At 45.9% G+C, this 52,634-nt stretch overlaps 1 protein-coding gene across 1 annotated transcript; it reads left to right on the top strand.

Annotated features, from left to right (window-relative positions):
• The first annotated feature begins 1,715 nt into the window (after nt 1-1,715).
• On the top strand, nt 1,716-32,661 carry LOC128748616 (polypeptide N-acetylgalactosaminyltransferase 10-like). The gene is made up of 12 exons (XM_053847549.1): nt 1,716-2,029; nt 18,836-18,938; nt 20,137-20,275; nt 22,379-22,545; nt 26,255-26,440; nt 26,512-26,695; nt 28,189-28,306; nt 29,629-29,736; nt 30,078-30,299; nt 30,367-30,483; nt 30,951-31,100; nt 31,170-32,661. The coding sequence occupies exons 1-12, from the start codon at nt 1,871-1,873 to the stop codon at nt 31,323-31,325; spliced, it is 1,809 nt and encodes a 602-aa protein (XP_053703524.1). The 5' UTR covers nt 1,716-1,870; the 3' UTR covers nt 31,326-32,661.
• Nucleotides 32,662-52,634: the final 19,973 nt, after the last annotated feature.

Here is a 52,634-nt window from a genome sequence, read left to right as displayed (position 1 = left end):
CAATTTCTATCCAGTGTTGCATGAATTTTTCACCAAGACCTTGCATTGATGATGGTAGAGTCTGACCGCTGTGCAAAGCCTTCTCCAGCACATCTCAAAGATTCTCAATGGGGTTCAGGTCTGGACTCTGTGGAGGCCAATCCATGTGTGAAAATGATGTCTCATGCTCCCTGAACCAGTCTTCCACAATTTGAGCCCGATGAATCCTGGCATTGTCATCTTGGAATATGACCGTGCCATCAGGGAAGAAAAAAAGCCATTGATGGAATAACCTGGTCATTCAGTATATTCAGGTAGTCAGCTGAACCTAGACCTGACCAACTGCAGCAACCCCAGATCCAGAATCCAGGTGGCGACTTTTTTTTTTTGGCCAGGCACTGTACATGTACGTTTATTTATTTTTATCTTCTTAAATTACTTTTGACAGCTGAAGAAATTAACTTTTTAAAGCTGCTCAGTTTTGTATTTCTTCTTTTTCTTTAATTTCTAAAATAATAATGAATATATGTTATCTGTTTAATAAAAAAAATACTATGCAGTCATGAATATTCATGATAATATTTTTTTAATTCAAATATAAAACGTGAACATTAAGCTAACTAGTATCATGGATGGTGTTTGTGGAGGGTGGTGTCGTTGCTCACATGACCACCCTCCAACACTCTTTAACAACACTCTTGAAACAGGTTGAAACGCATATTAAAACGCTCAGGTACCAGTGACGCTGGGAATAGGAACGTTTTGTACCTTTAAGAGTAAAACTCAAGATCAAACAACAAACAGATGTCTTTCTAAATACTGCATAGAGGCCTGGACTTCATCCAAAACCATACTTTGGTAATTCCGTCGTTTTTATCAAAATTTTAATCTCCAGGAATCATTTTGGAACCGACAAGATGAATCCGTCGTCTGGCGTTTCAGGTGGAAACAGAAACTTCATCCAACATAATTAGTTTCCAATCTGCTGCTGGTGACTCGGTGGAAGATGAAAACAGATGCTCCATGTTGTTCTGGACCCCGACCGGATCCATAAAGGACTCTCTCAATGATTACGAAAGATTTGGAAGAAGACGTTTGCTGACTGATGACAATGTTTCATCGCCAACCTTTTTACGCCTGAAGGAGGAGAGAACGAGGCGATGGATCAAAGTTCTTGAAGAGGATTATTATCTTTCACCGTGACCTCACACCACTGGGGTGAGAAAGGGATATTAAAGAATGATGAAATGTACTGAAGGGAGACTTAAAAAATATAAAATATGTAAAACCAATGTGGTTAGAGGGCGTACGGCTGATGAATCTTATGCAAAACTAAAATATTAATCTCTTAAAAGTGGTCGGTTAAATCTTATATCAGCTTATATATGGTCTTTAGAATTACAGCAGGTGGTAGTTTTGGAATCTCTGGTAAAGGTGTACCCTATTATCGAAATTGTTGGTTCATAAAATGATTTGAAAATTCAATGTTTGGGTCGACAGAGTAAAGAGCATTTGCTGAAGTCAGCTTCTTACTTGAGTGACTAAGCAGACAAACGTGTTCTACAGGTCGCTTGTGCAAAGGCAATCCGATTTCCGAGGCACCCTGAAGGCATCAAATCACTAACCTGTTTAAAATAAGACACGGTGATATTTAAACGACTTCAATGAATGTGACGACGCGGCCCTTCGCGACATGACGTCACGCTTTCCATCCGCACGCCTCGTGTCACCTCCGGCCGGAGGAGGTTGACGCCTTCTAGCGGCGCAGCTGACCGCCTCCCAGCGCCACTGCGCCGGCGCTCGCCTCCCCGCCAGAGTGAAAGTTGTGTCCGCCCGGGGAAGCTGCGGGTCTCGCTGTTTTCCTCGCGCCCTTCGCTCTATCGTGGAAATAATGAGGCGGAAAGAGAAACGGCTGCTGCAGTTCGTGGGTCTGTTGGTGGTGGCTCTGCTCTTCCTGCCGAACGTCGGGTTGTGGTCTCTGTACCGGGACCGGGTCTTCGACAACTCGCCGGACGCAGCGGACGGTCCTGGCGGCGTCCCCGTGGTGCAGGTAAGAAAGCCCGGCGGCTTGCGGTCATGTCTCCTGCCGCGTTTAGCTGCATGAGTTGTGGGTGAGTTTGGTCTCAGCAGGGGACGGACAGAGATTGACTGGTGCTCAGCTCTCTTTTTCTCCCCCGCGAACCACCACATTCCCTCGGTGTGGGGGTGTTGTTGTGACCGGACGTGGTTGTGTTCATCAGCTGGCTCGTTTCTGACACGAGGGCAGGTGGTTGTTGTTGGAGCCGTGACGAGGATGAGCGGAGGCCACGTAGCTAACAAACCCGGAGCTAGCAAAGTTCAACACCCGGACTTCAGGAAGTTCCCAGGCGGTGATGCGTTCACAGGTTGACAGGCAGCTGGTTGTCCTGCGGCGGCTCGACCGTGGTGCGTTTAGGTGCTCCGTCGTTTGATACGTCACCATAGTTGAATTTCAGCTTGGTTTCAGATTTACTATATTGAAACACGTTTTCTCAGTTGACTCAACTACGGTGGCCCTGAAGTGCACACCGGAACAAGCAGCTAGTGAACTGTTAAATAAATCTTAAACGGTTAGCTCACGCAAGTCAAGGGCTGATTTACTAGCAAGAAGATGGCATTGATGGTAAACTAACAGCAGTGATGGACAGTAGTGAAGAAAATGCTCTTAACTACTGTACAATAAAGAATTAAGTGCTTTAATTACTTTTTCAAAAAAAGTTCTCCGGTGCATCTAAAGTTTACTCAGTCACTTTCATTTCTATTTTCATAGAGTGGGCGCTGTAGAAAAGTCAATGAAAGAAAAGAAAATTGGACTGTTGAAACAAAAGTTCTTGATGTTTATTTTTGAAAAATAAATAGACCAAATTACTTATCTGATATTTATCTCAGAAAGCGAGTTAAAAGGAAAACAAAAAGTAAGTGATTGAGAAAAATAGTCGTACGAAAATAGACTGTTAAGTTGACGTCATGCCGCATTGCACCTTGGGTGTTGGCGCCACAAACCTATCTGTGATTGTGAAAATGAACGTGATTCCACACCGTGGTCAAGTTGGTTAAATATTTGATGGACATTTGCTCCAGCATTGGCGTTGTGTTTCTCACCGCCTTCCCCTTGTAGGACTCACTGATCGTGGCCAGACAGTCTGAGAGACCAGTAACGCTGACACAGACCAACAGTAGCTTTGTGGTGGGAGGAACAACATTCACATTCAGTCTATTGTTCTAACTCTACAAAGAAAACAGAACAGTGACGACCAAGTATTCTGAGAATATTTTAAGTTTACCTCTGTTAAGCTTGACTTCAAACACTTTTCATTCTCTGTCTCTCCTGTTTACAATCGCAGTAATGGCGGCAATACCCAAGCTGCAAAGCAACATGGCGACACCTTCACAGTCTTTGTTTTCAAAATGTTTTAATCACGTAATATTGTGACTTAAATCATGTAATAGTTTTAGTTCACGTTGTAGTAGTTTACGTTAAAAATTGTGGCCAAAAAAGGTCGGAGAATAGCTGGATACGCAGGGGGAAATGACCGCAATAAATAGTCTCTAAAAAAAGTTTTTCAAAGTTATCTTAAATTTAGTTGATTTTCATCATTTATAATGATATAAGACTCAAAACATACTAATAAAATTTATTAAAAAAGGACTGAAATAGTACATTCTTGAAAAAAAAACGTTCAGATGGTTGTGCAATCATCTGGAACTTGTGATGTGCCTTGTGTCTCTTATGATTGATCCTTGTAAGTCGTTTATCTAAGTGAGCGTTTGGAATTACGGCGCAGCGTCGCTGATTAATTAGATTTGCAAAGAGCATCTGTCGCAGCAGCGTTTGCTGACTCTCACACGTTCCCTCAGCTAACTGTGGCCCTCTCGATTTTACCCTGGATCCAGATTTAAGCTTCTGAGCTCTTGTGTTTAAGAGAGAATCCAATTATCTTAGAATCCTCAAATGTCTCCTGAACAATCGGACGTCTTCTCCGTTTATCTCTAAATCTCTTGGCTGAGTTGGTTTCTCAGACAACGTTCGTTTTTGTGTCAGATAACTTCACGTCTTAGTTTGCTCCCAGATTCTGAGAGGCTCCGCCCTCGCAGAGCCCACCAGACAATAGCTGCTCCGTCCAGCTGAAATGGGCCAAAATGTGCTGAATGGAATCCTTTCAGTGAGTTTTTTGGGGGGAAGTGGTATTTGCAGCAGAGGAACACAGACTTTCTTCTTGCTTCAGCTGGAGTTTGTCCAAAACAATAATTATTTTCATCTCTGAACTCACAATCTCCGTCTGCTGCGGCTGATTTACAGCGTTTCTTTACGTCTTCACTTCTTATCAGCGATGACTTATCAGTGCTCAGGTGACAGCCCGTCCGTTGGGTGCCATTAAAAGTATTTGCTGAGTCAGGAAAAGCCCACACATTAGCGGCGGCCAGATAACGGCCGTCAGCGCTTGGACAGGAACGATGATATGAAGAGGGCGAAATTGAAGCCATATCGCCTCCACATCTTCCCAAACCCCAAACTAAAGTTTAGTTTTGAACCGCTAGTCTTTTCGCTGAGACTTGAACTGAGTATTTTGACTGATTCTATTTTTCATATAGAGTGTTTTTTGTTGCATTTATAAAGTTTTCAGTGATCGGGTCGCGGGGGCAGCAGTTGAGGTAAAGAGGTCCATGTCTCCCTAGACTCTTGATGTGTCCTGGGTTTGCCCTAAGATCTCCTCCCAGTTGAACACCTCACTAGTCCAGGGACATCTTGAGATGAGCCACCTCATCTGTCATCTTCTCTTTGAGCTGCAGTTCTCACTTCTCACTCCTGGACAAATGAGCTTCTAGGGCTAAAGAGAGTGCATACACACAGCAGAGTAACTTCTCGTGTGTTGATCTTTTGGCCACTATAAAGCTGGTGATCATATATTAGAGTAGAAATCCACCAGTTGTTGTAGAGCTTTGTCTTTCGGCTCAGTTGTTTCTTGGCCACAAAGGCTTGCTCATCGTTCTTATGGATAAATTCAGGGTTCTTGCTAGAGCTGGGGCAGCATTATAGGGTGCCCTAGGCTTTCGATTCCTGACACTGGAACTCCTACACAAAGTAGAGGGTATTTTCTGTTGTGTTGTTATGAAGTGTGAGTCGTATGGACAGCACAAGCTAGTTGCTGGGCTTCCCTAGCATGTCAGTTCAGTCAGGTTGGCGTCCTGTTGTGAGTCCAGTTTCTCTTTCATTGCTAGAGATGAAATCTTCCACATGTGGTCGGGTATCTTCGGTACTTGTTCATGAAGAACGCTCAAAGTACGGCTCTTATTTTTGAGTCGCTGCACCACCCTTTAGCTAAACACATGTCTCTCTCAGTTGGTTTAGAGCCAACTATCTGTTCAAGCCAAAGAAAACAGTTTCCACGCATATACACTTACTCTCCTCTGATAAATCCTGCCGCTTCCCTCTGCGAGGCTCATAAATTGTCACAAGCGTTTATGGGAATCTGGTCCACTGTTGGGTGGAGCAGGATTGTCTTTCATTAACTGGATGTGATCAGCTCTCGTGGAAGATAAAGTGAACTCTTAAGAGAAAAGTTGGCAACGACCCGGCAGACGAATGAGAATCACGCAGGATCCGCTCGTGCCGCTGCATCGCCACACATTCATCACGCCGGGACCTTGAGCGCTCGCGCGCACCTGAGACGGACGTATATATTTAAACATATACTGCTCTTACATCCAGCAGAAGGTCAGCGGGCAACAGACTACTCTTATTAATGAGCAGCACTTCAAGTAAACAAGGACATCTACATGGAACATCTCTGGGCTCGGATCGGAACCTGCGGCAGACAGTCGCACACTTTTTGTGTCTAAGATTGTTTTGAGATCACTTTCCCGGCACAAACAGCCTCCAGAGCTACAGCTCATTCTGAATTCTGTCTGCGGAGGACGGGTTTCTTCCCCCCCGAGTCGCCACGCAAATCAGATATTTGTTTGACCCGCCTGTCCTCGGCGCCCCCCGGAGACTTTTGGAAACATCCAAGAATCCGATGTTAGTCTTTCGAGGAAAACCAGCAGCCTCATCGTTCTAATCGTCTTCTGTTTGCAGATATGTGGAGACGATTCAGCGGTGAGAGCCTTAATTGGAGGAAAAGACAGGCACGGGAAGAAAATGAACTCTGCAGGGGGAGTTTTAATTTAAACGAAGTGTCACATGACGAACCTTGTTACCTCTAAAATACTCCAAGGATGCTTGTTCAAAATAACACTGTCATTAAAGACAACATTGGTACAGCAATTAAAGGAGGCTATAAATTTTATTAAAGCAAAAAATAATGAATGAAAATAAAGTTTTACTGCCGTGCATCAGTTTGCGAGCATAGCAAAGTGGTTTTGGCCTAACTTTTAAAGACCGTTTTGAGCCTGCACATCGCAAGCTTACCCTCTAGACCCTTGTAGAGCAAGCAGCTCTATAAAGGGGGTGTGGAGGTCAGTCGCTGGGGATAAAGAGAGGAAGAGGAGGGAGAAGGAGAGGAAGGACCTGCGTGTCAGAGTGCGAGGCAGTGTCTGAACTGCCAAGATTATAACTATTACTTTAGAGTGATTTTATTATGATATTATTTTATTTCGTATGAATAAACCACCAAGGCCGAGGGAGTCTGTTTCACTCTAAAACATACATGTTTTTTTGTTTTACAGTGAATAATAAAAACAAATCAAATTGAAATTTAAGTAGCATAAAATGCCGTATATGATTATCAGTTTTGTAAAGTAATGACTGACGGGATCATGCTTTTGTACCATAGCAATGAAGACAGCGATTTCAAATATCAACTGCTGGAATGCTGCAGTGCGAAAACAAGCCAGAAATGTTCTACATTTCACCAGCTGCAAGAAGTGATGTCTGAGTGTTGAACCGTCTTGAAACATCACAGAACTGCAAACTGGTCTCACTTGACTCTTCAGGTGCATCATGATGGGAAAGGAGTCTGCTCCTCAAATGGTTCCCCTGTTGAAAATGAAAATGTGACCATGGCGCCAGCTCCTTCGAAGACTTTAGACAGTGACCGGCAAGGTCAGTGTGGAAAATGGTAGACGATAAATAGGCCGTCCTGAAGGTGTCCAGCCTTAATGTCCCATTTTCAGTACCCGGCTTCTCCAGGAGACCTGGACGTCCTCCTTGCTCAAAGCCTGCTAAGTGGACTACAAACATGGATAATATGTGTGCATGCTGGGTGCCACTTGAAGACCTCCATACTTTCGAAACGTGTTCAGACGCGTGGAAAATGCCGATCTACCACTTCAGATGAGAAATAAAGCTCCCAAACTCTTCAAAATCTTGTCAAAGATGTCTAAGCAAACAGTAGAAAAAAGGTCGGGAGCGCATCAGAAAAACGCTCCTGTTTAGGGGATTTCCAAAGGAATCTGAAGCTTCAGAGTCTCATATTTCTTAAAGTCAGCCTCAGTTTGGCAGGGAAGTGCTACGGAAATGACACCCACAGACCCGCTTGTTTTTTGCGCCAACGCTCGATGGCAGTTTGTTGCTGGGATGGAAACGTATGAAGGGAAACTGTGGTTCACTTTGATATTCTTCTGGCTCAGAGTTTGACCTCCACTGTCATATGTGTCAATCAAATCTGCAACTGTTCTTCTGTCACTCGCGCGTTGACTAAGATTCAATCCAACTTGCTAATGCAACAACTCTGATCCAATCTGCGAACGGGTGTTGATATCAGAGCCAGCAGAGCTGCCACTCAGCAGCAGCAGATTTTATCTTCAGCGTGTTAAGCCTCTGGAAACGAGGGGTGAAAGTCATTTGCAAAGACGAGAGTTCTGCAGAGGGAAGCATCAGCGGAGAGACGAAAGGATGAAAACACCTCGGGAGGAGAAGCCAGTCAAAGAGGTGTTTGTTCACTTGGCTCGTTTCCTTCCCCGGGTCCCTCGCACAAGGCAGACGTTGACTCGCTGCTGGCTGCGGCGCAGACTGAGCGCGTGCAGGAGCTGTTCTGTATGCCTGTCAGGGCTGTGTTGGCCCAGATCAGCGCGGCGAGGCAGGTGCAGCAGATGAAGCGAAGAGACGGGCTTTTAATTACAGCCAGGCGGGTGAAGGAGCAGCCTTATTTTAATGTCCCAATGATGATGATTCTAAATCCCGAGGGTGAGGAGGAACCCGGCCCATCGTCACTGTGCTGACGTGACCAGTTTGTTGGCTCAGCTTTGGGTCGCGCCGTCGTTGGGGGAAATCAACATGACGACACCCAGTTTAAATAAATCTGTCTTCTGTCCATACAGATGCCAGTAACATATCAGCCTTACATAATCCCTCAGTGAATCCAGATGGTTTCTAGAATTTAGGAAATGAAAGGTAATTTTGGATCCCGCTCCCACACGCCCCCGAACCAGATGACTTCCTGGAAAGTTCAGTGTTGTGTGGCAGTTCTCATAATAACTTGTTTATTTATGATCGGGAGTGTGATGAGTTGTGCAGCTCTGTGACTCCCCCTACACACCCAGATCGTCCCACAGTTGTCGTAACCTGCTTCCCCGTGATGTGATGTTGGATTCCCCAGATCAGAGATCTTTCATCTTCTTCTGATAGTGCATGAACTTGCAGCCTTAAATCTTTTTTTTTTTTTTTTTTTTTTTGTAAATGAGATCGTAGCTGAAAACTAAGTGAAACGCTGTCTGCTGTACCGAAGAACATGTAGCTGGATTCACCAAATGAGTTGTCGGATGGTGCGGAAACTCTCCTCCAAGTTTTCCTAGGCCACCAAGCACAGAATTAGAATTGGAATTTGTAATGTTCTGGTTAATGGTTCATGCTATCAGTGTCAGCTTCCGTTTCACTTCGAGGTCCTGTGGATGAATATGACCTCCCTGCATACGTCACAGTAAATTGTAGGCCGCATTGGTTTGTGCCTTTGATTTTTACATTCAGCTGAAATCACATTTTGGTGTGAACATACCATCTTAAATTCCATTTATGCTGAACTTTCCTACAGATCCAGATACGGACGGAGCCTTATGTCCGTGCTCAGCATTCATTTCCTCCGTATTTCTGCACATTTCCACAAAGCTTGCAGATACGGACCAAACAGAGCAGTACCACTAGAAACCATGTGGGGCAGTGTTGCTGATACTACTCGATATGTAGCTCGAATGACACACAAAGAAGACATAACAATGGCAATACAGTCAATATGTTTGTTTTTAAGTTTGTAGTTGTTGGTACACAGCAATACAAATGTAAAACATACATGGAAGCATGTGACCAATGACGGTAACGTCATTTGAAACTGACTATTACAATTTTGCACGTAAAGGGAGCATGAATGGATAGTTACTCGACTCATCCCTGGAACCTGCTTGAGGCAACCCGTCTCTCAATGCTAGTCTGCTAACAGTCTTCACTTGATCTAGGTCTGAGCGGCCTCGTTTTGTCTCGGATATGAGGCAGCTGTGACGGAGTGATGCGAGGCGGATTAGTGGCACTGAGATAACTGATGTGCTGATCACTCAGTAAGCCACATTTGTCCTCATCTCCTCTCTGACACTGGCCGGCACCATCCTGGGGCTGCTGAGATGAGTTCAGAAGGGCAAGAGAGGGTTCACCGTTCACTCGTCGCTGTCGGTCAAACTGCTCTCAGATGGAATTGATACAGATCCAACCCAAAAGTACTTTAAATTTGGAAGGAATTGACTGCTGGATCACTGTCGGTCCGGTTTAGTTAAGGAACCAACGTAAATGTTGTTAAACCCTTCAGTTCTGTGGCGTGAGGATCAGTCTCTGCTCAGAGCAGATGACTTCCTGTGACCGCTGACGCTGTGACAAAGTTCATGTGTCACATTGTGTTATATTGTCTTGTAAAGATCCTCCGGAAGTCCATAGCCAGCATGTCACAATCATCCTCGGGTCATACCTTCATGTTCTCATTCATCCATGAAACTCATTGCTTTTCTTCCTCTTCTTCATCTCCAACATTCTAGCACCAACACTGTCTCTCTTTTCCACGCATCCCAACCTTCAGGCCACTCTAACTTTGTCTCTGAACTTGTCAACATAAGCTGTCAAGTACAAAAAAAAAATAGAAATGTTGACCATTGATTGATTGACCATTGATAAATGGTAATAAAAATGTTAAAATGTAACTTTCAGACCACAGTATAGAAAAAAAACCTTTACCTTAAATACATTGACGCAGAACCTAACTGGTTTTGGAAAATTATTTGAATTAAAAAAGTTGTTTCTGTATTACAAAAATAAATAAATAAATACATTTTTAAAACAAGAGCATAATTGATTGTCCACCATCCCCACTGCTCCACAATTTCACAAAACATGAAGGGTCCAATTTTTAGTTTTAAAATAAGTATTATGAGTCATTAATAAACGAAGTTCATAGTCAAATAAATAAATAAACCATTGTATTAAAAAAAAAAGAAAATATCTGAAGACATGGAATGAAAATGTTAAATCTTGTTACAAAAAACAATTCAGAAAGAAATCCATATTAAAATAAAGCCTTATTTTTGTAAACATCATGAAGAATCTAAGGAGGAAATAAAAAATAGAAACAGAAGGCAGATCTTGACTGAAAACAAAAAACATCATCTGGTTCTAAAATCTGTCTGTAAATTCCGATATCTGACACTCTGTTCTCTCAGATATCTGAGCGAGCAACTTATTTGAGGTGGGTTTGAAGCAGAGTCTGCGTGGCTATGAATGATCCCTGCTGCTCCCTTTATTGATGGATTTCTTGCCTCGACACGAGAAGGTGATCACTGTCTTCTCCTGTGATGGTCTTGCAACGATTCACACTCAAAACAACATGTTTAAATCTTCTCTGACAAATTGGCAGCTGAGTGAGGCGGTGAAGACTTGTGGCTGTCGGGACAAGCATCCAGTCTTTTAAGTTACTGTTTACACAACACCTAAGAGTGTATTGTAGAACGCAGCAGAAGTCCAGCTCCGGAGAAATGAGCCATCTGTCTCTTTTCCGTGTTGAGGCTCCGTGTGAGTGGTGAAGATTCCTTGACCACAAGTGACACTGCCACTGACAGAAGCTACCACTGGTTGATGCTTGAAGGTTGTTTTTTTTCGTCAAATCAAATTCAGAAATCAACTGTTTTTTTGGGTTTTTTTTTTGTTTTTTTGAAGGAAAACAACTGTGCAGAACAGGTTTTAGGTCTTTTAGTTTGAGCATGTGGATCCCAGATGACAGATTGAGGGGGAAAAAAGATTATTTCGATTTTTAATTAGAATGAACATGAAGTCTGTCAAGCATTGTGGTCTGTGGATTGGATCCAAAACCATCCTTTGTCCAGCAGAGGTGCCGCCGCCTCCGTTCTCTCTCAGAGCAGAACCAATCGTCCCCCACCTCGGGTCACAACTTCACCTCCTGCCCGCCCGTGGTCGCTCGGAGTGAGACGACAAAGCTTTTACTCACCATCCTCTCAGATCACAAAGAAATCTTGCAGAACCTCAGAGACACAATTACCTGTCTCTCCTATTTCCATCTGACCCTTTCTTCTCCATCCAGCGCTCCCCTCCTCCCTCCCTGAGAATCCACTGGCGGATAAGTTCGTTTGCCCAGACTCGTCAAACAGCAATAAAAACCGTCTAAAAATAAGCCGGCAGTGATGGAAGTTCAGAGGGCAGCTATTGATTTGTTGAGCTCCTTCTAATATTGCTGTCAGAGAAGAGTGGTGCCATCAAACTGAACTGGCAGCTTGTCATTCAAAGGTACTTGCATACTGAACGCAAAGTGGCATCTCTTGGCACAACACCCTCTACCTCAGTGTTCTCTGAGTAAGTTGTGATCGCTTGCTTCATTCCAATGCCAACGACTCTTCCCACCATCTCAAATGTAGGTCACCGCGGAAACTACACATCGAGCTAGCAGGTTCGCTGTTAAAGGCAAGGATGGAATTAGCATATGAATGCGAACTCACTTGTCATGCCAACCATATTGTCCTGTTCAGGTAGACCCTTTCATCCTCTGTCCTTGTTGTAGGGACATTTAATGCGCCTGTCATTTAGAGATCGGAAGTCAATGAATTTATTTGCATCATTCCTGCCCCTATGTTGACTCAACACGTCACCTGTTTTGGACGCATCAGTCGCGTTCCATGTGAATGCATACCATATTGTAACGGCAATCCAGAGCTCATTGCGGAAAAGTGGAAATATCTGGATCATAATCTTACAGGTGGATTTCTGGGTCAGGAATGGATCGGGCAAGTTACGCCTTGCGTTACGAGCGTCCGTTCAGATGCAACTAGCATTGTCGATTTGCTGCTGTTTCCGTGTTGTTTTTTGTTTTCATTCAGTTAAAATTGGGCAGAGAAAGAGAAGTCAACACAAGATGTGGAACCCAGTGATTGATGAAGTCAACAATTGAGCGGTTATCCTCACCGCTAATACATGTTTTAATAAAGGCCAGTCTGAATCAGGTTTTGTCCCAGATTGGAGTCACATTTAATAAGAAGTCTGCGATGTTGCGATCCGGTTGTCAGCCGGCCACCTCGGGGTTTTCATTCAACCCAAATGGCTGAAAGTGTCGGCAGGCGAGAAAATGAATTTGGAAAGAATTCCCTCGCTCGGCTCTCCAGAGGTCTGGCTTCTCGCCGTCCTTTCAATTGGACGTGATTGTTCACGGGTGACGGCGGCGATATTACCTGCGAACGTTCCCTGCAGGAAAGTGCAGCATACTCAGGAAACTTTTCTGCTTGTGGCGGCACTGCGTCGTCAGCACGCCGCCGAGGGAGCCGCAGTTTTACACTCTCACTCGGTTGCAGTCGCTGGAGGTGCAGACGAGAGACGATTTATACGCTCAATCACTCCGGCACAGAGCAGCTTTACATTGTGACCACCTGTTTAATATAGAGTTGCTCTTTTGAAGTCAAACCTGCCGCTCTAGAGAAGCGCCTGCAGTGGTCAGGAGCTTTTCAGTTTTCTGTTCCACACAATCTTAAAAATACTTAATCAATCATGTCGAAGCGGTCCGGCTACTTTTGAGCTGCTGAAGGCAACAAATTAAAGGATCTCTGTGCGGTTCATTCTTCTGTGTTGAGTGTGTTTGACTGATTCAGAAAAAAACAAAATGTTCCATCTGAGCTCTCTGCAAACACAGATCCCCATCAGCAGCAGACGAGAGACACTGATTGTTGTTTGATAGCTGCATGTCTCTCCACAATATAGCAGAAAAATAAAAAATATCCTGCAGCAATCTGGTGTAGGTTGACGTCTGTCTTGTGGAAATACTTAGTGTTAAAACTCCAAAGTTTTAGAGTTGAATACAATTCTACACAAGGGGGTTTATAGAGTTTGTAGCTGTAAACTGTCTTTTTTTTTAAATAAATAAACGTACAGTAAATAACTGCAATATGAGTCCTTTTTCCTCGTATTCCTAGATAAATTACATATCTGGCGGGTTACAACGTTACCACGTCTGAAATGAGAGCTGCCACGTCCTCCAGAAACTGTGTTTTTCACAGAAGAATCCCAAAGGAAACCTCATAATATTTGAAGTATGTTGCTTGCTAAATTGAAGTTGCACATTCCGGCTGGACCTATGAGACCGCACGAGGACGGCTGCAGATTTGAGACAGATTTACTGCGGGGGGGTGTTTCTCTCTAATAACAGTTTAACTGAAGACGGATTTTCGGTCATGAACTTCATACTCCTGTCCTCTCCAGTGTCACCGCCCCCTGCAAGCAGTCGAAGAGTTCTCCTCCTTTTAAGGAAGACTATTTATTAGGACTCAAGGGTTCTCAACTCTTGCCATTCTCCACTTGCCTCCGTCACCGAGGCCCAACAACTCTAACTCTTGGAGATGTTCCCTCTGCATCCTCGGTAGAACCCCGATGTTTGTGTTGTTCCGACAAAATCTACTTGACTGAAGCAGAAGCCCACATTCCTCTAGATGCTTGTGCTGGTTTTTCAGCAACTGTAATGACAGCTACACGAGCACAAACAAAGCCCCTGCCACAGTCATTTGAAATGTGCATGTCAAGTCCGACAGCTTCGTAAATGAAGAGTTAATGAGGTCATGCTCACAAGCAGATATATTCTTTCTTTATCACCATCTCTGTAGACGAACGCTGACGTCTCTCTGGCAGCTGTGTCTTTTTGGAAATGATCCTTCTGTATCCTGTTGGATAGGAATCTATGTACCATTTCTTTGCCTTATTTCATGAGGAGGAAGAGCGATCCTGATTGAATTCAGAGACGGCAACAGAGTCTTCAGAAGCTCATCAGAATATAAAGCTCTCGCTCACTATTGCAACTCTTTAAGCGTTGGCATCAACAGATGCTACATTCACTCTCTCTGCGATTCAATTGAGCAACTATCTTGGCGTCTTCTTTTTCACCTGACGGTTCAGCGCTCACATTCTTCCCTGTATGGAAGCAAACGGATCTGATGGTGTCTCTGAGGAAACGCTGTTATTGTGTCAGTCCAACAGCTGGGAGCCTTAAACCCGCCAATCCCACCCAATCTGAGCGAATAGCAAACATAATCTGCTGTCAGCCAGATTAGCAGACCACAGCAGGGATACGGAAATGAGGTTAGGCAGCCGTCGTTTCAGAGGCTGGGCGTAATCTGTAAATCCCCCCGGGGAGGTCGTGAAGAAGCAGCCGGCGTGCTGATTGTGTTTTCCAGCAGGTGTAGCTCTGAAGGATAAATAAATAAATAAGTAGGAAGAGGAATCGATGATGGCCCGATCACGTTGAAGGCGCTGGTGTGGTCATGTGACCTGACAGGTTCGGGAGAGAGTTGTGTACTTTTTCCTAAGCTTCCAAAAGTCTTCAGGTCTCTAGAGTCTGAAACACAGTCTGAGATGTTCCGTCGAAATTTGACCCGAATTCGGAGCACACACTATTTTTATGAATGAGGTCGGATTTCAGCTTTGTTGTGTGACATTGTAGAGTACCCACGGGAGATTATCCTCCCGACCTGTAGAGGTTTCTGAATCTATTTTGAGGTGACATTTTTTTGTGTGGGGGGGGATGAAGACCCAAACCGTCTTTGAATCACCACCTATTCATGCCAGTGGGTTTGAGTGATCCCATTCTTAGTGATTCATGAAACCCCCATGTAGGTTCTGGCTGAGGATTCGGATGGGTAACCAGTGAGAATAAGAGAAACCATTGCCCCGACGTTAGCCGTTGTTATTCCACCATCATGGGGCTCACCACGTGAGGGACGTGGCAGATGACGGGGAAAGAGAAGCTCAGTCATCTGAGGGAGCCCTGGATTAGAACTGCTGCTCCCCCATATTGTGAGTGACTGGTCTGGGTTTGTCCTACAGAGGCAGCAGCTGCTCAATTTCCTGTGATGAGTCAATCTTGTCAGAGGCAGGATGTTGATATCAGCAGCTAAACCGTCTCTTGGCTCTGACTCTTGTTTGTTTACCCGAGGAGAAGCGCTCGCAGTCACGCTGAACTCTGCGCTCGCACCTCTGGCTCAGCTCTCCTGTTTTGTTTCATCCTTCATCGGCTCCGGCGGAAGCTCGTCCGAATCCTCCGCAGTCTCCCAGCAGTGGGCGGCGGTGTTGGCTCGGCAGACCGACCTTCAGAGTTCACACTTTGATGTGGGCAGCTCTTGAGGATGCATAATTGGATTCTTCTTCTTCTGCTGCCGACTCTGCGGTCTTGAGAGAATCGTCCAGACGTGGCATGTGGCCTTTTGTCTTCACTTAGATGAAGACTTGTGTCTAATGAGGGATTAAGCTGACAGGTGACGCGCCGCTGCCGTCCTCTGTCAGAGCTCTTTACCTTGTTCTCTGCTGATGAAAAGTGACATCGAGGTCGATTCTCCTCCTCGACACGTTGCATAAGAAAAGTTGTGCATCACGTTGCACGAACAGTGTTAGAGGAATGTTTCTATCTCTTCAATCAAATTGTCTTTTTCAGTGGTTTTCAAATGGACTGGTGCCAACAATTGAAGCTGAAATTGGGCAGAATATATTTCCATATCAATAGAATGCTAATATACTCCCAGTGTGCTCAAGTGTATACAGTAGTTAAATATTTAAAAGAATCAAAATGGGATTGGTTGTGTCTTGAATGTAGCCATTGGCCCTATGATGCTTCTCCTGTTGAGGAAAATGGACATTGTCTCTCTGTCTTTAGGCCATCAATCACCTCACAAGAGCCCCTTCAACAGATATCATTGAGGAGTATTGGTTCTCATCAGAGTCTCTCCCAGATGACTGAGCTTCTTCCTCAAGGAGAGAGCCCAGGCATCCTGCTGAGAGGTCAATGGAGAGCTTACTCTTGTCTTTTAAAAACCATTTATTTTAAGAAATATCGCAGCAGTGCATGAATCTTTAATGTCTCATATTTGACTTTGGGCCCTCCAGTATCAGGACACGTCACTAGTTTGCGTTTGTTATTAAAATGTCCCTGTCACAATCACTTGCGTCTGTTTATCGTGAGATGCACAAATCCCATGTTTTCTCTCTCACCGAGTCAAATAAGTGCTTCCTGTTCCTACGTGCTGCCTCTTCGCCTCCATCAGTCCTCCGACTCTCTGTCGGAGCGAGACTTCCGTCCACCAGGACCATCTGTGCGAGCGTAGCCGAGGAGGTAAAGTTGTGCCGCCCCATTTCCTCCCGATTAAAATTTCCGAGCACGTCAACGTGATATTCCTTCGGGCCTTTTTCCGTACAAGACCTTGAAAGCAAGACAAGGAGAGGAAGAAAAGTTTGGGGCTAATGCGAGCACCTGTTTCCTTCGGTGGACGCAGATCACTGGAGGAAACTCAGCGCAGAGAAGACGTTCTGGAGGAGCAGATGGAGGGATGCAAGCACGTCGCTTAAATTAGGGAAGACAAGTGATGGAGAGCCTCAAATTCACTCCATTAACCGTCACTCATCTTCATTTGGCCTGATTCAGTCTTCGCTTTCTATTTAGTTCGGCTCATTTGTGAACCAGAGATGAAAACGATATCGCGTTAGACGAGAACCAACCAGCCATGAGAACGATTATAAAGTCTGTCCACGACAAATTTAAATTCCTTCTCTCTGCTTTAGCAGTGGCTTCAGATTCCCTACAAATCTGATGGCACTTGAATGCTCCACCTCCCTAAAGATGAGTGAGGTTGTGAGCAAGTGCCGCTCAACTGAGAAACTGAGGAAGCGTTGTTTGACTTTCGTAGTGAGAAATCTGGAGCAAAAGTGTTTATACCAGTTTATGATGCCAACCATGAGTGAAAGTCCAAAGAGCCCAAGACCACTAGATATCGTCAACTCTGCACTCTTGTCCTTCCTGTCCTTTTTCTCTTGAAGCTAGTGACTGAAGTGTCTCTGTGAGGGCTGAATGCCCAGAACGGTGTCTGTGCCTGTGTGTGGTGTTGATATGCATGGTTGATATTCCCCGCACGAGGCTGTCGAGCATGAAATGGAAGAGTAAAGTTTGTGTGGATGAACAGTGAGAAGCTGCTGCCCGGGAGAGTTCTGTGATGCTGACAGAGAAATCACTCGAGTCTGTGTGCATTGTGTCAGAGATTTCAAGTTTCTTCTCTCACAGGTTGTAAATGAGACAGTTTTGGTTCGTGTCAATTTAAAATGTTTTTGACTCACTTCACTTGCTATTGGTTTTAGGCCTTTTTCTGGACAATAAAAGAAAGCCAGGAATGAAACATTGTTGGTGTAGAAACCATTATAGTCAACTGGAACTCTTGGTTTTGTTGGGTTGCACATGTCTGGGCATTTTGGGCATCAGTGTTGGAGGTCCACTTTAACATCAGATTCTTGGGTCAAATCCACAATGGGTTCAAACATAATGTTTTGCATGTGATCTTGTGTGGAACACACTAGCTATTGTAATCCACGTGTTCCTAGTCAGGTGAGTGTTTCCCACCATACGTGGGAGCTCCACATCCTGGTAGTTATTCTTTTTGCTCTGCCGTTTGTGCGTGTAATCTAGGATAGTGCGATAACTTTGGTCAACCCAAGTCATAGCATTGACTCGCATGTTTTTCCCAATACATTGACAAGACCATGACGGCTGGCCATGGTCTCCACTGCCGCTACTTCTGAAACCCAGCCCCGAAAAAAGGCGCAGTCAAGAGAGTCTGGAGGACTTTAGTTTGTTATTATCTTAGTTTTAAATGTATTTTATTCGTAGTAATGAGTGCAGTTAGTCAGATCAGCAAACAACGTATGCGTTCACAACAATGGCAAAAGAAGTTGACACAACTGAATATTGCCTTTCGCTCCCAACACAAAGGTGAAAACAACTGAGCACTGCATCACACAGCCACAATTTAATCCCAAGATACAAGAGACACACAAACACACGTTTTTAACTGATAACCATTAAAACAGTTTGGATGTCAGGACAGAATGTAGAGACTTAGTCAATAAAATGTATTTTTTTTCATTATTCCCAGAATTGTTAAATTATTATTATTTATTTTTTGCCCGCATCACCCTCCTGTAGTATAGGATTTGCTGTGTCCACCAGAGACTGTCTTCAGGTTCTTATAGCCAGGTTTCCCTTGGTGTCTGATGTGCCACCGTGCGTGAGGTAGCGTGTCTGTATTCACATAAGTGAAGTCGTAGTTCTAGATCCAGAGAGGTCACCACCTTATCTCAACTGCTCGAGTAAATCTGGCAGTCTTCTCGTAAAATGACTGGAGTCCCGTCTCCTCTTGTAGATGTGCTGGGAGCAAGTCTTCAGTATTTATTCTCACTGACTTTCATTTCAGTGGAGTCTGTGATGTTTGTAGAGGCAGGGAGACCTCCATGACTGAGAGCTCAAATATACACAAGCTCCACTTCGGCGCGGCTGCTGACAGACTCGATCCGGAACAGACGGAATTGTTGATCTTGTCTCTAAAAGCTTCTCTTGTGTGTCCTCAGGGGGTGCACCGGCCGGCCAGGGACAACCCAGTGGGACGAGACGGCGTCCGGAGGACAGACTGGCACGACTACGAGGCGATCAAAAGAGACGCGGCGAGATCGGGTTGGTAGACGACTCCCTGCTCATGAATAATCCGCCCGATTTAGACCAGACCTGCAGAGACATCAGACACAAATAATTCAGAAACGTAAAGATCCGCTCTCGAGGTTTGTCGTCTTCAAACGCCCTAATTGGCTTGTTTATCCCTGAAACGAACCTCCAGAAGCTGTACGTGGTGATTCTTCTTATCTGGAGCAGGCCGTGTGGATCAGTTCTCCTTAATGAAACGTGTTTGTGAATGATAAGACTTGTTTTGTTCTCTCCAGGGAATCTTTTTCCCTTTTAAGAAAATCGGCGAGAAATAAACTGCAGAGTTTAACAGCTCATGGTTATTCCAGCGCCGCCTCGTTCACTCATGAGGGAAGAAGCGCTCAGTCGCTCCCAAACCTGCCTCCTGCTGACCTTCCCATGCAAGTTTAATGTTCCTTGTTCCCCTCAAATAAGTATGAATTACTATTATATTGGTTGGTGATGAAGATGATCATCATCTGTTTCTAGTTTGACTCAGAAAACTCACAACAAATATTGTTTTGATTTGATTTTTGTCCTATCTTGTGAGCATTTTACGCTACAAACATCATTCAGCACCTTTATTTGGAACTCACCATATCATGCTAGGACATGACATGTCCTCCTGTCCTGCCTGCTTTTCAACTAAAGTCTGACATTGTTTTCTCCTTGCATCAAACACGTGTCCCCCTGGTGTCTAAAATCATGTCCTACTGGGGTCAAACATTATGCCCCCTGGTGTCTAAAATCATGTTCTCATGGGGTCAAACATCATGCCCCCCTGGGGTCAAACATCGTGTTCTCATAGGGCCAAACATCAGGTTCTCCTGGGGTCAAACATCATGTCCCAATGGCGCCAAACAACATGTCCCCCCCGGGACCAAACATCATGTCCCCCTGGGGCCGAACATCATGGCCCTCGGGGTCCAACATTATATCCTTCTTTAGTCTAACATCAGGTTCTCCTGGGGTCAAACATCATGTTCCCCTGGGGTAACATCATGTCCTCCTGGAGTCTAACTTCATGCTCTCTGGGGGCCACTTCATGGTTTACTCTTTGGTTCTCCTTGTACTCAGACTTCTTTCAGCACAGTGACTGGACTAATGTTCTGGGTCGAACTCGACCTTAGATATTTCCTTCTGAGCATCTAAGGAGACTCTGATGAATTTGCCAACTGTGCATCTGTTTCAGGAAACGGTGAGCAAGGGAAGCCTTTTCCTCTGACCGACGCCGACAGGGTGGACCAGGCTTACCGAGAGAACGGCTTCAACATCTATGTCAGTGACAGGATCTCGCTAAACCGCTCCGTCCCAGACATCCGACATCCAAAGTGAGTGGAACTGTTGAGGTTTAGATTTCAATGTGGTCATTTGACATGTCATGGTTGAAACACCATCTGGGAGTGTGGACGTGTTGCTCGCCTCCCGCTCAACTGCTTTTTATGCCCAAATATCCGGAGCCTGAGTGAGCAGCTTCATCGAAATAGACGTGGAAGTCTCTGCCTGTGATTGCTGCCAAATCCTGCAGAAGGTGATTTCACAGATAGACTCTTTCTAGCAGAGGGAGGATGAATCACCTCACACTCGCTGGGAAAGCCTGCAGCAGATCATCTGTTACAACCCTGTAGAGCAATCTGAACGTATGGTGGGGAGAGGGCTGCATTGTATCGAAATACCAGTAATAATTACTGTGCCGCGCTGCCCTGAGATCATTGTCAAGAACATCTGGAGGAGGAAGTTTGTGGAAAACTTGCTCCTGTCATGTATCCTGGCCACCAGAAACCAAAAATTCTGCTCCTCCTCACTAATTGTTGTTTATACCTTTGGTTCACCCATGCTGCTCCAAACAACGGCTCCAATTATTGTCCGGTCCTGTTGTTCTCCGGTGACATCTCACTTTTGTAAAACCAGAGCGGATCACGCGCCATGCCTTCGCCCGCACACACTTGTGTTTTTTACGGCAATTATCCGCCCCAGCCGTGGTGCTGATCACCAGTGCGTGACCGCGTCCGGTTGCTCGACGCAAGGCTGCACAGAACATACAAACCGTGTGATCACAAAGCTCCTGCTTGGACTCTGGTGGCGGCTGCAGACCTGGCATTCCGCCGCTAACCATGTGATGGATCATCTGAACGCTAGTCCACCTGGAGCTGAGCAGCAGCAGCAGCAGCAATCTCCCAAAGTGTTCCAATGAGAAAGTTCTCATAACGGATGGCGGGCATGTCAATGAATAAAGTGTAGAAGCTGCTGAAGTTCCGCTGACGTGAGTTTGGGTTATGGATCATGTCACTCATCAGGTTTCTGATCGATCACAGCACTCGCTGAGACTATCCAGAGGTTTTGCTTGTGTGCGCCTGATCCTCACAGCATGGAAGGACTTCTAAATGTTAATGGTTTATTTATATTTTTGTGCCGTTATTTGTTGATTTTCATGCTGACAATGTTGAGAACTGACTCATAAACCGTTGGGACTGGTGCACATGGTCTACACTGCTTACTAGGGATGGGCGATTATCGAACACGATATACCTATATACTCACTCGCTGCATTGGACTTACACACGTGAACATGACGAGACCGTGACAGCGCGCCGCACTCTGCAGCTCTGCGGTGTTTGACAGCCAACACCGCCGTGCAATGGTTGTGGTGAGTGCGGTGGACTTGTTCACTGGTGTCACTGGTTCACAATCGTAGTCTTAAACTTATTTTTAATACAGGGAACCTTTGATAATGACAGTGGTCGAGTCTCTGGATCTGTGTTTATTTTATTAGATGGAGTGTTCCTCATAGGTTCTCTGACGGTGTACTCTTCTGCGTCCCCATTAGGGTTCACTGATCACAGACACACTCTCTCAGGCAGAGCTAATGCCACTAACCCGCATCACTTAGGGACCGTCAACAAATTCTAAAGCGGTCAAAGTATTAGTGAAATTTTCAATAAGGCAATGAAAAACAAGACAACAAACACATTAGACAAAGGACTGACCGTTTCTATAATGATTGGGAGAATAGAATATGACTAAATGATCATTTATTCACGTTATTTCTAATATTTCTTCAATAGCATCTAGGAAATGTGTCCAGACTGGTCCATAGTTCAAGTCAACTGTTGAGAGACACGAGATACAGCAGACAGACGGCTCAATTTAACCCCTAAATAAAACTGGCAGAGCAGTGTGTCAGACTCGAGCGGCTTCTACCAGAGACTTGAAACATGGAATTTCTCATCTCTACACTTAGTGAACTATTATATTTAAACATAAACAAACACTGATGTTGGAGTCAAGCTCCACTAAGTTTCAACATAAAACAGTTTCAAGAGAGACTGTAGTGTCCAACATGAAAAAAGTGGTAATATCGCTGAACATTTATCGTGATAACTTTTAACTACTGTCTAACTGCTTACTAACATATTTGTATGTGTTTTGTGCAGCTGTAAACACAAGCTGTACTCGGAGAAGCTCCCCAACACCAGCATCATCATCCCCTTCCACAACGAGGGCTGGTCCTCTCTGCTCAGGACCGTCCACAGCGTCCTCAACCGCTCGCCGCCACAGCTCATCGCCGAGATCATTCTGGTGGACGACTTCAGCGACAAAGGTAGCGACACACACACACACACACACACACACACCTCCGCCCGACACACAATACTGTGATACCTTGGGCGTCTGTATCAGTTTGAACTTTAAACTTGAAGCTGTTGCTTCATGAATGAGTAGATAAAAGCTTGCTGGTTTGGGGCAGATGGAAGCTTAAGCAGTTAATGTGAAAAACTGAAGATATGAGGTTTTTAGAACTCAACAAAATGTTATCCACTCCGATCATTATCGCTCACCATCAGGATTTTAAACACCTGCAATCTTCCAGTCATGTCGCCGTCCTGTACACCATTTCCAGTGTCCTTCAAGAACTTGATTTTCAAAGTAAGAATCTTATGAAGGCCATCAAAGTTCTGGGCTCCACCTCAAACATCTGTTCTCCATGTCCACTTACATGGAGCTCCTGAGAGCTAGTCCTGGACAACAGGCAAGTGAGTGATTCGGTCCGTTGGCGGCGAATCCCACGTTTCTCACACTGTATTCACCTCACAGTAGGTGTACTGTTCGCTGGACTTGTTCTCCTGAGAGGCAGTTGACTCAGAAGCGATTAGAAAGCAGCTGGATCCAGAATCACAGGTCTTTGCGTTTGTTTTCTCGCTCCTGGTCATGTTGAGTCCTCCACCCACGTGAGACTCACCTGGAACAGGAGTCGCAGCGCTCACAGCTGCTCCCGAGTCACCGGCTCTCCTGGTCCTGCTGCATCTTCACCCACCCACATTCACACTGGTGTGACTCAGCAAGAGAGAGAGCTAGTGAGTCACAGGAGGAGAGCGCTTCTACTTCAGTGATTCTTCCTTTCTCCAGTCATGAAACAATGACTCATGAAACTTGAGTTTTTATTTGCATCTACTGCTGTGACCCAGCTTGGAAGTTGAGTTTGGTTCTCGACCTCCAGTTTGACTGACAAGTGTGTTGTTTGCCACAGTGTTTATTGAAACAATCAAATGTGTTGTGACAGGAGGTCAGGAGGAGCAGCTTCTTCTCTAGTCAGTCTCTCTCTGCCCAAACTTGGCCGCTCCACTCTGAGTTTATTCGGCAGTTCATCAGCGTTTATGTGCTCCCTTTTAATGTCCACCGAGCATTTGTTCTCATCTCTGTCCAACATCATCATTCTCACCATACTTTAAGCCCTCTACTGGCAAATCTTGTTCTTTTTAATCCCATTCAGCAAACGTGGAGAAATAATAGGGTGTCGTAGTGTCCACTAGAACCTGAGAGGTTTGTCTTTTGGCTCAGCTCTCTGTTTCTGCTCCATCAGTGAAACTCTCCAGGCGTCGCTTGTCAGCTCTCATGGTGTAAATTGGAGCATCATTACAGATGATAATGCTGAAATCAGTTCTGCGCGAAGAGCCGGCGCTGATAAGAGAAACGGCCATTGAGGGAGGAGGCGGCGCCTCCGATAAAGACCTGTTATTATGTTTTAATGGCCGTCCCCGGAGAGCTGGGGGGCCATTTCCCGCTATTCAGCAGCCGATTCTAAAGGCTGAATGAGACGCCGGCGAGGAATCACTGATGGAGACGTGCGCCGGCGAGGAAGCACGTGGTCAACTCTGAATTATGATTGGGAAATTTATTCTGCTTCTGTCGGCAGGTTTCCCAGCTGTGGAGGTGCAGTGATGGGTTTTTGTTCACCTCAAGTTTAGAACTGTTGGAAACAGAGGCCAAACTACGTTTCTAAGAATGTGTTTTCCCACAACAAAATGAAAGCTCGCTCCCATTTCTGGTAGCGAGAGCAGAAGCGGCCAGTGATGTGGAGACAGGAAGCACAAGGTGATCGACTGATGTCAAAGGAATGTCCTCTGACAGGTTTTCTCTTTTTTCCTGAATGTGACGTTGGCACCCAGCTGCTGGCCCCGATCAATCTTTCTTGTTTTTAGATGTTTAATTTCCTCCCTTTTTTTTTGTTCCGCACCAATTAACCTCAAATTACCGAGCCGTTGCGGTGTCCAAACCCCGTCTCTCCAACCTGCTGGATTTTGTCCCAGAAGTTCTGGCTCTACACCAAAAACCTCCGCACCCAAACATCCAGGGACTCATCACGTCTTTGAAGCGTGTGCAAAGCTGCCAGCAGGTCCAGCAGAGAGCGAGGAGACACAGATGGGGAGGGGGTGGAGAGACACCCCACCTCCACCCCTGCTCCCTTTCCATCAGTGATCAGATGAAGAGAGTGATTCAGTCACGTGTCCAGAGTGAGGCTGGTGATTTAGGAGTTGGAAGGACAGGTGGACTGATTCCAGGGTTCAACAGATGATTCCTGAGTCTAGAGGAGGGAATGGGTGGGTATTCCGTGAGATTGAGAGGGGTGGACCTACCATCCCCGGGGTCAGCGGGACAGGTGGACACTTTTAGAGTTGGCTGGATGATCCCAGAGTCGGCGGAGTTGGACCGACCATCCCAGAGTTAGAGGGACAGGCGAACGGGTCCACTGTGTGTGGAACGATCACAGGGCTATCGGAGTGAGTGAGGGAGGGTGAGAAAGTACCACTGTCTAGTGCTGTGACTCTGAACCATAGGGCAGGGGCTCATGGTTGGGTCGCGAGCGCCTCCTAGAGGGCCAAGAGGTGCTCAGTTTTTATTAGATTTATTTTATATAAGAACATTTTATGGTGCTACTTTCATTTACACTTATAGCTTCTTTGGAGTTGAAATAAAATATATTATTTTTATTTCATTTTTAGACATGGTTTTATTTTTGATATTTTAGATATTTAGACATGGTTTTATTATTTATTTTATTCAAAATTTTATCCAGTTTTTCTAATTTTCTCTACAGTTTGCATCAAGTGTATTTTCATTTTTTCTTTAGTAAATTTGATGAATATGACTTGCACTTTGTTCTGCAGCTGGTTGGACTTTTCGATGACAAATAAATCTTTGCGATGATCTCATGGTTTCATGTCATTTCACAAGTTTTTTTTTTTTGTCTAAACACAGAACCATCAATGTTTCTCACTCAACTCAGGATAGAAACAGACCTGGGATCTCTTCATGTTGATGAACTAACGTGGTCGTCCATGACCCCTGGGCCCCCCACGTGCCCCCCACCTTACTCAAATCAAGACTAATGTGTTTGCCCACGTCAGCGACTCGCTCTCATTACTGTGATTTATCGCCTCTACAATTTCCTGCGAAGCTGTGAAGCCGCATTTCAATTAATTCAGGTGAAATTAACGTCCGTAATTAGAGGCGCTAACCTTTCCCTCGCCGACTTGGCCCAACGTGTCACGCCAACGATCGCGCCATGTTCTGCTGTCACTCACCCAGGTTATGTGAGACGCAGGCCAGCGCAGACCCGACGCTTCACCTGACTCAATCTTGCTACAGATAATTGCTAACAGGCCCACGTGTTACGGTGTCGGAGCGTTGGCGTGGAGGTTCAGGACGCGGCGCTGTCACATGTTAATGAACAGTCGTCCAGAGTCAGACGCCGCAAGTCAGTTGTCCACGAGTCTTAGGCTGCTAAGAATCACATGAATAATGACTCAAAACTCACACCAACCTGAACTTCAGTGACTCAGGACTTAAAATTAGAGACCCGGGTTGTGACTTTGGGCGTAAGCAGCTGTTTACCTTTCAAGTCAGACAGTAATGACTTGAGTTCTTGTGCTGAATGTTCTTACTGAAGACCATATCCTGAACCTCTTGTCACACTTGAACCCCTCTTGTGGCTTTGCTCCTTAATCTGATCATATTCTTCTTGTATGCAGAGCACCTGAAGGGGGCGCTGGAAGAGTACATGCAGCGGCTGCCCAAAGTCCGGATCTTGAGGACCAAAAAGAGGGAGGGTCTGATCCGAACCCGGCTGCTTGGGGCCAATGCGGCTAAAGGGGAAGTCATCACCTTCCTGGACTCACACTGTGAAGCCAACGTCAACTGGCTGCCCCCCCTGCTGGGTGAGACTACAGAACCACTACAGTCTAGTTGGTCCGACACTCACTCACTCACTATTCTTGGTGTTGCTCAGACCGGATCGCCCAGAACAGGAAGACCATCGTGTGCCCGATGATCGACGTCATCGACCACGACAACTTTGGCTACGAGACCCAGGCGGGCGACGCCATGAGAGGAGCCTTCGACTGGGAGATGTACTACAAGAGGATCCCCATCCCAGCCACCCTGCAGAAGGACGACTCGAGCGAGCCGTTCGAGTGAGTCTGCCTGTGCCCCTTCAAACAACAGCGATCTAAAATAACTGTAAGACTGGAAGTTGACAATGGCAAGACAATGGACAGCGACATTAGCAAACAACGTAGCTAATGGTGACAATAAAAATACACTACAGTTGGGCAAAAATATTGCGACACTAAAATGACAACAAAAAGTAAAAGCAATAAATGAACTATAACAGCGATGATAACACAGTTGACAACTTTCTGAGACCAAAGGGGTCACATGACATTGACATGACACTTGTCTTGGTTGTTTCGAGTTGTCTAAAGGCAGGCATGGGATCCGCCCTGCACAGTGTCAAGAAAACGCAGCGGGCGCAGTCGCTACGCTACAATCAATCGTGGTTTGGTGAATTAGTCGGCTGCTACGGCCAATGAATTGACCTTCTACGCTGCAAATCCAATTTGTGATCTTCATTTTTGTCCGTATGGAGAAGACGCAGGGGGCATGTTATCCCTGGAAGGGGGGGGTTTGGGAGCGTCCTCAAGGTCGCCCATGTTGAAGGGCCAAGTGATTCTCGTCCACTGGAGAGACCTCTCAAGACTCTGCAGTAGGTCTGACCCAAAGCAGCAGCTCCACTCTGAGTGTCTGATGGACGGCTGAGCTTGTCAATGCGTCTGCCATGGAAACCTGAGGAAGCTCACCTTTACAACTGTGGTCTCAAGATCCTATTGGAAAGAGTCCGTATGATGGAGGAATATGAAGGGAATAGCAGCGTCGACTGTGGAAGGAGAAATAAAATAAGTGATGCAGTGACAATAACAGCACTTATGGTGACGCTAACATTGATGATAACGTCCATTCTGAGAGCGACATTAAAGGAACGGCAAGATGAACAGCCTTGTGAACCACATTGACGCGAGCAACAGCCGCGATGAGGACAATAACAGACGAGACTTAAAGGCCGTTATACAAAGACGATTAGCTTTGGTTCTGGTCTCAGCGACTCGTGTCCTTCGTCAGAATGAGATCAAATCCATTTCAGTACGCGAGAATTAATATTCCCGCCGCTCAATCAACCCCCCCGACTCCTTTCAATCGCCAGACAAAAGGGTTTCAAACTCAACCTTCCACACCGTCAACTTCCTGCTCAAAGTCAGAGACGCTCGATCTTAATTCAGTGCAGCCGCTCGATGGCCGGCGGCGGAGCTTCGTCCAAATTCAATTTTCCTCCGTGAGTCCAATGGTGCTGCTTTGTTTGTGGTGGGGAACCGAAACGTCAGGGTGATTGTTGTCCTCTGGAGCGAGACGCTTCTGTGCCAGGATGAAAGAGTGAAAGATGGACTTTTGTTTGGGACTCAATTGTGAGTCGTTCATGAGAAGATCATCGATCCAATAATCACAGGCTGAAACCCAAGGGGGGAGAGAGGTGAAGAGGGGAGGGGGGCGTCTGGTCTCCAGGAAGCTCACATTGTTGCCAAACCTGGACAGGAACAAGTCTCATGAGGTTCTGGGCCCTGGTGTCTCGCAGGTCTCCGGTGATGGCGGGCGGACTGTTCGCAGTGGACAGGAAGTGGTTCTGGGAGCTGGGAGGATACGACAGTGGTCTGGAGATCTGGGGAGGGGAGCAGTACGAGATCTCCTTTAAGGTACCGAAACATTACGACCCCAGATTTCTTTCAACTGTTGCTTCATCCAAGCCTTTCCATTCAGGCTTTGAATCTCAAGTTCATTTTAATTTAAATACGTTAAATAATGTTATTTTTTTGTCATTTTGTAAATTTTAAATTCTCTTTTTACTGTCAATTATTATTATTGTTATTAATAATAATTTTTTTTTCGACTGCAGTGGTATTCACTCTAAATGTTTTAATGTAATTTGGTATTTTTTTTAGAATTGTTTTACTGCTTTTTATGTTTTTCTATATTTTAATATGCATAATTTTTGATTGTTTCATTATACTTTATTTCATCTGTTTTTATGGTGTCGAGTTTTGATATTTTAATTCTTATTTTCTTTTTTTTTTAAGTTGATTTTTTTTATTTTATCTCAGTTGCTCAGTCAAGTGTTTATCCTTTTTTTTGTTGTTTTTTTTGTTTTAATTTTCTTTGTCTATTTGTAGTACTATGATTTTTTTTTTTTTTTGCCATGTTACTTGAGGTTTAACTCAACTAACTAATGTAAATTCTATATTATTATATGTAAAAATGTAAATTATATATTATATTGAAGTTTCAATTTTTTATTGTTTTCATTCATTTTAATGTAATGTATTTACTATTTATAGTTGGGTTTTATATATATATATATATATATATATATATATATATATATATATATTCCGTGGTCAGGCTTTGTTTTGTGCAGTTTTAGATGAGAAATCAGCCTCAGTGTTTTATCTCCCACCAACATGTGCGCGGCGCTCACGGTAGAACAAAGATCTCCGCTGACACTGGGACCACCCAGGATTCCTCTGTCAGATGACTCTGTCCGAGCACCTCCCGGGGCCCGGGCCGCTCCTTCTGGAGGGTCCACATTCATCATCCTCAGAAAAAAAGCTTATTAGATTTCTCCGCTCTGGCGTCTCGGCATGAATTATTCGGCCGCACACTCGGAACTCTGCTGACGCCGCCGCACAGACGGACCGTCGCAGTAATTGAATTTGGGTTTGGAGGACTAAGGGCTTCTGTCATCTCACCTAATTAAGCACAAAGGCCGACGGCTGGTGCTCTGATTCGATTGGACGCCAGCTAACAAGTCTCCGTGCCCGCAGGAGCCTCCAAACCAGTCCAGACTGTCTCCCCTTCGTTTTTCTGGCTGGAGGAAAACACACCACTCCCCCCACCAGAGGTCCCGGCCCGGTCACCTCCACAGCTTCACGCTTTGACACGTCTCACTTTCACACTTCCTGCACTGTCGACCTTGTCACTTCCTGTTAGTAGCTGTCAAAACTGTGTGTGTGTCTTTCAGGTGTGGATGTGCGGCGGCCGGATGGAGGACATCCCTTGCTCAAGGGTGGGACACATCTACAGGAAGTACGTGCCCTACAAAGTCCCGGGCGGCGTCAGTCTAGCTCGAGTGAGTTTGTGTGTCAACATCGCCGTGTGTGTCACCTCCCACGCAGTTTGTGTGCACTTAGTCCATTACAGGCTCGTGCTCACACACACACACACACACACACACACACTGGTGTTGGTATTGCTATGTCTCATCGCCATAACCCTTTCCCAAGCCTCTCATCCTAAACCTAACCAACCAAAAGAAATGGCTGACCTTAACCAGGACCTAAACCAAACCCAAATTCAATTATCATGTTATTTTGAAGTTTGAATCCTCAAATTGAGCAGCCTGGCAAAAATGTCTCCACAAACACACTTTATTTCACGCCCTTATGTATAAACTTCACCCTCTGATTCCAGAACCTGAAGCGGGTCGCCGAGGTCTGGATGGATGAGTACGCTGAGTACATCTACCAGCGCCGACCCGAGTACCGCCACCTGTCGGCCGGAGACATGACGGCGCAGAAGGAGCTGAGGACTCGACTCAACTGTAAGAACTTCAAGTGGTTCATGAGCGAGGTGGCCTGGGACCTGCCCAAGCACTACCCGCCGGTGGAGCCCCCTGCTGCCGCCTGGGGAGAGGTGCATTTCTTAGACTCGGCACATGTTATACATGATTTAATCTGAACCGAGTCTCTCACGGCTGCAGGTCCGTAACGCTGGGAGCGGCTTGTGTCTGGAGAACAAACACTTTGTGTCCGGCAGTCCGATCCGGCTGGAAAACTGTGTCAAAGGTCGCGGAGACGTCAGCTGGGCCCACGGACAGGTAAGGCCTCAACTGACCTTTGACTCATCTCCACTCCTGACATTCTTCTTATCTCTCCTCTATTTTGTCTTTGCATTCCATCTTTCCTATCTCTGTGCCCTCCATCCTTCATTTTCTATTCACTCCCGCGTCCTCTTTCCTTCACCTCTGTGTATTCTCTTCTCTCCCACCATCTGTTTCACCTCCCTGTCCTCCATCTGTCCTTTTCCCTCCGCCCTTTGCTTTCTCTTCCTCTCCTCCCTCCACTTCTCTTCCACTTTCCTACCTTCACCTCTGTGTCCTTGTCTCATTTCCCCATTGTTCTGAGCTCTTCTTCTGACCTTTATTAACCCCTCACTTGCTCCAGCTTATTTTTGTCTCCCCGTTTTTTTTCTCCTCGCCTTCCTTCTTCCATTCCTCTCCTCTTCCTCCCCTTCCCTCTCTAGTCATCCACAAAGTGACCTCACAAGTGTTTGTTCTCCACACAGGTCTTCACGTTGGGCTGGAGGGAGGACATCCGGGTGGGCGACCCCATGCACACCAAGAAGGTCTGCTTCGACGCCGTGTCCCAGAACAGCGCGGTGACTCTGTACGACTGTCACGGCATGAGGGGGAACCAGCTGTGGCGATACAGGAAGGTGAGGAGCCTGGACACTGTCAGTTAGGTTTGTCTGTTTAGCAGTGGTGACAGCAGCGTCTCCCCGCAGGACAAGAGCCTCTACCACCCGGTCAGCAACAGCTGCATGGACAGCAACCCCAACGAGCGGCGCGTCTTCATGAACGCGTGCAACCCGGCGTCACCGAGTCAGCAGTGGCTGTTTGAGAGGACCAACAGCACCGTGCTGGAGCGCTTCAGCGGCTGAACTCTGCATGGAGCTCGCCGCCACGGGTTCCACTCCGGGTCTCTGTTTACGAGCGTCCCACCCTGAGGGACGGCGCCACAGATGTGAAGTGTTCTGAGCTCACTGTGTCCTGGCCCGCCCCCTTTCCTCGTCCCACCTGCTGATGTAGTTTCATGTCTCTCGGTCACTTTAATTCTAGGAGGCGTCCGGCTATCAAGGGCTCCTCGGGACCATCGCCATGGATGTGTCCTCTGTGGTCGCCGCCCGGACGCTTTCGGGTGGAGGGTTTTAAATGCACTTGTGTATCTGCTGACTTGAACAAATCTTAGTGCCTTGTAGGGAGGGGACTCCGTGTTTGTATGTGGCCATGGATTTACGAACTCCTGTGCAGCACCGTGAACGCACCGCCAGGAACATGCTGCTGTGTTTTTCTTTTGTTTTTTTCTTTTAAAGTTCTCATGGGTTCAGCTGCCACACAAGGCTAAGAAACATTTTGAATTATTGAAATACATTTTTCAGCAGCTAATGCTAACAGTAAATGAAACACCAAACGCAAGATCCTTTGGTTAAGTTGCTAACCGTAAAATGCTAACAAAGTTTTACGTAAATTGTTGGTGCTCTGGGTTCATCTGAACAAACAAACACATTATTCTGTAGTTCTTTACAAAGTTTGCCATGAATCGTGTGCGGCGTGCACGTTAGCGACACAGCTAATGAAGCTACTCCACTGGCATCACTGTTCCAAATATCAGTTTTTTTCATCGTTAAACTTTTTTAAATTGAGACTAGAAAGACGAAGATGTCTCTGATCCTGGTTGAACCTTAGATGATGTGTTGACTCTTCCGTCCACCTGATGTGGCCCTGTGTCTCAGCGTTCGTCTCTGGTGTGAAGGTGAGGTTGGGGTTTGTTTTTGTGTTTGTGATCTTCATTTTCCATCGTCGTCCTCACCCCAGCATCTTACAAGCGTCTTTCTCATCCCACCTTTCTTAAAGCTGAGCTTTAAGTACAGATTTATGAGGTCTTTATTGAAGCTTGTCCGGAGTGAACCCGAACAGATCCAGCTAACAACTCCGGTTTTAATAGTTCTGTGGTGGATGTCTAACATGACAATAAATTATATTTTTGAATGAAGAAGTTACAGCTGAAAACAGCTACCCTCAGACCTTCTCTTGGTTGACAAAGCTTCATTTTCACATCCCTCCAGATGGCGCTCTCTGCAGTCTATGAGCAACTATTTTAGTGAACGTCACTTTATTTTTTAAATTTAGAGTGCCGCCTACTGAGGTTTTGATGTGTAATATTTTATGGTTTTTACCGCCTGTTATTTTCACACGTTGAATGAAAGTGAAAGTTAACCACACTTTCGACGACGGTTAATTTAGTTTGCGTCACAAACTAAACAAAGTGCACAAACTTTACTTCGATTTAAACATGTAACCCCATTGTTATCGTAGCAATACGAAGAATTTTGGTAACGTGAAGCGCCGTCTAGCTAGCTAGCCAGCTTAATAGAAATCATTAGCTACTTGAAAAAAGTAATGGCTGCGGTGGTGTTGCTAAATATGACATCGCTTCAACCTGAAACACTTAAGACGCCATTTCGTTTTGCTCTAATTCCAGTTTCAAGGCGCTAGCTTTAGCGCTAAAAATGGGCCGCTAGCACTGTCAAACAGAAAATACGACGTAGCGTCTGGAGTTTAAAATTGGGTGCTGTTGTTGATGCCGACTTGTTGAGCACTAAATGTTGCTTGACTTCTAAAGAAAATAACTCCATATGTATGCTAATGTACATTTTTGAAACCCGACAAGTCACAGAGGGCACTTTCACAAACCTAACTGATGTGTCAGAAATATTCCCCATGTTTTTTTTTGTCAGTTTTAGAAAACTCTTTTGTAACTTTGTCGTCTGTGTTTTGGGTTCTCTTCCTAACAACGGTGTGTTTACTGATGGTAACGTAGTCTACTGGAGGAACCTCGTGAGGTTTAAATTTCAACTGTGGTTTTGCTCCGATCGTGTGTGATGAATGTGACTTTCAACTTGATCATCCCTCTTATATGCAAACGTAGCTTGGTTAGTCGTTTGTTTCCGACCTGGTTATGGTCACGGTGACGACCTCCCTCCCTCCTCTGTGGTGAAGCTAAGTGTTTTATATGTGGGAGCGAGTGTCCACGACACATCAGTGCAATCCCGAGACAGAAATGTATGTGTTTTTCTATCTCGCCAGAAGATATTTTTTTCTACTGCAGCTGTACGGTTTGGATATTTAACAACAGAAATGGAATTGTATCATATTTTTGCTGAAATTGTAGGAAATAAATCTATATTTCGATGAGAAGTTTCTCTGGTACTTGATCCCAGCTACTCGGGGTGAGAGGCGGAGACACCCTGGACGGGTCACTGCTGCGGCAACGAAACACCAAATAGTAACTGAAGTATTTACGCTGACAATGTTCTAGTGCTGCGTGAGCATCCATCACCGTCATCGTTCTATGAAGTCGTTCCATGTGAGACTCCTCCGTGTTCTGGTCCACGCGGTGATGGATGCTGTTGTCATCTGGCCACGGATCCCGCGCCCGCTGCTCCAGGATCAATGCCAACCCTCTGGAGACTCGCCACCATCTTCGCCGCCGCGCAGACACGACGACCCAAGCATCACAATGGTCCCGGGTCTCATTCATCAATCAGGCGCGGCTTCAGCGGGAAAAAAAAATCAAAAATGAAAAATCCATTCTCCATCAGCGCTTCAGACGCGGCCGCAAAAATGAAAGTTCTGACCTTTATTTAATCAATGCAGGAGATAAAAACTCATTTTTCTTCCCCCGGTTACCTGCTGAGTTCCCGTGGCCACTTAGATCCGAAGCCTCACGTTGATTCTGGTCTCCAGCGGTTCTGTTTGGTTGATGAGTTCCATTATAAATCTAACACCGTCAGGGTTGAAATTGTTTTTGCTCTTCTCAGCCTTTATACTACTACGTTTCCTTCTGACTTGCTGGCACACAATGTTCTTCAGTGCAGGGGTCAAACTCAGCCACACATGGGACCAAACTTGAGTCAGAAAGAGCCTGACTGGTGTCCTGAGTTATTGACAGCTTTAGCTTCTCTGTGGTTCAGTGCGACTCCAAACACTCCAGCTCTTGTTCTTGGAGCACATATATATATTTGCTGTGTTGAAATCTATCCAGAGGTTTCATGGCGCCTCACTGTTAAACCTGGCCATCAGTCTGAGAGACTCAGGGATACGGTACAAGAGAACCAGCCACCCTCTGGTGGCCACCAAGTACTTAAATCCATGTCCGTGTCTATCACCATTTATTATATCTAACTTTGGGAGTATGACTCCGACTGTTGCCGTGGTAACCACTGGATCTGTGGTCATAATGTTACAACTGGAATTTAGAAGAATCATTGGTTTCCCAACTACTAAGTTTGACACCTAAACTTGGCTTCTGTTCCGCTCATGTCCTGGAGGTCGGGTTTGTTTAAAGTCGTCCAAAACGAATTTTTGCGGCGAGCTGCTGGTGTCAACACGTGACCTCCAACGTTCCTGTCCATTTTGAGCAACTCCGCAACTTGGAGATGCTTCAGTTGCCATGACAACCTGCTCTCTCCATTCTGAGCTTCAGATAAACCCGAAGCTTCTGGATGTTGATGTTCTGACTTGTTAGCTTGACGTGTTGGCTCGAGTCGGAGACCTTCTGATGTGAACACCTGGACGGAGCTGGAGGGTTCAGAGCCATCAGCTCCAGTCACTTCTTCATGACCTTATTCACCCACGAACCTTCATCTTCAGTGTTCTGGCTCCAACACCCGTCTCCTCTCCACAGGTCCAAACCGTGCTGCCTCCCTAGCTTTGTCTCCGCCACATGAGCTGTCACTCCCCGCGCGCTGAAGTCGAGTCACAAATGTGGATGCAGAGTCGGTCAGCAGTTGGCTCGGCGCGCTGAACTCCGGCAGGTGGACCAGTCGGGGAGAAGTCCTCCACCGTCTCAGCCCGTCAGGTTCCTGCTCAAGTCTGCGTCAGCTGCGATTCGACCCGAGCGAGCGGAGCAACAGCGGCTGTCACATCCGCTTTCCTGTCACCACGGATCCAGTCTGTGGCGGCCGGCGCCGTCAACTCGGATGCAGATCAAGTCCTCCGCTGGAGTCCAGGCTGACTCAGCAGAACTTCAGGTGGTGACACGCACATGCATGAAGTCGATTTGGACCAGAACTTCTATTAACTACCCGACCATTGTGAAGGGCACCCGTGACCTTTGACCCGAGTCATTCAGTCAAAGGTCAATCCTGCGAAATGCTAATGAGCAAAGCAAATGAAAGGCTCTCATACGTCTGCAAGTTGTTAGTGCTGGTCGCCGTGGCAACTGTGTGGTCATGTTGCATCCTCCGTTCATGCGGTTACCGTGGAAACAGAGGCGCTTCCTGATTAGCTTCATGACAGTGAACGGGCGACACGTTGCTCTCCAATTTTTCGGATAAGAAGATCGTCGCCGCAGAACTTCATGAACCGACACTTGGACCTTTGTTAAAAAACGGTTTGGAGAACAAACAGCGGCCATGTCTGGCGCCGCGGTGGGTTCATCAGTCACCTCATGTTGTGGCAACAAACTCTTTGGTTATGTCTACCTCCGATCCCAGCTAGTCGGGTATGCAGGAGGCCTCCATGAAGGCGATAAAGCCCACTTGAAAACAGCACGTGATGAACCCAGGTGGCAACAAAACAACGCAGAGCAGCAAGCGCTTCCTCCTCCTTGGGTCACATGACCGCCTCCATCAAATCGCAGCTGTCATGAGCGTAACACGGTTGTTGTTCTCGTGACAGCTACAAGTGTGAACCCGGAGATTCACGCTTTTCTGATGCTTTGTTCATACTCTGCAACAAACAAAACAACCAACGCTCTCTGAGTCAGAGCACGGAGAGAGAGAGCGGGCACACGAGAAGTGACTCACGGAGGAGCAAAATAAAGTGTGTATTCCAGAGAGAAAATGAGAAGAGCGTGTCGTCCAAGTGTGGAAGGTGCTGGTGCAGAAACAAAGAGATTCAAATTGGACCGAATTCTCTTCTTCTGAGTCAAGTGTTGCCGGATCACATCTGACTCGTGTGTGTGTGTGTGTGTGTCCATGTCCACACAAGGCTCGAGTGCTCCTCAACAGAAACACTGAACGCGAAACACTCGACTGACTGACAAGCCGAGATGTGAACTTTCACACCGGTGGATTCAGAATACATTTCTCTCATGAATAAGAAACATTGTTTCTCTTCTCTCTGTTTGTCGTCGAAAGCTGCAGCCGATTCACTCACAAACAAAGCAAATGTTTCATGCCAGGTTGATAAAATTGCTTTGAACCTTGTATTATTATGATGATGACGAAGACAAACACAGATGGAAACCATCAAGCAGCGTAAGATTCAACAGAAATTCAGCTCCCGAGTCATGAGTGACCAGATGCTCCTGACTTTGCTGGTTGATCGTGGTTTAAACACCTTTCAAAAGTGTTGCTATAGAGTGTGGGAGGGATGTTTACAGGGTCATCTATGAGGACCACTGTCTCGCCCCCCGCACACACACACACACACACACACACACACACACACACACACACACCCCACCCCCACTGCATTATCCATGTAGTGAGTCCACTGCAGCTGAGAGGAGCCGCACTGCTTGTCTCTTGTGGTACATACTGTTCATTATCGAAACGCTGGCCTCCCTGTACACACGTGTGTGTGTGTGAGCTTGTTTTAGCTGCCACCTGTCCTTTTGACTTGCTGTTCAGTTCGACCTGCCATTCGCTGTCTCCTCCCTCCTTTGTCTGGACTGATGATCGTCGGTCATTTTATTGTTACATCAATGAGTTAAATTCGATAGCGACTTGATATCTACCAAACTATTACCACAAATTAACCTGACAATATTTTGGGAATATAGGGGAGATTTTTTTTCTTCCTTTCCTTCTCCCTTCTACCCCCCACTGCACTCCCCAAAGAAAAACCTCTCTACAAACAGAAGTTGTGTATTTCCAGCTTGAAAGTCTCATTCATCATGAAAACTACCTCTAACATTATTCCATTGACATTATTGTTAATACTGCTACTGTTGTTGCTGTTGTTCGGATTTACAAACATTCTAAAGATTTCTCCATTCATTTCTGTGACTTCTGCTCATGTGACCACCGGTGGTTTTAGACCAGGACAAGCCAGTTAATTCCACAACATATACCACTTCGAACGTCCCGGAATTCGAGCAAATCGGAGTTCGAACAAATATTTTGAGATTTTTATGCTTCGGATTTCGAACGAAAATCCAGAATTTGAACGCCCCCAAAAAAGCCGGAAAAAAAATAACATGCGCGGACCGATCAGCTGACCCACGTCGTGCTTTGTTATTGTGTATAACACAGCCTCTGTATGCAGACGTGTCCCGTTAGCTACATTTACTGACTGTTTTTTCTTCATATTGAGGTGTAAAACCTTTCCTGTCTCCACACTGGACCGTGGTAGAGTGTCACAGGGGAGGTGCTCGCTCTCCACACCTCCACTCCAGGGTTTGATGTCCTGTTGTGGGCTGGAGCTGGGACAGGGATGAGGAGAGTCTGGGACAGAGCGTGACTTGGTTTATGACTTTGTCACAGCCAAACTGCACAGAAGCGCACATTCAGAGCTGGACACGCACCGGGCACCTCTTCACTTCTGGAGAGACGTCACTCACTCGGCAACCCCTCCCACATGCAGCGGCCACACACATAGAGGAACAGCCACCTGCAGCAGACACTCTACATTCACTCCTACAAAAGACTATTTTAAGGCTTGGAACGCATTAGTTCTTTTTCCATTCATTGTAATGGGAAAAATTGATTCAGATTTCGAACAATTTGCTTCTCGAACGGCCTTCTGGAACGGGTTGTGGTCGAGAACCGAGGTTCCACTGTAACTGATGATTAAAGGCAAAAGTAAAGTGTCATTCACTCCTTTATTTTTCATCTCCATCAACCCATCTGTTCGTCGTTCTCCTCCCAATTAAGGTCGTCTCCTCTCACCTCCGTGGTTCAACAGCTCGGCCTCAGACTTGTATTTAAATTGGCTGCTAGAATCAGGTCCAGTCCAGTCGGTTGGCAGAGTCCAGCGCGTGCCACGGTCAGCGTGGCGGAACGGCATTAGAGTCCAGATGTCGGACATCAGCGACTCGGCTCAGAACGTGAGCGAGCGGGCGAGCGGGGGCTGTGTAATCTTCTGTTCAAAGCTGCTCTCGCGAGCGTCGGGGAGTTGGAGCGCAGAGTCGGCGCCGGTTTAATTAGAAAAACCAACAGAAGCATTGTTGGGAAAGAAAAAGATTCTGCCACCGGATCATCTCTTTGTGGAGGAAGTTTCCAGATCTGCCGTTAATTACTGGAGGGAATATCATGAAAGACTTCATATATCAGCGGAGCTTCCTTCTGAGGTTCCTGCGCCGCGTCCTCCAGCCGCCGTCAGAGGTCGACGCAGATGAAAGAAGTTCTTCAGGACCACTTCTTTAATTTGTTCCTCCTTCCCACCGGCCTCAAACGTGCCAAATATGGCCACTTAAAAACTTTCCCCACGGGGCTTTAATAAGCTTCCTGGTTCGGGGAAAAAAATGGTGTCAGCAGTTTAAAGACGCTGCGTACTCCACCGCTAATGAGGCAACCCAATCTGGAGGACTAGAAGAAGAAGAAGCGAGGAGAAAGTACGGCTGGACTCCTCGTGAGGAGAGTTTGGGGAAGTGTGGGGAGTGGAAATGAGAATGAAACTGGAGATGGAATGATGAGACGTGAAGGGAAATCCATGCCAAAGCATAAGAAGAAGGTGGTCAGTCGAAGGAAAGGAGACCACAGAAAGTGAGAAGAACACTGGACGGAGAAGACTAAGATGAAAAGATGGTGAGGTGTTTCAATAGGAATGAAGTCTTGAGTTGTAAAAACAATATGATAAGAAGTATGTTACAGTGAAACAAGGAGATAATAGGAATTTGAGTAGAAAAACAATGGTCAGGAAGGAACAAAATAATGTGAAGAAGAGGCTTCATCATTTGTGAATAAACTGGAGAAGACAAGAGAAGAAGTCAAATGAATGGTACAAGAAGAGGAAACAAATAGAAAAGCAAGATCCAACCAGACGGCAGGAGGCAGGGAGGGCAAGAGGAAGAAAGGAGAAAAAAGACCACAAGAAAAAGAAATAGATAGTCAAGAAGTAGCTGTGGTCGGTGTGGAAGGTGAGAAGATAACAGAAGGAAGAATGGAATTCAAAGATGAAGAAGAAGATGGTGCGAGAAATTGTCTTGAGGCCTGGTCAGAAAAGATAAAAGTAGTATGAGTGGCATAACAAACTTGCAGATAAGAAGATAAATGATGAGCAAAGAGGAATGAAAGTATGGTGCTGAGATAAGTGGGAGAATAATCATGAGAACTATAAGAGCGCTCAGAGAGTGCAAGCCTCCGCCAAGCAGCTTCAGTTCACCCCAACAGAGGATCACTCCCACTCCACATACTGACTGAAAAATTCATCCAAATCCATCCATCAGTTTTCATAAACCGGTAATAAGAAAACAGTGAGAAATGTAAACAGTGAAACTAGAAGTGTACTAAGCACTAGAGGCTGTCACACTGTTGACCAGGTTTAACTTCCTCCACTCACAGCTCTGAAACACAGGAACAGGAAGTGATGTCAGCTGCGAGTGACACATCAACTGTGAGGCATTTTCTTTTCTTTTCTTTATAAATGACTCAAACGCTTTCAGCCAAATGTTCATCCGAACAGAACAGTCTGCTTCATGTTTGTGTTGTTGGCGAGCAGGTGAGTCCAGGTGCGTCTCCGGGGTCTGGCTCTGACTCGTGTGTGAGTCAGAGCCAGGCCCTGTGATAAAGCGCCAGCTGCCTCATCCGTCGGCTGCCATGTGGACTCGGACCAGAGACGCACCTGGACGGAGGCAGACTGACTGATGAGGCTGCAGGGACGACGGAACAAAAGATGACACGCGGAAGAAAGGAAGCAAAGGCGCAGGTCGAGACTCCGTCATGAAGCTGAGCGTCGCAAGCAAGCGTTCCTTATCTCCTCAGTAAAGTCTGGACGAGCGTGATGAGTCCCTGTCTGAAGTCAGTGTTTCCTCTTGTTCTGCATTTGTTTGGATTGTTCCACTGATCACAGAGAATTTTTGTGGAGAAACAAACGCCAAAAACAGAGAAGAGTTTGATTTGAAATACGTTTGATGTGATTCCGTGTCCGGGATTGGAAGCAACAACCGCTTCATCTCGGCGACTGATCCGCCCGGCTGCCACCTGGATCAGCCGAAACATTACGACCACGTGACCTGGGTCCAGCAGGTTGTCTGTTTTTCTCATCACCCAAACAACTTCACTCGATGATGTGACGTTGAGCTGCAGCCTCCCAGCATGAAGGTCACAGGTCCAAATCCAGCTTCAGGCAAATCAGGGTGCAAACCTCAGTATCTTCGATTCTGCTTCCTCCATCACTCGAAATACTATTTTCACTCTCATGTATTGAGAAAAGCCTGGGATCTTCCACACACCGCTCTGAGTCTAAGCCTCTTCCGGACTCATGTCATGTCTGTGTCTTTAAATTCTCCCGGAGAAGAACACTTTACCACCTTGTGTTGTTTAGTAAACAGCGTGGCGGCGTGTGAGGATTTACAGCTAATAATCGGCGTGAGAGCGACTGTGATGTCGCAGCGGAAACAGCATAAGTGAGAATTATTGGGCGCATTAGAGTTCCACCACCGAGGGCGGCGCGGGAAGTGTTTTGTTGTCGTCTGCAAAACAAGCTCAAATTGGACGGTGTCGCAGCAAAGTGCACTTTTCATCCTGATAATTCGACGAGACTAAGGCGAGCGTTTCATCCGTCATCAGACTCGGGCTGACGTGTTTAGGGCGCACTGTTCATCACGTTTATCGCCGTGTGTTTAAGGAAATTGGTCCCGAGTTGGTGGAGGGCGCTGGACAGCAACAGCACAACCAGCATCCTTCTCAATGACTCACTGGTCTGGTGAGTTCACCTGGGAGGAGGCGCCGCGTCAGACCCGCTGGACTGGATTAGCATCGGTAGCGCCTCGTAAACACCCTTATATAGACCTGCGTCACATTTCTGAAGCGGCACGTCTCATCTCCTCTGTAAATGCGTCCAGAGTACAGTTCACCAGCGAGAGTCCTTCACATGAAGCACCGCGCGCTCTCGTCTGAGCGGGCTCGGGCTAAAGTGTTTACCATTGTGTAGAGATGCTCTTGGCCGCCGGCGCGTGTTAAATTAGCGCGGCACAGACGCACTTAAGACAAAGACGCCGCTTCGGCTGGTGATTGCATCAGCGCGCAGGGTTCCATAATGGAGTCAGATATTAAGAGCGAAGGCCCGGGTGAGGGAGTCAAGTACCGGCATCGGGATGAAGAGGGGGAAAACACCGGGGCATCATGTCAACTCGCCGCTGCCATGCCCCTGGTTGACATTCAAACAAGTCGTTCCTCAAAGACAGTTTTCTGTCGTGAATGTTAATTTCAAGCTGTTGACACGTGTGTTGTTGTCCTCTATCACAGTCATCTTCATCACCCTTCATCACTCACCAATGTTAAGGCTCAACTCTGCTCATCGTGCTGCTGTGGTTCTAGTTGTTTGTTGGTCCAGTTAGCAACACTTTACACTGGCTTCTCAGTCCTCGAGACATATTACTAGTCTCCGTAAAGCTCAAGAGTCTTACAGCCATGATAGAATCCTACAGGTTTTATCGAGTCTTACAGCTTTTATGGAGTCTTTGACCTATAAGGTCTTACAGTTTCAGTAAGTCTTTCAGGCATTATAGAGTCTTAGTCTCAAGAGTCTCACAGGCCTTACAGAGTCTTAGAGTCACGAGAGTCTTACAGTTATGATAGAATCCTACAGGTTTTATCAAGTCATACAGCCTTTATGGAGTCTTTGACCTATAAGGTCTTAAAGTTTCAGTAAGTCTTTAGGCATTACAGAGTCTTAGATTCACAAGAGTCTTAGACCCACGATAGAGCCCTACAAATTTTATCGAATCATACTGCCTCCTTAGAGTCTTTGAGCTGTAAGGTCTTAGAGTTTCTGCGAGTCTTTCAGGCATTATAGAGTCTTAGAGTCACAAGAGTCTTACGGCTATGACAGAATCCTACAGATTTTATCGAGTCATTCAGCCTTTATGGAGTCTTTGAGCTGTTAGTTCTTAGAGTTTCAGCGAGTCTTTCAGGCTTCATAGAGTCTTAGAGTTACAAGAGTTTTACAGTTAAGATAGATTCCTACAAATTTTATCGAGTCTTTGAGCTATAATAGCTTAGAGTTTCTGTGAGTCTTTCAGGCATTATAGAGTCTTAGAGTCACAAGAGTCTTGTAGTTATGATAGAATCCTACAGAATGTATCGAGTCATACAGCCTTTATGGAGTTTTTGTGCTGTAAGGTCTTACGGTTTCAGCGAGTCCTACAGGCATTATAGAGTCTCAGAGCTACAAGAATCTTACAGGCATTATAGTCGTACAATATTTTTTCAGAGGCACTAATATCTTACTGCTGTTTATTGTTACTGTTGAATCCCATGTTGTTGCGGTCATCCTTGTTTATCATTTCTTCCTCTCCATAGTGGTTGATGTGAGTCATGACAATTGTTTCACTGCTGATGTCGTCCTTCACTTTCGTTTTGTCATTTGTTCTGTTGCTGCTGTTATCGTCCTGCTTCTATTGTCAGCTGTTGTTGTCGCCATTGTTAGTCCTGTATACGACATTGTTTACCGTCATTAGAGGTGACAACCAGGAATGAGGAAGAGGAGGAGAGTGACGTCTGGACCTGCTTCATAATTGCCGAGTCATCCTGACAGCTCAGCAGAGACAACACCAGCGTCGTCATTTACCGAGTCCAGTCCAGCAGGGTGAAACGCGAGGAGCAAAAAAAGCACTGGGAGAGCGCAGACCGCTGTCGACACCCTGTTGCCAGATGATCGCGTGAGCAGGAAGCAAACGTGTCGCGTGGTCAGGTGAAATCTGATCCACAGAAAAATCTGTTTGCAGTGCAGACGAGTCTCGGCACCATTCAAGGGGACGCTCCTGCTTTGATGAACTCAGCGCCACCGGTGAAGTGGAGCATCAAAGGCAACACTCTCAGCCGGTCTCTCAGTCAGAGAAGCCGTTGAAGCGGGAAGTCTTCAGCTTGTTACCAGGTTAAATGACGGGAAACTCCTCGCAGAGCATTGAACTTCTGCACTGTTGCTTCTAATAAATCGACTGGTGGCGACGGCGTGAACTTTAAATTCAAACGTTTTGTTCTGCAAATCTTTCATCGCACACTTCTCTCCTTCCATTCAGACTTCATGCAGACTCCTGAAATCCAGATCTTCATCAAACAGTCCTTCACTTTCAGCTGCTGTTGTGTTTCGTTGACACGCCGCACCTTCTTAGCAAGACTCCCAGCTTCCCAGGAACACGTAGTGTTTTCACAGCGCTGAGCTGCTGAGCAGGAGCAAAAACAGAGTTCACAGAAATAATTCCTCCCAGGAGCAATTATAGAGTCTTCACGAGTCATAGAGCTGCTTCAGAGTTCAGCCATTTTTGATCGAGTCAGACAGCTGGAATAGAGTCTGACAGCTTTTATCAAGTCATAAAGTTTTTATAGTCTTCAAGACTCTTAGAGTCATTTTAGAGTCTGACCCTGTTTTTTGAGTATTTGTGAGTTTTTTGGTGTCTTGGAATCATGAAAGAGTCTTACACACATTACGGAGCTGTTAGGGTTTTAAGAATATTATTGAGTATTACAGGTGTTACAGAGTCTTACAGCCACTATTGAGTCTTACAGATGCTATAGAGTCTTACCCCTATTTTTGAGTCTTACAAGTGTTACAGCCATTATTCAGTCTTACAAACATTATATAGAGACTTACAGCCATTAGAAATATTGTAGTATCATATTGTGTTTTCAAGTCTTACGGCTTTTATTGAGTCTTAAGGATGTTATTGAGTCATGCCACTATTATTGAGGCTTACAAGTGTTGTATAATCTTACAGCCATTATTCAGTCTTACAAATATTATAGTATCATATTGTGTTTTCAAGTCTTAGGGCTTTTATTGAGTCTTAAGGATGTTACAGAGTCATACCACTATTATTGAGTCTTACAAGTGTCATAGAGTCTTACAGTCGTTATTCAGTCTTACAAACATTATAGTATCATACTGTGATTTCAAGTCTTACCGCTACTATTGAGTCTTACAGTCATTATTCAGTCTTACAAACACCATACCACATCTCCAAGTCTTTTTATGGAGTCTTGGGGCCATTATAGTCTTTAAGCCTTACGTTGAAGAGTCTCTCACTATTGAGTCTGACCTTGTTTTCCGAGTCCTACAGCTGCTATTGAGTCTCACAGTTCTACAGCCGTGAGACAGTGTTGCAGCTTTTACCAAGTCCCAGAGTCTCATAAGCTGGTATAGACTCTTACCACATTAGCCTCTTGACGTTTATAGCGTTGGAGTTTTATCAAATTTTTTTATTTTTTTTTTTTAGTCTGATAGTTTTCATCGAGTCACGGAGCCGTTGAAGAGTCTGTCACCATGGAGGTTTAGCAGTTTGGCTTCTCAGATTCAAGCCTTCACACTAGCATAAAAGATTGCCGCGTCTGAAATGAAAAGACTCGGTTCATCTGGTGTTCCAGCGCCAGACTCTTATCTTCAGTCTGATTGAATTTAACCGCGGTTGTGCAGACATCAACATGGAGTGGAAATCACCAAAATAATACCATCTTCAAATCAGATCAACAGCAGCTGCGGGAGCTCTGCTGCACGCCGGCTAATTATCGACGCGTGTGGGACGATGTGGGATTGGATTACAGCGCCGCGTGGGAGTGACAGGCCGGTTTTTAATGGAAGGAAAATGAAATAAGTGACGGGATCGCAGTGAAAGTGAGACACAGGCGACGGCAGCGAAGCATCAGGTGAGGAGTTGTAACTTGACTCATTGATAGTTTTCATGAGGTGTTTTCACGAACGCTAAAGTGAAGCTAACGCTACTAAGCAGCTGAGCAACTCTGATGTGACTCAATTTCTAGCGACACAAATCTGTGACTTTGAAGTTTGTTTGAGTCGACTGCAGGAAGTGACACCTGCTCGAGAGGTTTGAATTATTGCCGACTGAGTCCGACTCTCTTCCTCGTCCTGGACCTGAACTCGGCGCTGACTCCTCGAGTGTCTGAAGTGCAACTGTTTCGTCAGGTCGATTCTGTGGTTGATGAATAATTAACGAGCCACTTTGAACACGGTTTGGAACAATCGGGTCGTCCTGCTGCCTCCTGTGCTCACCGAGTGCAACATGTGAGAGAGAGCAAATAAAGTCCCATCGATCCGTCGGGGAGAAATAAAGAGTTCAGAAATCATTTGCACAATTTGTAGCGTTTTGTTGACCATCTTTCATCAAACCCTGAAAAAGCTCTTCGAATCAATTTCAGCGCTCCGCGCGAGAGACTGAAGGTGAACGGGTCCCTCGACTATTCATGGATGGATCTCACTTCTCCTCCCGTCCGTTTACACTGAAAATCATTTCAGCTGATGGAAATACAAGAAAGTTCTGCTGTCAATGAACTCTGAAGCTTGGCATGAATGGGATTTGAACCTATAGTTCTTTGGTATATATCGTCTCTGTTCGTAGTTAGCTACAGTTAGCATTGTAGCGCTAATGGCTACTACTTCTTTTTGATGTTTTTATAATGTGCATTCAAAACAAGAGTCCGGGTCTAAAGGTCATGTTAGCATTAAGAGTCAGTGTCAATAGGGTAGAGTCTGTTGCAGCTGAATACCGCACAGTGATGGAGGAGGCGACACAGGAAGTACACGCATGAGTCACCAGAGAGGCCATTCCACCACCGCACTCCTAACATGTGCGGCTTAGTGAGTCAAGCATGTTCTCTCTCAAACAACTCAAGTCATTAAGACTCACTCAGATGTGCGAGTAAATATTCTTTGACTCACTTCCTGTCTAGAAGCTCTTGATACGAGTGCTCCAATGGACGTGTGAGACTCAGTGAGTCAAGCATGTTCTCTCTCAAGCAACTCAAGTCATTAAGACTCACTCAGATGTGCGAGTAAATATTCTTCGACTCACTTCCTGTCTAGAAGGATGGACGTGTGAGATTCAGTCCGTCACCTCCTGAAGGGTCTTGTTAGTCCTCCAGACAACTACATGAATACAGGAATGACTGACACATGACGCGCAAAAACAAGTGTTAGGGTGAGAAATAGGGCACAGCCTTAGTCATAGTCATAGTCATTGGTCTTGGACTTGGTCTCGCCCCCCTTATTGGTCTTGACTTGGTCTCAGGGACTCAGATTCTTCAGACAGCTACATGGAATGTAGCCAGCTCTCAGTTGCCCCCTGGTGGGCACATTTTTACATGACTGAAAATCAAATGAAAAGCCAATTCATGACTCGAGGGTTAATCTGAACCCAGCAAGGACAGTTTTAATTGTCGAGCTGACGGACCATTCATCTCTTCAGTCTCCACAATAAAAAAAAAAGCCTTTTCTTCTCTTTTCTCTCAAATCTATTTCAGGCTCGTAACCAGACGAGCGGCCAGACAGAAAATGCTCCAATCTCAGGCGAGGCGTTCGCCGTAAACGCGGTCATTGACTTGACAGGATCCTATGATCATTGTCAAGTGGAATTACTCCGTCCTGCAGCTGAATGCGCCGGCGGCCATAATGTCCTCGCAGCCGCGCGGGCCGGTGTCGTCGGCTGGAGACAAACGCTCCGATTCCATTTCCAGCCGACGTAACGTGACTTTAATGGATACATCCAATTTCTGCCGGGCCGGGAATCCATTTGTTTGGAGTTGAGTGCAGTCAGGGATTCTACGTCTCAGACTGAGAGGCGGCGCTCGGGGCGGCCAATGTGCCTGTAATAAGGAATTAAAATTTCATTAGAGGAAGCTAATTTCAAGTGGAGAGAATCGCTCTGACACGTCGTAGTTTCGGGGACACGGATGGAGGATTTGGGTCTGTTTTGGTTTCACAGACGACTTTAATGAGGAGGGATGAAGATCTGTCTTCCTTTGTTAAATGAAGCGCACCGCTTTGACTGAATCGAAAGCTTTTGTCTGGGCTTAGCCAACGTGCAGCTGCGGGCCACGCCTGACTTCCAGCTGACCCCTAGACACGCCACAAAACATGCACATAAGCCCAAGTATGTGAATGAATCGCCCCCCACAGGAAGCATGTCGGACTCATGGCAGTGCCGACTCACATGTCCAAAATTGGTTTTCAGAGTACAGATGTTCCTACAGTAACCCACTCAAGTGAAAAGATCGGCTTGGGGAGTTCCTCCTACGAAGCGCCACGAGGTTGAATGTATGTTCAGTATTGACTCTTGAGTCACAGATCCTGCTGCGACTCACTGCATCATCGGATTTGTGTCACGTTAGCGGCGCCGGTTTTGTTCCAGATGTCACCTCGACGATCTCTGAGAGAATCGCACCCTTGATGAACGACGTGTTTTCACTCTTGAAATATTGCGGCGCTGAGCTCTGACAGTTTAATTACTGTAATCTAAAGACGAATCGTGGCCTAATCTCTGTCACGGTTTGTGATCTGTATCCGCTGCCAGAGGGAAATGGCAGCGGCGCAAATCAGCCGCGGCCTTCTGGCGGCCGTCCTGTCAGAGCTCCTTTTGATTTGGTGCCGGAGCGGCCGACGCACTCTTTCAAAAAGTCACTAATGGAGAGAAGAGAGAGGCGGCGGCGCGTTACTCACCGTGATTTACAGTAGCACGACTCGTCCCTCAGGGAGAGTCGTTGAGTCGGAGAGACAGAGAAGCGCCGTCACTTTGTTGACGCTAAAAACAGGGGAGAGATGTGGTTCGGATTTTTACATCACAATGAATCAGAGGAGCTGTGACTCTGTCGAGAAGTGAGTCAGACTCATACATCCAAATGGGTCCGGATGACTCAAACCGCTCAGCAGGGAGCGTTCCTCATGTTCTCTGAGTCACACACGATAGCATGCTCCTGTTGCCGGCAGGAGGTGAATATGACTAGTGGAAGTGAGTCAATACAACAAAGTTCAAATCATGATTTGGATCTGACCTCCACTATGAAGTGCCCTCCGACGACCAAGTGAAGTGACTGACGTCCCTAAGAATTGGGACGACGCTTCACAACGTCACACGTAAAGACGTGTCTTTGGCTGCTGTGCTGTGTTTTGTTTCCTGCACATCCAGTGTTGGAGACGTTTTGGAACTGCCAGCTCGGCGCGGCTCTGACCATCTCACTTGGCTTGGTGAACCAACGGAGAAGAAATGGGCGGAGCTGAAGCCAGCTTTGCCGCTATATTGCTGTGAGGTCTGAGGATGCTAGAGTTAGCCTGAATGCTAGCTCACTGTTGTTTGTTAAGAAACATACTGTTGTACAGACATGTTGTATTGTCCATGTTGTCGGACACGTTCGACCATTTGGGTCACTAACATGTGACACCAGAGAAAGTAAACAAACAGAAGAGTAGTCCTGGCTACTAACACGTCCCTGTTGTCCTGTCCAACATTGTTTTAAATAAAGTACTTTGGCATCCTGTAAATCTATCCCACTTCATATTCACACTTGGTTTCAAGTCAGCTCCATCGGTTTGAAGGGACCATTTCAAGTGGTGAACGGCGTATTGGGACAGACTACACTTCCACGTGCGCACAAAACCGAGTGATAGGGCGAGAAATGGGACACAGCCTTAGTCACAGTCGTTGGTCTTGGACTTGGTCTCGCCCACCTCGTTGGTCTTGGTCTTGACTTGGTCTCGGGGACTCAGATTCTTGGTATGCATGCTCTAGTCTTGGCCTCAAGTATGCTGGTCTTGACTACAACCGCGTACTGGATGCATGTTAGCCAAGTTTCTCTGAGCTTATATCGTGAGCCTATGACTCGGCCAGTAGAAGCACATCTTCAGCGTTGCGTGACTGAGACATTTGCGAGTGAATGAGGAGCCGCAGCAGAGAGGCCACAGGAGAGAAGGCAAATTATGCTTGACAGAAAGCCGACATTCATCTGCTCCCCTACGACCCTTCACGAGCCCAATGGCAGGAAGAATTGCATTGTTTGCAATTGCAGTAATGGAAGAGTCACAGGAGGCAGACAGCGGGTCCAATACAACAATACAAAAACATAACAAAAAGCGTCACCAAACCAGGGTGAGTCCACAGCGGAATAAAGTCCAACAAAAAGCGCCACCAAACCGGGAGAACGAATGCAAGCAGAGTCTGTAAATAGAGAGAACAAACACAGTGAACAGTAAAATACAAACTAACTACAGCGGTCGTCAAAACAAACGCACAAGCAGGGAAAAACAACAACAAAGAGAAAACCAGGAAGCAACACGGAGCAAAGAGACAAAGTCAGGCACAATACAAAAGTCAGAGCACCAGGTTTTAGAAAGAGTTTTATGCACAGATGATGAGGATGATCAACTCCAGCCGTGTGCCCCAAAACACGAATGAAGGAGGGAGACACAAAACGGGAATTACAGGACCCAAAATAAAAGCGAATCACGACAGTTGCGCATTGTTTCACTGGTCTTGATGGAATACAAAGATGATAGAACAGGTTTTAAAAAAAGGGCAGATACCACTCAAGAAGCCATGTGAGACGAAAAGACTCAACTGATGTTTGAACCTTAAATCGCACTAAAGTTAAAGAAGACCATTTCCAGTTACAAGTAACTCACTATTTTAGCTTTCATTTTGCCAGAGACAGGTGGTCACACAGGCCAAAGAATCTGCAATCTGCAAGGTGAAACTGTCCTTTAAAAGTCGTATTAGAATTGAATCGTATTAACAGCAAAACAAGCTAAGAGGGCTAAGCTAGCAGGCTAAATTTAAACGTCTCTCTAATGACTTACAACCTGACCCAATCCATGTGTCTTGTCATGATTAGGTTGAAGCTGTCAAAACCGAGTCACTGAGCTCCACAAATGTAGATTTGGTTGAAAGAGAACAGCTGACGGGACGAAACCCTCCCCAGCGGCTGAGCCGACAGCTTCTTGTTCTTTAGACAATTTCACGCATGAGAGATTTGAACGTTCATCTGAAGCCTCGGAGAGTGAAAAAACCTGGACCTCGGGGACACAGATGGAGCGCGCCTCGGAGGTTTGGGTGAATAAAAACTCGGTCTCAGCGAAGCTCCGGGAGGAAAGAATCCTCTGGTGGAAGAACAGATGTGTAAACACATGACGGAAATTGTTTTCCTGTCGGCACAAATCAAAAGTGACTTGTGAAGTCGCCGCTTCTGTGGCTCCACAACTTTGTGTGGAGGGGTGAACGCGACGTAACACAGTGAGAACAGTGCTGCCCCCTGTGGTCATAAACTGCGACATGAAAAAGTAAAACGAGAGTTTAAAATGTAATAGAGATGCGAAGACTGTGTAACCGCCATGTAATCGAAGACTTTCACCTGCTGCGACTCCTCGTCCCTCGAGTCGCTGCCTCCTCCTTCGCTCATTCATATTCAATTACTGCTAATTTCCGCCACGACTTGAGTCGCGCCGACACATCCTGCGCGCACGGATCTCTATCAAGCAAACAACGGGCTGCGGAAGACAACAGGAGTGTTTTTGGGAGAGCGAGTCTGAGCCGAAGAGGCGTTCGCGCCGTCCAAATTTAGCGTTGAGACGTTGCTTGATATGTAAATGGCGGCATGAATGTTTCATTCCGACTTGGCTCGGGTGCAGCGGGGCAGCAGGGCATGAAATATACATCACAACTTTTGTGTGTCTGTGGGTGGGAGCTGAAAGTTAATGAGTGTGTCTCTGTTTGGATTTGACTCCACACCTGACCCGGCTGCCGGGGCGCGGCACCTGTGGCAGCAGGTCGAGCTTCGTACATAGCCCTAGGAGTTGGTTTTCCCCATAACTACGGCCTTATTTAAAGTTTTAAAAAGTTTTTCCACTGCCGATGAAGCGATGAAGCTTGCTAGTCAATATGGAGATGATCACACAGACTAGTGGTCCGGCATCAGCTCGGCACCATCTTCACTCTACCATCTCTGTGGTGCAATCATACTGGCAACACCTCCATCACCACCTGGTCTCCTGCTGCAACTGTCGAGGCCTATAGAAGACTTTAACCTTCGTTCTCCTCCTGCCTTCCTTCTAGCTTATTCAGGAGATCTTTCTGAACCTTCACAGCCAATACTGTCCACCATTGCTCAGCTTTTCTCCAACGCCCTCCAGTGCAGTGATTCTCAACCATAGGGCCGAGGCCTGCAGTTGGGCCTCGAGCGCCACCTAGAGGGCCACTAAAAGTTTTTTGTTTCTGGGCTGTGAGACGCTCAGTTGAAATACATTTGCCACATATGGTGGCAGTAGTGTGTCATTTGTGACAGTTACCAAGAATGGAGAAGTTTTGAAAAGAGAAAATGATTGACAAAGTGATGTCAAATCCACAAGCGTAAAAACTGTCCATGAAAGCAACCAATTTTTTAAATTAATTCGAAATCTTTATGGCAATACTTTCATTTACACTTCACTTACACTTCTTTGGAGTTTATTTTGAAAATAAAACTTTATTTAAAATATTTCTTATGATAGTTTGACATTTTTATTACATTAATTTTATTCATGACATACAATTGTATACATTTTCTCAACTGTTTGCATCAAGGGTATTTTTTTTTTCTTTTTTCTCATGTAAATTTGATGACTTGCACCTGGTTCTGCTGCTTTTCAATGACAAATATCTTTGCAATGACCACATTGCCCCAGGTTTTGATTTGTTTACTTGTAAGTAGATGGAATATGGTTATTGAACACAAATGAAATGAAGAGTAATGATCCCATTTTCTCTGGGAAAGGTGGGCCCCCAGATCAAAAGGGTTAAGAACCCCTGCTCTAGTGGACACCAACATCTCCGCACATGTAAAACTTCCTTGCAAATGTTGAACTTGCTCTCCAGCTAAAACCTGTTGAGGGAAGTGAAGAGAAACTGAGTCACAGGGAGGATGGAGTGGCAGCGAGAGGTCACCTCTCACTCCTGTAGCTGATCAACAATTTCCTGCCTCGACACATCGCTGTAGAGGTTGGATATTAAAATGTAAATGCTCCGCTCAGAAGTGAAGGACACAGTTTGGTTTTACATTTCACCTCATGTTTCAGTCGTTTTAGGAAAACATCCTCGCTCTTCATCCATCATACTAAACACATTAGTTTTCTTGACTTCTGCCTCAGGATGAATTATTCAAGCGGGTGATTCATTATCCTGACCAGACCTTCGCAAACGCTCATCTGAGACCGGGCTGCTTCTCCTTCGCTCTCAGAGGAGATCCCGCTGTAATTGAATTGTGGTC

Source organism: Synchiropus splendidus, chromosome 17 (genome assembly GCF_027744825.2).
Source record: "Synchiropus splendidus isolate RoL2022-P1 chromosome 17, RoL_Sspl_1.0, whole genome shotgun sequence".
Lineage (NCBI taxonomy): Eukaryota > Metazoa > Chordata > Actinopteri > Syngnathiformes > Callionymidae > Synchiropus > Synchiropus splendidus.
Note: the sequence above shows the minus strand (reverse complement) of the source record. Positions and strands in the feature narration are given on the sequence as shown.

What these genes read in the sequence shown, in the direction of transcription:
- LOC128748616 (XM_053847549.1), top strand. Translation starts at nt 1,871, where the DNA reads ATGAGGCGGAAAGAGAAACGGCTGCTGCAGTTCGTGGGTCTGTTGGTG. An exon ending in AAGAGACGCGGCGAGATCGG is followed by an intron (nt 18,939 to 20,136) that starts GTTGGTAGACGA and finishes CATCTGTTTCAG; the next exon opens with GAAACGGTGAGCAAGGGAAG. An exon ending in GACTCGAGCGAGCCGTTCGA is followed by an intron (nt 26,696 to 28,188) that starts GTGAGTCTGCCT and finishes GGTGTCTCGCAG; the next exon opens with GTCTCCGGTGATGGCGGGCG.